The following is a 72,089-nucleotide window of genomic DNA, read 5'->3' as shown; positions in this document are numbered from 1 at the left end:
CCAGAAGTAAGGGAGTCTTCTTAGGATCCTCTTCTTTGATTACCTGAGGTAGAAGGTGTCGGAGACCAAATCAAAGAGTACACCAGTTTCTCCCGACATTCTTTCCCATTCCTTAGATGAAGAACAAAGAGAAGACATCACATTGCTAGATGCAGTAAAATGGGTACATAGAAAAACTTCACCAAAGGATTAAAAATAACATCATTACACTATCACAATAATCATTCCACTTAGACAATAAAGTTAACTCAAGCGGGGATTCTTAGTTTCATGTTAATTTCCTCCCATAATGCCCCAAGATGGAGACATACTCTTCAGATAAAAAGCCCTGCTCCTGGAGCTCCGTGTGCATTCCTGGAGCTCCTTGCGCATTCCTGGTACTGGTATTTATCTCACTACATTCCAGTCACCTCTTGTCTGGGCTCCTCCAGGGTAGGGACACCTGGGGTGACGGTGGGAAGGTGAGGAGTTGCTCCTTAGAGTTGAACACAGGCCTCTAATTCCATAATCATCTGAAGAACATCAGGCCCAGAATATGGACTATTAGAAGCTCCAGGCAACATTTTGGCTCTTTAGATAGACAATACCATGTTAGTCCTTAAACTTGTGCCTGAAACCTTTTGAAAATGTCAAAGCTTTATTGCCACCTTCTGGTCAAATTGTGTTTTGTGTTACTTCTTCAAGACGTCATTTGGTCTCAGTAATAAGGATCTGAGAGAAATGAAGACCCTGTCAGAGCAGAAATCCCACTTCTCCAGTAGTAGCCAACATGGACAGAATGTTATATATCCCTGGAGAAATTTCCCAAAGATGTGAATGCATGTATATGTCACACAAATGAATACTGTTCTGAATCTTGTAGGGTATAAAATACAGGTCATTATAGCTTACATTTCTCCAGGGCTTTGTTTTTAAAAAACAGTTTACAAAGCGCTTTCACAATTTGTCATTAGAGTAACTTGAGAGGCAAGTAGGATATATTAATAGAATGATCTTTTGGCCATCCTATAAAAAGACAGGGAATTGTCAATGAACTCTAACTTTCCTTGCAGCTTTGTGCTCCTATTAATCTTTTTAAGCTTTCTAGAATGGTTCTATATCTACTTTTTCATTAGCAAGCCCACTTTTGCACTTAAAATGTAATTTAGTTTACAAGAATAATGTACACATCATATTAAACCATCTATTGTGTAGATAAAGCTTTAATAATCAATTAATAACATGTATACATTAATGCCTCATGCTGATGCATAAACCTGAATTTATGGTTCGTGATGATGATGATGATGATGAGACACTAACATGTGAATTAAGAGCACTGCCTCTGGAAGCAGACTGTCTGAATTTGAATCCTAGCTCTGACTCTTACTGGCTGTGTTATCTTAAGCAAGTTACTTAATCTCTGGACTTCATTTTTGTTCTCTGTGAAATGGAGGTGATGATGATGATGATGGTGATGATGATGATACCTATCCCACAAGACTGTTATGATAATTAAACGAGTTAATATCAATACAGTGCTTAAAACAGTGCCTAGCACATAAATAATTGTTTTTGAAAAGTAATTAAACCAGCTCCCGGCATGTAGCAAACACTATTTATAAAACAGAACAACGATAATTAATATTCATTGCAAACTTGCTATGTGCTAGGTTCTAAATTTAGAGCTTTCCACACCATTATTTAATCTCCGTCTGACATATGAGGAAACCTGAAAAACGGAGCGCTTAAGTAACTTGCCTAAAGTCACACAGCTAATATGGGTAACAGAATTGAGATTTAGTTAACGTGTCTCTGTCTAGAAGTTGTTATTTTACTACCTAACACAGGTCTCTGTTACAACTAAACCATTTCACCCATTTATCAAGTTAATTCTATACTATTTGGAATCCTCTGTAACCCTAATGAGCTATATAAGCATCCAACTTTGTCTTTCTCTTCTAGGGTTTTGGTACACATTCAGATGAATATTAATTTGTTCATGGCTATTTTATATGCAGACATATTCAATGCCAAATGAAATGCCATGACTATATTTAATAAGTGTATGATGATAATAAAGAAGTTGTTAGGCTTATATTCTGTCCTTGCTCATCAGGAGACTGTTCCAAGAAACTAATCTATAACTTTGGTAATTAAATATGTACTCATCATGATCTCAGATTGAGTCCTCATGAACTAACACAGGGCGAGAAGTACATATCAATAAACGATGGGATCATGACCAGGATCTTCCTTGAAACAACAAGAAGGTAAATACGTAGTCGTGGCATTCCAATGTTTCCTTTGAATCATTTTAATTTCCTTTCTTATATTTTTAAATATTTTTATATTATAAGAGAATTGTCAATAACTTGCTCCACCTCAGGGAAAAAAGGGAAGGGAGGAAAGGAGAAGACTCCTACAGAGTTAAATGCTTTCACATTTGTTGATTAATTCAGCACCCTACTCCACCCCCAAGTACAGGTGGGAGATGCTTCCTCACACCCACTCCACTGGGGGTCCAATCTAGGACCCCATCAGTCCTCTCCCTCTCCTTCGGTTCCTGAGTGTCTTGGGGTATTATGTGCATTGGGTAGTGAAGCTGGGGAGAGGCGGATGGCTGTGAGTGTTCCTATGTAGTCAGTGGGAGAGGATGCTGGAGGAATGAAGTCCTCATGGGCACCAAGGGAGGATGGTTACCAGAGTCCCCTGGTGCAGGCAGGGGTGACATTCCCATGAATGAAAGTAGAGCCAACTGCAGGTGATGGCCCAGCTCCCAAGCAGTTCCTGAGCACCAATAGCCCTCATGGTGGTCCCTTATCAGATCTGCCCACCCAGTTCTTCCTGGGCAATGCACTCTCTCTCTTCTTGAACACCTTTTCCTAATGCCCAACCCAGCCCCAAACCCTGTTTCCTCTTTACTTTATCCTCGTTTCCTTTTGGTCTTGGAAAAAATTTTTACTTCCTTTAGCTCCTAACCTTCTCTAGGGTACTTCTTGCTTTCCCTCAAACCCTAGTCTTTTGTTCCTTTCTGATAGGCTGATGTGCATCACACTCAGAACCTATTCCCTTACTTTCAGACAGAATCTAAGGGAAAATGATACTATATTAATTATATGACTTATAATTGTTATATAACACACATATATGTATGTGTACACATACACACACACACACACACATACACACAGAGTGAGAGAGAGAGAGAGAGCCTTGCTTTGTCACCCGGGCTGGAGTGCAATGGGGTGATCATGGTTCACTGCAGCCTCGACCTCCCAGGCTCGGATGATCCTCCCAAGTAGCTGGGACCACAGGAGTGCGGCACCACACCTGGCTTATTTTTAACATTTTTAAAATTATTATTTGTCTCCTTATGTCGCCCAGACTGATTTCAAACTCCTGGGCTCAAGTGATCCTCCTACCTTGGCCTCCCAAAGTGTTGGGATTACAGGCATGAGCCACCATGCCTGGCCAATATATAATTATTGTTGTAATATTTTATAATATTATTTTATAATATTTGGATATTATATTGTTAAATTATTATAATTGTTATAATATTGTTATTATTCTTATAACAGTATTGTATAACACATTATAACATTTCATCACATTATAAACTGTTTTAATATTTATTATAATATTGTTATATAAGGTTACAAATATTAAAATATAAATTTACTTTAAAATCATATACCTAGTTATTATTATATTAAAATGGTTTGAACATTCCTGTCTTTCTACTCTAACTTGTGTGAATGTAACTGCTCCAAGGAGATCGTCTGAGTGTGGGGGAATTGTGGAAAGGTTCTGAGCACATTTTGTTTACCTAGTAAGGAGACAGTGTTTACTTTGTCCCAGGTATCTATCTTGATCCTCTGAAAGAAAATTTGCATTGCTTTTTTTTTATATCTAGTTAGTGTAACCAAAGAAATTGTTGCGAAACTTCACTTACTCTATTTTCTCTAATAATCTGTAGCATGTTTGTCCTTTAAATGTAACTCCCGTGACATTCTTAGACTTGTGCTTCTATAGAATAAATTGCATTCAGTGGATGATGTAGTTCTAATGCTGGTAATCTTATTTTACAATTGTACTTTTTGTGATTTCTTAATTTGTCTGTCTCTCCCACTAGACTTTAAATGACAAGGAACTAAACCTATTTTCACTCAACCTTGTACCCCTCCCTCTTACAGCCTTGCACCAGGCCTAGCACACAGTTGGTGTTCCATAAATATTTGTCGAACAAATAAACATTTCCCTATTTTGCCTTCAAAGCCTTCTTGAAGATTTTATCTATACTTTAGAGATAAGGATGAACAAGAATATTGGTAGAACCATATTAAAGATGTAAGTTTCCTGTGCCACAACTCTCTGGGTCTTACCCAGATGACTTAAGGCTTCATCCCACATGACAGTTTCAGAGATTGGTTATAGCCACCTGGGGCAATTGTGTTGAGAAGGATTATGGAGCCAAGCCTGGGCTCAGAGGGAAAGAGCCAAGTACAGAATGGCTACATCCTTGCTGTGTATGTGCTAATCATACCTCATATTGACATGATCACCCTGCTGAGAGAAGTGGGACCAAGGAATAACCACACATATCCAATGTTTCACACAACTTTTTTTAGCTCATAAACTCAGTGAGTTCCACGGTCCACCACTTCAGACATTGTCTATAAGTAACTCGGGTCTTCCTGTGCACTTAGTGGTCTTTCAACTTAATTTAGTAGCATACGCTCAACACTTACTATCATGGGAATGTGCTGGTGGTGCTTAATACTCAGCTATTCTGTTCAGTAATCATTTTAAAAATAAATTTTATTTTCTAGGATAGTTTTAAGTTAAAAGCAAATTTTACTACTCATTTTGAAAAGCCCGACTCAAACGGTAATCTGCAAATGTAACCAGTTGCAATTTGCATCAACCCATGTAGTATATATATATACATGTGCATGCACATACACACACAACCAGTTACCCTCTTCTTTCCACTATCATTACAACTTCTGTATATCACTTCTTGGTTAACGTTTGTCAAAGGGGAAGGAGAAAAGCCCAAAACTTCAAAACACACCAGGAGCATTTTTATGTCATACTGGTTGAAAAATATTCACAAACATTTCTTTCTTTTTTTCTTTTTTGAGATGGAGTCTAACCCTGTCACCAGGCTGGAGTGCAGTGGCGGGATCTCAGCTCACCGCAATCTCCGCCTCCTGGATTCAAGTGCTTCTCTTGCCTCAGCCTCCCGAGTAGCTGGGATTACAGACACGCACTACTACGCCCGGCTAATTTTTGTATTTTTAATAGAGACAGGGTTTCACAATGTTGGCCAGGATGGTCTGAATCTCCTGACCTCGTGATCTGCCCACCTCGGCCTCCCAAAGTGCTGGGATAACAGGCGTGAGCCACCGCGCCCGGCCTTTTTTTGTTTGTTTGTTTTTGAGACGGAGTTTCGCTCTTGTTGCCCAGGCTGGAGTGCAATGGCGCGATCTTGGCTCACGGCAACTTCCGCCTCCCAGGTTCAACCAATTCTCCTGTCTCTCCAGTAGCTGGGATTACAGGCACGCGGCACCACGCACGGCTAATTTGTGTATTTTTAGTAGTGACGGGGCTTCTCTATGCTGGTCAGGCTGGTCTGCAACTCCCAACCTCAGGTGATCTGCCAACCTCGGCCTCCCAAAGTGCTGGGATTACAGGCGTGAGCCACTGTGCCCAGCCGCACAAACATTTCTTCACCAAATTTCTGGTAAGTTTTAAGGTATTAATTGCTGGAGACTTGTGGATTAATACAACTGTCTTGTGTGGCTTTACAATAGGGATACTGAGACATTCATCAGTTTTAGGCGATTTTGTCATTGTGTAAACATTATAGCGTGTACTTACACAAAGACTTACACAAATCTAGGTGGTATAGCCTACTACTACACACCTAGGCTACATGGTATAGTCTGTTGCTCCTAAGCTATAAGCCTGTGCATCATGTGACTGTACTGAATACTGTGTAAACGTAGAAAAGTTAATGCATTGTGCTATGACGTTACAGAGGCTACAACATCACTAGGTGATAGGAGTTTTTCAGCTCCATTATAGTCTCATGGGATCACTGTCATATATATAGTCCATCATCAACTAAAATGTTATTTGGTGTATGACTGCACTTGACTTTTGGGGAAAAGGTTGGAGGACATAAAACTTTCATTCTGAGCCAACTGATATATTTCTTAACTGAAAGGTTTCCTAGGTCATTCACACAGAGGAAGAACAAAAGATGGTCAAGAAGAACCCTGCATATTCTCAAATCTTCCACAGCTAATGTAAATAGCACCAGGAAGCCAGAGGTTCTTAAACTTACTCTTATTTTATCATGTCAGCAATTATTCCTTGAGTTGGAATTCTCTTAAAGTGTTCCTAGAGGACAGTACAGTAAATGCTTCACCTAAAAGTTAGGTTAGTAAAAATTATTAAGACGTTTAACAAAGTAGATAAACTACATTAAAGAAGACTATGTCATTTAGGCATTACATTAGGCTGAATGAAATAAAAACCCTACTATGGTGACTTAATTAAGAGGAAGTTCAGAGACAGGTGGTTCACAGTGACATTAACATCCCAGGATCCTCCCATCCTTCTGGTTTGCTTTCCTTAGGGTGTGGTGTTCATCTCACAGTCACAAAGTGGCTTCTCCACCTCGAGCATAATGTCCATCTTTCAGGTAGGGAGAACAAGAAGAAAGAGAAGGGCAAAAACAAAAGACTGAATCTATCTTTTTTAAACAGGTGATATGGTTTGGCTCTGTGTCCCCACCCAAATCTTATCTTGTAGCTCCCATAATTCCCATGTGTTGTGGGAGGGACCTGGTGGGAGATTATTGAATCTGATGGTTTTAAAAATGGGAGTTTTCCTGCACAGTTTCTCTCTTTTGCCTGCTGACATCCATGTAAGATGTGACTTGCTCCTCCTTGCCTCCTCCCATGATTGTGAGGCTTCGCCGGCCACGTGGAACTGAAAGTCCAATTAAACCTCTTTCTATTGTAAATTGCCCAGTCTCTGGTATGTCTTTATCAGCAGTGTGAAAACGGACTAATACAACAGGAAACTATAGCTTTTCCAGAAACCTTGCCTGTAGTCTACTACTTATACCTCATTGGCCAAAACTTCGACACATGGTCACCTAGCTGCAAACAAGAGTGAGAAATGTAGACTTTAGCTAGGTGCATTGCTACCCAGAATGAAATTCAGGTTCTCTTGTCAGAAAGGGGAAAATATGGCTATTGGGTTGACAACTAGCGGTGCCTACCACAAAAACACTTTTTAAAGTTGCAGCTAGAAAGGGCTTAACTCCCAGGAACCTTGGAGACAGTGAGAAAATGAAATAATTTAATATTTTGAACAAAAATTATTTACAGGCTCAGGCTCATGTTCAGGTTCAGGCTGAGGGCAAAGATATGACCTTTGCTCCCACCAGCAGGCAATTAGACATAGTTGAGCAAGGGCTAGCTTGAGTGATTTTTAAAGAACTAGGCAGGCACCTTCCTGCTTATGCTGTAGGATACCTGAAAGGCACCAGCAAGCAATGAACACCCTCAGAAGAATTTAACAATGACTGCTGATTTTTGTATTTTGTATCCAATTTTAACACTAAAAAATTCCTGTTGGAATGAGCCAGTTGCATTCAAAAAAGCACAGTTCAAATAGCCAAAAAAACTTTTTAAAATTAAAAATCCAAACTGACTTGGCATTTCTTGAGAACTATTAGAAGGGCACCATTTCACACTGCCCAGTAACCCTTCTTGCATCCCTTATTCTCTCCTCTCCCATTCACTCATGCATTTTGTTGTATTTTACAAAAGTATTAATCCATAATGAACTAGAATTTTTAAAAACATCCTCACCACAAAGAGCTTAAGTACTGCCCTAGTATGAACCATTGATTTTGCATTCTAAAGATCTAGAATTGGTCCGGTGGGACAGACTGTCCTTTGAGAGTTCGAATTCTTATTATTAAGGGTGAGTAGAAGGGAGGAGGACTTGGGAAGATTCGTAACACCGCAATGTTTTTACTCATTATACCATCATAAAAGGAAGGTACAAAATGTAAGAATTTTAGCTGGGGATGGAGAAAAGTGTCTTACCTAGCTTCCTCTGGCTTCCTTTACCATCATTCCAGTGTTTTAATGTTATATCCACCCATTCTTTTCTTGGGCCTCCAGGGGAGGAAACAGGTAATGGTCAATTGACCAAAAGTAATATGGGGCAATAAATCAGAACTATTGAAATGCTATGGTTCCCCAGATATTCTCCTGTGGCACCAAAAAGTTGAATCAGGTAAGGAAAATATGGCTACCCACCATATCCAATATAAATTATGACAGGTGGATATTAATTAAATATAAATTGATGACACTCTTAAAGAAATTGGATATAAATCAGCTTTTATTGAATTGACAATATTCCTCTGTTATGGAATATTATAATATCTCAGGCATGTGAACTCCAGCCTGATTAAATTCATAGGCTCCTGGAATAGCTCTAGATCAGACTGAGTATCAATTAGCTATTGCTGCATACTAAACACCCCAAACCTTAGTGGCTTTAAACAACCATCCTTCGTTATTTCTCACGAGTGTAGGGGGTGATGTGTGGGCTGGCTGATCACCACCACCAGGATTGCTAATATGTCTGAGGGTTTCCTGAAGTCTCTGCTCTAGGCTGGGCTTAGTAGGAGAGGTCTGCTCCCTGTATTATTCATCTTTCTCCTGAGACCAGCACACATGCCTGGGTATGTTCTTCTCATGGCAATGGCAGGAATTCCAGACGGCAAGCAGAATCACTAAGGCCTTGGGACTTAGGCTTAGATGTGCCACTCTTCTGGCACATCACCTGATTCTACTGACCAAAGCAAATCACATGGCCAAACCAGCTCAAAGGTGAAGGGGAGATTCTTCCCTTTTAGTGAGGAAAACCATAAAATCACATGTCAAAGGATGAGGAAGCAAGACAGATAAAGAACTGGGGCCATTCATGCAATTTCCAAAGTGTGATGGTTAATTTTGTGTGTCAGCTTGATTGGGCCGCAAGATGCTCATTTATCTCCTTCAATATTATTTCTGGTGTGTGTGTGAGGTTGTTTCCAGAAGAGAATAGTATTTGCATTGGCAAACTAGGTAAAGCAGATGGCCCTCCCCAGTGTGGATGGGAATTCTCCAACCCACTGAAGGCCTGAATAGAAGAAAAAGACAGAGTAAAGTTGAATTCTTGCTCTGCCTGACTGCTTGAGCTGGAACATTGATCTTCTCCTGCCCTTGGCACTCCTGGTTCTCAGACCTTCAGACTTGGACTAGAATCTATACCACTGGCTCCCTGGCTCTCATGCCTTCAAATGACACCATGGGCTTTCCTGTGTATCCAGCTTGCAGACAACAGATTGTGGGGCTTCTCAGCCTCTATAATCACTGAGCCAATTCCTTATAATAAATCATATGACAGCCGGGCACGGTGGCTCACACCTATAATCTCAGCACTTTGGGAGGCCGAGGCAGGTGGATTACCTGAGGTCAGGAGTTCGAGACCAGCCTGACCAACATGGTGAAACCCTGTCTCCACTAAAAATACAAAATTAATTGGGTATGGTGACAGGTGCCTGTAATCCCAGCTACTCGGGAGACTGAGGTGGGAGAATTCTTTGAACCCAGGAAGCCGAGGTTGCAGTGAGCTATCGCACCACTGCACTCCAGCCTGGGAGACAGAGTGAGACTCCATCTCAAAAAACCAAACAAAACAAAATAAAATAAATATATGACACTGAAGTTACAGAAATCACCTTTCTAATTTGAATCTTTTTTTTAAAGCAGAGAGATTTCACATAAAAATCCTGATTTTTTTTTTTTGAAAAATCAGAAGCTTTGCAACACAGGGTCCACATTCCCACATGTCTCCACAGTTCTCAGGAGCTGAGTAGCAGCTGCCCTGTCCATTCATTTGCTTTATCTCCCTAGCCCTTGAAGCCATTTGAGTTTGCTTTACACAGTACTAGTTCTACAGCCAGATCTGTTTCTCAAGCTTCAGATAGGCTTCTGCAGTGCTCACTATTTACTGAACACCTCAAATTCAATATAATCAACAAAATAGAAACTAAAGCATCCCTTCCTCCTCATGCAACATACTCTTCTCCAGTAGTCCCTACCTTCCTCGTCCAAGCTAGAAACCTATTCATCACTTTGACTTTTCTTTCCCTCTCTAATATACTATAGTATAAAATTTTGTTCACAATAAAATTACAGAGTGTCTAGGAAATAACCTAAGAAAGAATGCCCAAGACCTTTCCCGAAACAAGTGTTAAAATTGTACTAAAGTCCAAGAAAAATATTAAGCAAAAAAAGTATGTAAATTGACTATCTAAATAAAGTTTTATGTTAATTCTCCTAAATAAATCTATACATGTAATGTAATCTTAATAAAAATCCCATTGGATTGTTTGAGGAACTCAACAAACTCATTCTAAAATTTATATGGAAAAATAGAGGTTTATGAATAAGCTGATTTTGAAAAAGAAAAACAAAATAGGGCCCTGCCCTACCAGTTAGGACATATTAAAGAAACTAAGTGATAAAAACAGAATGGCTCTGGCATGAGAGCAGACTAATAGACAAATAGAAAAGAATGGCGAGCTCAGAACTAGACCCACATACAAAGATGGGAACCTGATGGAAGATGATGGTGGAACTACAAAGCAATGCACAGGGGATGGTCTTGAGAAAACTAGGTCATGTCTGAATACCCCCAGTTGGAATAGAGAACAAATGTGAAAGTTCAAATTACAAGATCAATAGAAGAAAATATGACTTGGGGTAAGGAAAGTCTTCATGAAACCCTAAACTATAAAGCCAAATAAAATTTTAAACAGTAAAATAAAATAAAAGACTGATTTCACTACATACAAATTAAGAATTCCTGGCTAACAAAGAACACTGGACAAAGCTAACAGATATATGACAAACTGGGAGAAGATATCTGTAATATCTAAAACTGATAAAGAAGCAATACTTTGTTTATATAAAGAGCTGCAAAATAACAAGAAAGAAATGGGCAAAAAGATATGGATAGGCAATTCACAGAAAGGAAAGGACATATAGCCATTTCAACATACATACATTTCAACAAATGTATGAGATTCTATAGTAATCAGAGGAGTATCAATTAAAACAGCAAGGAAATACATTATATTCATAATGGCAAAAAGTACAAAAGTGGTTCATATCATTTATTGGAGAGGATGTGGGAAAAAAACATTACAAAACAAAATCAAATCGTGAAGAGTGTCAAGTAGAATGCTTCTTTAGGGCAGCGCCTCTGCCCACTATACTAAGTACCTCTTAGATCTGAAAACTAGGTGTGGCAAAGACTGCTATTTACATACTCAACATGAATTTTGCCCTTCTTCCTTACTTGTGGAACCCCTATATTATTAGGAGAATAATGTGTCTAGCTTAGAAAAACACACATATACACATAATTCCCAGCCCCACTTGCAGCAAGGGGTGGCTATTGATAGGTAGACAGGAACCACTGGGTGGGGCTTTGGGAAAGTCCTTTCATCCCTTGCCATCTTGCACCATGGATCAACCTGGAGGCTCCAGAAACATGCTCCGAGAATAGGAGAGCAGAAAGACATACCGAGCCTGGGTCCCTGAAGAATTGTGGAGTCACCGGCCATGGGCCACCCCTCTCTAGGCTTCTGTAATGTAACAGGATAACACCCTAATTTGTTTAACAAGCCACTATAGACCACCTCTGATACTAGCACCTTAATGCAATTCCTGATATTCAAGGCTTTTTCTAAAAAAAAAAAGTCATTCTTTTCTAATGGTCAGAGGTAAGGTACAGACTGGTATTACAAGGTAAAGGTAACTTGGCCTTGAAAAGATTAAGACAAGAGGAGCACTGCTTCAAGTAGCAGTTAATCAGCTTATTTATTTATTCTCCAGTTAATTACTAAAAACTGAAATATCATCTTAAAGATACCTTTCAAATGGTATTTATGGAATTTCTTATCCCCTAAAGGTGGAGAAAGTAGAAAATAGCATCTTTTTAAAAGGACTTCAATATATTCATTGATGGAGTCATAATGCATCAAGGGAAGTCAGAATTTTTTTGCAATACATCTTTTTTCTACATCACAGGGGACATACCATGTCTTCTCACTAAACTTCCTTTGATGGCTTAAGGGTTACTCTTGACATGACAATAAGGTAGAATCTCTGTGTTTCCAGATACAGTGCCTTGTGAAGAGCTCTTCAGGCCTAAGGAGGAATGTGTATAGGACCTAGAGAGGGCAGGTCTCTGCTGGAAAGCTTACTGTTTATGAATAATCTAGTGGGCAGTGCACAAGACAAAAATACATACAGAGCCATATTTTAAAATTTAGATTTTATATTATTTATGTATGATGAGGCCAACAGATCAGGAGATGGTCTGCTTTTAAAAAGACAGTTTATTATTTACCCAGCCCAAGAAGAGGATGCACACCAAGACACACAAGGCAATGTGGAGAAGCACCAAGGTCCAAAAGGAGGCAGAAGGAGTAGGAGGAAACATGGCAAAAAACATTATATGATTTTTGCAGGAAGGAACGGACAAGTCAGGGTAAGCACGTTTAGTTTGCATAATTTCAGTGGGATCTGAGATGTAGGAGTTGTTCCTAGTTGTCTGGCACTTTGCCCTGGAGTTATTAGGGCAGGGGAGTATTGACATGGAGTGTAACAGCCTGATAAAGAAGGTAGACGATCAGTGCGTGGCATGCTGGGTGAGTTGTTTGCTATGTCTAGGAATTAGCTAATCCTTGGAGGGGGTATCTCCCTGGGCAGGGAGACCCCAGATGCCAGAGCATCAAGAATACAAAAAATAAGAAAATATAGTTAATGGAAGCAGCCATTGATCTAAGACACCAAATAGGATTCTCTTGTTCAGCTGTGTTCAGCATTTACGGATACTGCTCTGTGACAGGCACTGTGCTGGGCCCTGAGAGAGGAACATCTGCATGACACAGCTGCTGACCTCCACGAATCTCAGGCCCAGTACTCTGAGCTCATAATCTAATTCTAAATGACTTTGGCAAAGGAAAGAAGTGTGTTCCAAAGAAGGCCTCATCAGTTTAAATATTGGCAAACCAATGCCGGGGTCATGCAGACAAAAGACCAAATAAATGCACCAAACCAGAGCATTTTTCTCCTCTGTTCCACAGAATATTGTCTCTGTCTTATTTTCCCACCAGAGATGCTCCTTTTTGTGACTCAGACCTAATGTACTTGCTCTATTTTCCCAGGGGGTCTAAACTCAGGAACCAGCAGAATGACTAAATGAGAAATAAAAGTAAAATTCTGAGCCCCTCAAGTGACTGAACAGACCCATTGTTCATTACATAGAAAGCCAGTCATTGAGACAAGGAGTATTGCCAGGGAAGAAGGTTCTATCTGGGTGCTGCAGCCAAGGAGAATAGGAAATCAGTCTCAAATCCATCTCCTCAAACAAATAAAATTAGGGGTTTATATGGCAAGGGAGAAATGTGACTACATGTGGAAAACAGGAATTAGTGAGCGGTACGGATGAGGACTTGTTCAACAGGCATCAGGTGGCCAGTTAGGCAATCATGATGGGTGAGGGGTATGGTGCCTCATTGTCCAGATGCAGTGATCTGGTAAGTTTCAGTTCCTTGATACTATCTGGGAGGCCTCATGGTTGGTTTCCCAAGAAAGGAACTCAGATAAGACAGATGTAACTTTCTGAAGTTTTAAGACTGGGAAGGTAAATTTTCAGGTTTATTCAAAAGAAACCATAAACGTCAGTTCTATAGGACAGTTGGGCTGATTTCACACCAACCAGCATTCCTTCCTGATAAGAGACCACCAACCACAGAGAAGTTCTGGCCAATCTACCAGGGACTCACAGTGAGGGTTTTCATGTCCTCTGCTTTGCCATTTGACATCAGAGGGCTGAAAACTTCACACTGGGATCATGCTAACACCAACATTTTTTGAATATGGGTCCCATAGGCAGGAAGCTTAATTTTGCATGTGCATATTTCTCCTTTCATAAATATTCATGAATCCTCCTACAGCTCATTGAATATATTTGGCCACCCTGCTCAGCATAAATTTCTGTTCCCTTTGCCCTTCCTTCCAAGTGTCTGTTCTCAGCTTCTGACCAGAGGCTATGCTTCCAAGCCTGTCAGAATGGCCACCCTGCAGGCTGTAACCCTTCATGAGAAATAAAGCCCTTTTCTGAATTTATCAATCTCCTCATTCTTCAGTTGACATATATAAGCAGAGCATCATAGTCCCCACAAATCATTTCTGGGATACTCTGTTCTTATTTGTAAAACAAGGAGATAGGAAATGCATGCTATACTAAAAGTTTGTTCAAAGAACATCAGCACGTGCAAATGTCTGAGACCAGAGGCTGCAAGTCGGTAGCCACATTGCCACCAGCACTCCACGCCCTCAGGTAACGCCCCTCTGCAGGCCGAGACGTCGGCACGTACACTTTCAGGTCCTTCCCACTTTCCGTCGCTTCCTGTTCCGTCTTGGCCCCGCCCGCCGCTGGCGCCGTTGTTTCCGGCTCAACTGGGGAGCTGCTGGAGCCCTTCTGGCCTCTGGTTTTCCGACCGCTTATCCGACGCTCCTCCCTCCGTCTCTGTAGCTGGAGAAGGTAGTTTCCAGGAAAGTTTTCCGGTTTCCAGGCCGCGCACATCGGGCAGGGGCCATCCTCGGTCCCCTTGCTCGTTGCTCGCAGCCCCGTTCGGCTACAAGTGAGTTTCAGGGCGTCATGGCCAGGGGCCACCGCGGCCGGCCGGGTGTGAGGCTGCCTTTCGCTGCCCGCGCGCTCCCGTGGCCTCTGGGTCCGCCGGCGTCCGTTTCGGCCTGAACGCAGCCCCTCCGCGGCGACGAGCAGTCTCGCGCCGGACCTCATGGCCTCGGAGGCGCCGTCTCCGCCGCGGTCGCCGCCGCCGCCCACCTCCCCCGAGCCTGAGCTGGCCCAGCTAAGGCGGAAGGTGGAGAAGTTGGAACGTGAACTGCGGAGCTGCAAGCGGCAGGTGCGAGAGATCGAGAAGCTGCTGCATCACACAGAACGGCTGTACCAGAACGCAGAAAGCAACAACCAGGAGCTCCGCACGCAGGTGCGCGGTCCGCCTCAGCCCCGCGCCCCATCCAGCCCAGGCGAGGCCTTCGAAGCCCCTGATAGCTTCGGAAGGGGTCCCTGGCAGGGGCTCAGAACTACTGTAGAGTACTTGAAGTAAAATAAGTAGAAGCTCAGCGCAGTTATAATTCCAAGTACATTAGGAGCAAACCTGAGTTCAGGTTACTTGAGTTAAATCAATGTCTCGCGGCTGGCGTGGATTGAGCTTAAGTACTGTGGCTACATTGTCTTCATTCTCACTTGACCTAACATCCCATTGGCAGTAGGAGCATTTACTGTAGATCATATTTGAGTTTATTAAAATGTTGAACTTGAGTCAGAATCCCATCTCTGCCATTCACTGGATGTGTAAACTTATACCAAGTCTCAGTTCCCCATTAAATGAGAATGATAGCTCACAGTTGTGAAGGTGAAGTAAAACATGAGGAAACAATTTTACAAACTTTTGAACGCTATACCTGTGTAAGGTTGCTCTTCTGGGCGTTTATCATCTTGGGCGTTCTTGTGGAAGTAGGGAAGATATGTAACTGCTTTTGTTGGAGACGTTAAGCAGCTTATTTCGTTTTCAAGATAGATAGTAGGGGCAAATGTTAATAACTTAAACTGTCACATTAAAAACAAAAAACCTTGGCTGGGCGCGGTAGCTCACGGCTGTAATCCCAGCACTCTGGGAGGCCGAGGCGGGCAGATTACCAGGTCAGGAGTTCGAGACCAGTCTGGCCAACATGGTGAAACCCCGTCTCTACTAAAAAATACAGTTAGCCGGGCGTGGCAGCGGCCACCTGGAATCGCAGCTACTCGGGAGGCTGAGGCAGGAGAATTGCTTGAACCTGGGTGGTGGAGGTTGCAGTGGGCCGAGATCGTGCCCCTGCACTCCAGCCAGGGCGACAGAGTGCAACTCTGTCTCAAAAACCAAAAAACCAAGAGCATAGTACTTTTTTCCACCTTGTTGGCAGGCCCTCTCTGCCAACAGATTATTTCCGCATAGTAACTAGTTTCAATTTAACCGTTGTCTAGTTCTTCATAATTTATTGGTACGTTTCCTAAAACCAGTATACAGGCTGAACACTGAAACGTCATCAGACTTCTTTATGATTTGTTACCAAATGGACTATGAAAATAACTGCTGAGTTGCAATGACTTTGTATGACCATTACATAGAGTTCCTGACATAATGACATTATTGGAAAGTTTTTATTTGTTTAGTCAATTTAAACACCTACGGTGTGTAATAGCTATGCTAGGAAAATACAAATATGGTGGGAAAAAAAAACAGGGAGAGGGGGCCGGGCGCGGTGGCTCACGCCTGTAATCCCGTGGGAGGTCAGGGTCAGAAGTCGAGACCATCCTGGCAAAACAGTAAAACCTCTCTACTGAAAATACAAAAAATTAAGGGGGGCCTGTAGTCCCAGTGCTGGTAGGAGGAGAATGGGCGAACCGGAGGAGTAGTAGTAACCAGGTCGTGCCATGATCCAGTTGGGGACAAGGAGATCATCCTTAAAACCAAAAAATAAAAATAAATTATATGTATATATATATATGGAGATATCTAAATATGTCAGCTGTTTGATAAGTATGTATATTTCTATTTTTTAAATATATATTATAGGAGGGACAAAAGGACACCTTTAAAAGTTTAAATTGAATTGTAAGTACTGAACTGTCAATTTGATAAATCAGACTAAATAATGGGACTTTGTGAACAGATCCTTTATTTCTTACAGAAAAGAATGTTTTTATGCTAATATTTCGGGAGGTCAGCAATTCTCCCTAAAGAATTAGAAAATTTAAAAGCTATTAATTCCCATTCATGTTATCTAATATCATTCAGTGTTCACGTGGATTTAATTATTAAATATGTTAATGCCTCTTATAAGCTTTAATACACTTAAAAAAAAATAGTTCTGTGACTAAACTGCAGCAGAAGCGAACAGAAGGTAATTGCCTGAGAGGAGCATCTGTCCTCCACATGCCTCCATTTTAGTCCAATGTTAAAAATTTAATCTTATAGAAAGTCTTGACTCTACTTTGGATAGTGATAACTCCTTACTCTCCTAGTCAGCCTCCCTTGGTTGGGGAGAGGGTGGATTTGATTAACTGTCATTCCAAATTACTGAATGTGTTTTATCTGGAGCAGTTAAAAAGTTTTGCTTGAGAATTAATGATAACTGGAGAACCATAATATGTATAGGGTTTGTACAAGACCCCAAAATAGCGTTGTGCAAATTACTTTGTCTCGTCTGATATTTTATGTGTAAAATTGGGGTTAGGACAACGAATATTTCAGGTGGTTTTGTGAATTAATGAGATGTTATCCAAAGCATCAACTATAGTGCCCAGCATGTAGTAGATACTAAGTAATCTAATTCATAGTAATAGGGACAGTAGCCAGAGCCAGGATTTAGGGCAAGGCAATCAGGCTCCTAGGGCGAGGAATTTAGTGGGGCACTAATTCCTAGCGATGGACTCTGTACTTGCATGAATCGGAGGAGGGCCTCAAATTTTTCATGATCAGTGTCTTGCTTCCGTCACTGTAGTTCCTGCCCTAGTATTAGCAACAGATTGGATAACTCATGAAGTGCACGGATAATGTGTATATAATCAGTTTTATCACCTTTCTCTGTTTAAGCTTTATGTATCATTAAATATTTAAAAGCTTGTTTTTTAGTTGGTTTCATGTGTATAGTAGATATTGTCTCACATTGAGGTCCTCTCAGGCTGAGGTATATTGACTGAGGCAGCGTATTGACTGAGGCAGCATGCTACCTGCTTTTGGGCACTTCCACACACTGTTTCTCTCTGTCCTATGTAGTAGCATCCTTTTAAGTGTACTTTAGTGTGTGAAGTACATAGAGGACAGATGCCCCTCTCAGGCCGTCACCTTCCCTGTTCTCTTCTGCTACAGTTAGTTATAGGACTACTGTTTAATGAAAAGATGTATTAAAGCTTGTAAATGGCATTAACATATTCAAGTGGATAGTTAATTCCCAGTGGAGAATACCAAATGAATATTAGATAATCCAGTAGGGATGAGAATTTGTAAATTTTTAATTTTTGAATTCTTTAGAAAGAACTGACTTTAAAATATTAACATAAAAGCATTCTTATTTGTTAGAAATAAAGGACCTTGTTCACAAAGTCTCATTATTTAGTTCGATTTTTTGAGGAGATATTTGGACCTAGTAAGAGAGATTAGGAATAAAAACGTCTTTTAAATGTAAAAAGTAAAATAATTTTAGCTTTTCTGAAAGGGAAATTTGCTGCTCTTGACATTTCTCTAAAACAATTACTTGTAACAGCAGGAGACTGGTATATATATTATTAGATCGTTACATGATTTCTTTTTCCTAAAGCCTTGTTTTCTCTCAGGTGGAAGAACTCAGTAAAATACTCCAACGTGGGAGAAATGAAGACAATAAAAAGTCTGATGTAGAAGTACAAACAGAGAACCATGCTCCTTGGTCAATCTCAGGTATTTAGCTTATAGTGAGGATATGCTAATACTGTTAACATTCAAATCATGCTAATGTTGAGTTTTCTTTTAATTTAAAATAGACTAAGATCAAGGTAAATGAGAATTGTTAATACTGTTGACGTCTCTCCATATGATATGGGATTTTCGGATAATCGATTTGTTCTTCTGGAGGAAAAAGTAGAAATGTATTGTCATTCCTGTGATTTCTATAATGTTGCTAATGTTTTCAGTGGCACACTCGCTGAGTAATTTTTGGCACGCAGTTAGCCATCTACTTCCGTATCTGCCTTCCTTGTGACTAGGGGCATTTGTTTTCTTGTTGATGTGTTCTAATTAGAATTATGTATAGTATCAGTCTCTCACCCTTGTGGGAATGGTGAGCCCACCACCATGGCATTATGAGTGGCATTATGTTATAAGGCAAAATAGCTGAGATACTGAGTTTTAATATATATGTGTCACAAGAAGAAATCATCTTTCCTATTAAGTTTTGCCTTGCTTCATTCAGGACATAACTTTTGGCTAAATTACTAAACACAGCAGTAGTGCTAACCTTTCTTATCTGCGTGATGTGTTTTAAAAAATCTGCATGGGGAGAGAAATTTGACAAAAAAAAAAAAAAACGCCCAATTCCTTGCCTTTATTTCATTATCAGTTGATAAGCAACAATATTAAGGTATCCAGTTAGAAGTTAAGAGTTAAGTTTTTTAAATAGAACACAACCTATCTACTGATTTTTATTTTACTCTTGCTGTAGAAAATGTAACCAACTTACCTTTTTTTTTTTCTTTTTAACTGACAACTAGGGTCTTGAAGGAGACATTAGAATCAGAGATATACACTTCTGCAGCTTTATCTGTACCATCTGTTTTAATCCTTTAAAATTTGTACAGTTATAACAATCATGATTTATTTGAAGTATCTGCTTTTTGTGTTTAAATGCTAGTGTTTTGTAATTAAGTCCTTTTTATATACATTATTCTAATATGATATGATTTCACTTAATTTTTTTGCTACAGATTATTATTATCAAACATACTACAATGATGTTAGTCTTCCAAATAAAGTGACTGAACTGTCAGATCAACAAGATCAAGCTATCGAAACTTCTACTTTGAATTCTAAAGACCATTTACAAGTAGAAAATGATGCTTACCCTGGTACTGATAGAACAGAAAATGTTAAATGTAAACAAGTGGACCATTTTGCCTCAAATTCACAGGTAATAAAATGCTAAACATGAAACTGTTGATGCCCAAGAACCTGTCCTTCTTTGTTGTTATTATGTGGAAAGATAGACTTCTTTGGTCCGTCACAGCATATATAAGGGTTATAAACATTCCTTTGTGTAATTATGCAAAGAATGTTGTAGTTTTTCCAAAACCAAAATTAGAACTTGTTCATATGTGTAGTGGTTTTCCTACTACATTGTGTTCCAAAATTTTGTGATATACATAAACTAAAACAAAATTTGTCCAGATATTTTGACTCAACGAAAGAACTGTGGACAATACTACATTTACACCTAAAAAAATTTTAATGTTCCTTTATGTCAGATACCTTGCCACTGTTCAAATTTCTCTGAGTCTATAAATTTGTTTTTATAGTTTGTTTGAATTAGGATCCCTATTGTGTTTGATATATTTCATGTAATCTGCAGTTTTCTCCTTCATTTGTCTTTTTGAAATTTTTTTTCCAATTAAACATATAATTATTGAAGAACCTAGATCTTTGTCTTAACCAATATTTCAGGGTCTGTATTTTGTGGATGGCTTCCCTGTGGCATCATACATTTATTCTCGAATAATTGTCACTCATTTTTAGTGCCTTCAAAACTGGGTCAAAGTTGGAGTTACTGACACACTAGTAAGTGTTGTAAAAAGTGGTTCAAATCGTAATTGATAGCCATCCTTTTCCATTGTAGAAATTGAAGTCATTACTTAAATATAGTCTCAAGTCTTGAGTTCAGCCAACTTTTTAATTGATACACGGAAGCTTTTGTCTTATTTGGCATGACTATATCTTTTATAGGAGTCAGCGTCTGCATTAGCAACAGAAGATACATCCTTAGAAGGCTCATCATTAGCTGAAAGTTTGAGAGCTGCAGCAGAAGCGGCTGTATCACAGACTGGATTTAGTTATGATGAAAATACTGGACTGTATTTTGACCACAGCACTGGTTTCTATTATGATTCTGTAAGTATCTCAGACCTTTTTTTTTTTTTTTTTTTTTTTTTTTTGAGATAGAGTCTCCCTCTGTCACTCTGGCTGGAGTGTAGTGGTGTGATCTCAGCTCACTGCAACTTTCACTCCCCAGGTTCAAGCGATTCTTATGCCTCAGCATCCCAAGTAGCTGGGATTACAGGCATGCACTACCACACCCTGCTAATTTTTTGTATTTTTAGTAGAGGCAGGGTTTTGCCATGTTGGCCAGGCTGGTCTCGAATTACATCTCAGACCTTTTAATACTGTATGATACATAGTTAGTGCCTGATATCAAATATTAAACCCTAAGCCAAAGTAAGAAAGCAAAAAGCTGCATTTAAAAATTACATTTGACTCAAAACTATTTGACAGAAGAATTCTAAAATAGCTTATGATGCTACACTTCTAAGTTTTTAAAATAAGGTTAAGGTTAAAGTTTATTGTGATTATTATAGACAATGTTTTGGAGAAGTCTTTATGTATAAAAATAACATACAAAAATATTGGAGCTTTTTTTTTTTTTGAGACGGAGTCTTGCTCTCTCCCCCAGGCTGGAGTGCAGTGGCGCAATCTCGGCTCACTGCAAGCTCCGCCTCCCGGGTTCACGCCATTCTCCTGCCTCAGCCTCCCGAGTAGCTGGGACTACAGGCACCTGCCACCGCGCGCGGCTAATTTTTTGTATTTTTTTAGTAAAGACGGGGTTTCACCGTGTTAGCCAGGATGGTCTCGATCTCCTGACCTCGTGATCTGCCCGCCTCGGCCTCCCAAAGTGCTGGGATTACAGGCTTGAGCCACCGCGCCCAGCCAGAGCTTTTGTTAATAAAAGCAGATAGTTAACTACGTTGTAAATATTTTAGAACCTAAACTAATTTTTTTTTCATAGAATTAATAGAGAAGTAAGGTTAATTTTAGGCTTGGGGTAAGAATTTTAAAAATTATATCAAATACTTTATGAATTCATTTTAGGCCACATAAGGAGACTTCTTTCTTGAATTCTTAGTAGTATGTTTATTATTAGCCAGTGTTTTATATTCTGTGCCTTTTAACTATTTCACTTTAAACATTCAGTCTGTTGGCTAGGCATGGTGGCTCACTTCTTGTAATCCCAGCACTTTAGGAGGCTGAGGCAGGTGGATTGCTTGAGTCAAGAGTACAAGACCAGCCTGGGCAACACAGTGAGACTCTATAAAAAATTTTAAAAGTCAGCTGGATGTAGTGGCTCACCCTGTAGTCCCAGCTACTCAGGAGGCTGATGTGGCAGCATCACTTGAGCTGGGAAGATGGAGGCTGCAGTGAGCCATGATTGCACCACTGCCCTCCAGACTAGGTGACAGAGTGAGACCCTGTCTCAAAAAACAAACAAACAAAAATCAATCTGTTAACAATGAGAACTAGGGAATTAATATGGAATCTAAAATATAATGGACCACTGACTAGGATAGAACCAGAAAATAAAGTTCTTGATTTATAATACAGTGTTATAGCTGTTAAAGTCTAATACTTAATTATATTTCATTGAAGATTTGATGACAATGATAGAACTCAGTCACATACCTCAAACTCAAGAATCTAGTAATGTAATCTGGTTTTCTGAGGAATTATAGAATGTGGTACACAAAAGTGGAGTTGACGTTCATCATTCCTGTTACTGGAACTATTGTTATCTAGAGAACATAAGATAATACTAAATATCTCAATTAACATAAGAGTTGTCATTAGTTTGTCAGTCTGCATATGGTAAACTGTAAGTCCTTTGTAAAGAGAGGGTTTTCTTTCATGGGGGTTGCTAATTGACAACGCTAATTAATAACCAGAAAATTAATGTTTCAACACTTACCCAAAGGGAGTCGTTATTTAGTTCCTAGGAAAACAGTAGTTTCAAGTAGACATTAGTCTTTGTCAATCTTCTGCCTGCCTTTCTGTATCTTTTCTCTTGACATCAGTTGTTTTGTAAATGGTTAGTACATTCTGCAGGTTATATTTCTGAGTAAATTAGGAACTTCATTGTGTTTTCATTTTCATTGTGCTAATATTTTAATAAAATTTTTTTTACATTTTGAAAATGTCTATATTTTGGACTGACAGATTAAAAAGGTTTGAATTATAAAAGTTCCATTATTACTAGAAATAAAGATTGGAAAGCCTCCATTCAGTTTCTTAGTTAAGAGAAAGATGGTGAGAAATCTAAATATTTTTTGTAAGAGATCTACAAAATGCATGGATTAAAGACAATAAATTGCAAGTGTCAATAGTTAGAAAAATAAATTATTCTTTTTCAGGAAGTTTTAGTTGCTCAGTCTCAGTACATTAAAGATGTTTCCAGGTCTGGTCTGCATGGATTTAGGATGTAAATAAAATATAGACTGTTCAATTAAATCTTGGTTTTAGAGTACTGGCCAGTATATCGTAAATACAGGTGATGACCTAATTTTATCTTTCTGGTTTTTAAATCTGTAATTTGCCAAATTCATTTTTGCATGGTTGCTTATAAGTCTTATTTACTATAGAATTAATTAACTAGTGGAGACAGTTTATTGATTGCATTTTATAGAATGTTATTTTTTGGTACGCGTGAACTTTATTTTCAAAATTTTCTTCACTAATTTTAAGTAATGAACATCAAAAGACAAATCTTTGTTTTATGACATTGAGAGGAGGGTTTAGGGGTTTATACTGCCACACCATTATTGTGTAGTCATTAAGAATCAGGAGTCTAGAATTGTGCTCATATGGTCAGCTTTTTCTTATGCTTGCTTTAGTTTTCATGCCTTCAAAAGTATTATCAATTTTTCTTAATGTATTAAGTGGAACCATATGAAATTGCTGTTTCTTATAAGTTAAAAATGGTCAAGTATTGACAATTTTATATGATTAAATTTAATATTTAGATTTACTTGTTTCTCACACTAGGAAAATTAGATCAGCTATTGAATGGTAAAGTATTTTGAAAGATTAAAGCATTTTTTATTCTGTTATCTTTAATTCATTGTCTTCTGAAAATACTATAGTTGTTCAAAGAAATATTTACCACATTTGAATGTATTTGGCATTTTCGTTAAGTTTATTTTACCTTACATGAATAGAGTTTATTTTTTTCTTGACTTTCAAAGGAAAATCAACTCTATTATGATCCTTCCACTGGAATTTATTACTATTGTGATGTGGAAAGTGGTCGTTATCAGTTTCATTCTCGAGTAGATTTGCAACCTTATCAGACTTCTAGCACAAAACAAAGTAAAGATAAAAAATTGAAGAAGAAAAGAAAAGATCCAGATTCTTCTGCAACAAATGAGGAAAAGGTAATGTCTTTACAATTTTAAAAATTGACATAATGGTGATAACATGATAATTAAGACAAAATTTTTTATGAAACTGACAATCATTCAATAACTCTGTATTTCAAACATGCCCATTAAGATAACAACCAAGGAAAGTTTAGATGGAGCAAACATGGACTTTGTCATAAACTCTGTCACTAGAAATAGAAAGCATTTCTTAAAATTTGAAGGAGATAGATTAAGAGCAGATAAAATATCTCGTGTTGTATATAATTTGGAAGAAGAATTCAGATCCTCAGTTGATAAGTTGATGTCAATGCACAATTCATAATAAAAGAAAAACAGTTTATAGGTAGGCATAGATACAGGTTCAGCTTTCTTAGTCGTGTGGAGCAATTTTTCACTTATTAGGACAACTTTTTTTTTTTTTTCAGACAGAGTTTCACTCTTGTTGCCTGGGCTGGAGTGCAGTGGCGTGATCTCAGCTCACCGCAACCTCCGTCTCCCAGGTTCAAGTGATTCTCCTGCCTCAGCCTCCCGAGTAGCTGGGATTACAGGCATGCACCAACACGTCCGGCTAATTTTTTTGTAATTTTAGTAGAGATGGGGTTTCTGCATGTGGTCAGGCTGGTCTCGAACTCCTGACCTCAGCTGATCCTCCTGCCTCTGCCTCCCAAAGTGCTGAGATTACAGGCATGAGCCACTGCACCCGGCCAGGAAAAAAAAAAAAAAATCCATTGGTGACAAGTGTGGAGTGAGATAACATATTTATTAGGATTAATAGTTTAAATGGCCTGCAAGACAATGGTTAAGAAAGCGATAGTTACATTTAATTTAAAAAAGTAGTATGTAGGCTTTCAGATGGTACTTGTAAAGACTAAGGGGAACCCCAAAAATGCTTACAATGACGCAATGTTAAATTGAAAGAAGGAAAATACAAAAAGTTATCAATGTTCTTTATTTCTACTCTCTAAACAGGTAAGTTTGGTGGTTTATAGGTTATAAAGGAGGCTTGTTTGTTTTATTGACATTTTATGAACTGTGGCAACTATTCGATATCTTACTCTTGAAATTTTATCTCATGGTTTCCTGTCCTATCTCTGTCCTGTCCTGTCCTTCTGTCCTGTCCTAGTCTATCCTTCTGTCCTTTTTTAAGACAGGGTCTTGCTCTGTCACCCAGGTTGAGTGCAGTGGTGCCATCATGGCTCACTGCATCCTCGACCTCCTGGGCTCAAGTGATCTGCCTACCTCTGCCTCCCAAAGTTCTGGGATTACAGGCGTGAGCCACTGTGCCAGCCAGTTTTTCTCTTCTTAACCAAAGAAAAATTACTTGGTACTAAATTCTAAAGTTCACATAAGGAATTAGGATTCTGTTAGATTTTTTTCTGTTCTCTATTTGATTTGTTTCTGTTCTTCAATTTTTTTGTGGACAATACTTAGGAATAGAAGAGTATGTGACTAAAATACTAAAAATCAGTTTTCTGTTTGCTTTCAAGATCTCTGTTTTAATGGCTTGTGCTTGTTACTAGTGGTTTGACTGTTTGAAAGGCTAGGTTGTAGGTCGGGCGTGTTGGCTCATGCCTGTAATCCCAGCACTTTGGGAGGCCGAGGCAGGCGGGTTACCTGAGGTCAGGAGTTCAAGACCAGCCTGGCCAACATGGTGAAACCTGGTCTCTACTAAAAATACAAAAATTAGCCGGGTGTGGTGACAGATGCCTGTAATCCCAGCTACTTGGGAGGCTGAGGCAGGAGAATCGCTTGAACCTGGGAGGCAGAGGTTGCAGTGAGCCGAGATCGCACCACCACACTCCAGCCCGGGCAACAGAGTGAGATTCTGTCTTAAAAAAATAAATAAATAAAATAAGGCTAAGTTGTGAAAGCACCTCTCCCTAACAATAGAAAAAGAGTATATAGGGCTCCTCAAATGGCCTTGCCTGAAAAACTAGAGAGTAGAGGCGGAAAGCATTCTGTGATATTTTGGTCCAGCCTCGCTCCCATAACTACTCATCTTTGCCATTCTTCTTTGAAAATATGCGAATTCCAAGACAAGAACTTTAAGAAAAATCCTGTTGGAATTTTGAGAATTTCCTGAGGATTCTAAAAGGTACCTGTGAGGCCAAGAGAGTATCTTCATCTGTTTTCTTTATTTTTAAAGATATTTTTGAGCCTCACTTTTTGTAGGTGAAGGTTATGTGGAAGGAAGACAGTAGGGGAGATAGGAGTAAATAATTCGAAATATACATATGTGCCTCAGTGCCCATAAATAAGCCCTCCTTTCTTTTCACTTAATGACTATCTAACGTTCTGTACTGGCAAATAGCTTTCCCTGCATATGTTGTTCAGTAAGTAAGAAATATACAAGATTGGAAACTGCTTTTTTTAAGAGTATATACAGATAGGGAACTTTTTTGCTATAATTTTATAATGTAAAAGCTCCTCATGGTTTTTCAGCTCCTTGCCCTTGTTCTTGTTCTTGGTGAATTTGTATTGCTAGAAGTGTATATGATTTATCACACTGTGAATGTTTAGCCAGTCTCCAAGCTGAACTTATGCTGTTATTAAAGATAGGTATGTGAGGTGGGTGGATCATGAGGTCAAGAGATTGAGACCATCCTGGCCAACATGGTGAAACCCCATTTCTACTAAAAATACAAAAATTACATGGGTGTGGTGGTGCATGCCTGTAGTCCCAGCTACTCGGGAGGTTGAGGCAGTAGAATCAATCTCTTGAACCTGGGAGAGGTGGAGGTTGGAGTGAGCTGAGATCGCGCCACTTTACTCCAGCCTGGGCGACAGAGAGAGACTCCGTCTCAAAAAAAAAAAGAAAAAAAGGTGTGTGAGATGCTCTCATATTTTATAAAATAACAGAAGAGCATGTGAATTCGCCTCATGTTGCTCTGAGGTAGAAAGAAAAGTGAGAGTGTGTTAGAAACCAAGGGAAAAAACCAGAAAATAATTATTTACTTTTTCTAAGGCTAAAATAATAGATTTGACCATTGTATAACACGGTGACTATTGTTAATAACAATGTGTTGTATTATTGAAAACTGCTGAGAGCAAATTTTAAGTTTCTTACCACAGAAAAATAAGTATTTGAGGTAATGTACATGTTAATTAGCTCAATTTAACCACTCTACATTGTGTACATATTTCAAAACTTCATGTTGTACATGATAAAAATACATCATTTTTGTTAATTAAAAAATAGATTTGTTCATTTATTATAAGGTATATCAACTATCAATGTACAATAAATAATAAGACTTATGCCAGGCAAGTTAAAATTTTGGAATAAGATAGTTACAGTTAATTTGTACTTTAAACTTTTATGTATTATCAAGCTGAATCTGAAGTACTAAATTTTAGCAAAACTACAATTTTGCTACATATTGAGTACATTTGGATCTTTAAATTCATGTCGTAAGTAAAGCTAATTCTGTATTTTATTTGTGTTGACTTGCTAATTGATTATAAGTTTAAAAAGAAAATTTAGAATAGGTATTCTTCAGGCCTGCACTGTCCAGTAAAGTAGCCACCAGCTCCGCGTGGCTGTTGAGCACTTGAAGTTTTGCTAGTCCAAACTCAAATGTGCTGTTAAGTGTAAAATACACTCTGGATTTTGCAGGCTATGTAAACTATCTTATTAATAATTTTACTTTTTAAATGTGGCTACTAGAAAATGTAAAAGTACAAATATGGCTTGTGTTACATTTTTATTGGACACCATTGGTCTAGGCTATCCCATAGTCCAGGCAGTATGTGATGAGGGCCTGGACTAGGAATGTTAAGACATTGAGAATAGAGAGACAGATTTGGATGTATTTTGAGAAAAGTCTGTAGCACTTCGTAATTTTATATATGGTTAAGGGGATCTCAGAGATAACTATAGGATTTTTAATTTGGATGATAAGAAGATGGTAATATCATTAACCAAGAAAGGAAATGTGAGAAGGAGAGGGGGAACAGATTGTAACCATTGTTATTTTACTGACATATATCTTCACGAATTCGTTGAAACTTGATGTAATGTTATAAGATAGTGATGTTTAAGAGTATTCTCCCCTCTTCCCACGTATCTACCCACCCTTCTCCAGGATTTGAACTCAGAGGATCAAAAAGCCTTCAGTGTTGAACATACAAGCTGCAATGAGGAAGAAAATTTTGCAAATATGAAAAAGAAGGCCAAAATAGGCATTCATCACAAAAATAGTCCCCCCAAAGTCACTGTTCCAACTAGTGGAAATACTATAGAGTCTCCTCTTCATGAAAACATCTCTAATTCAACATCGTTTAAAGATGAGAAAATCATGGAGTCTGATAGTGAACCAGAGGAAGGTGAAATTACAGACTCTCAGACTGAGGATAGTTATGACGAAGACATTACCAGCGAAGGCAACGTAACTGCAGAAGATAGTGAGGATGAAGGTGAGTAAATAATCATTATTTAAGTAAATAGCCCAGTCTGGTAACTATAAAAGAGCAAAACCATTAAAAATGTTAGTGAGTTGTAGTATATCTGCCAGAAAGTAAACATTATTTTAATGATGTTATTGAAAATTTTGTGGGTTGCCACTTGGTTATTCTTAGAGAGTAGGATGTGAATAAATAACTAATACTTAGACCTTCAGAAAGTTTCATTGTATTGAATGGCATAGTCAGTAGAGTACAAAACCAGGTTACCTGCATTCTAATCTTAAAATATAGATTAAGGCTGTTTTAGTGGGTTAGATATTTGTAGTCTAGTTTTGTAATTGAGAGAGAAAAACAAGTTGTCTTTAAAAAGTATACATTATGAATTCAGCTACATGTATATTATGGTAAATCTAATTTTTTTTACTTGAATATATAAAGACATACTTTTGAAACAGGATTTCATATTACAGTTGGCCTTCTGTATCCATGGGTTCTACTGTAGTGGATTCAAGCCTCCTCAGATCAAAAATATTCAGGGAAAAAAATGGATAGCTACATCTGTACTGAACATGTACACACTTTTTTTCTTGTTATTATCCCCTAAATACAGTGTAACTATTTATATAGCATTTACATTGTATTAGGTATAAGTAATCTAGAGATGATTTAAGTTATACAGAAGGATGCACATAGGTTGTATGCAAATACGGTACCATTTATATAAGGACTTGAACATCCATAGATTTTGGCATATGAGGAGGGATCTTGGAACTAATCCCCCACAGATACCGAGGGCCAGCTGTATAGTGTATGAGCTTATTTTGTTCTTTGGTTCTCAGTGGCATTTCTCTTGCTTTTTTTTTTTTTTTTTTTTTTTTTTGAGACAGACTCTTGCTCTGTTGCCCAGGCTGGAGTGCAGTGGCACGATCTTGGCTTACTGTAACCTCCACCTCCTGGGTTCAAGTGATTCTCTTGCCTCAGCCTCCCAAGTTGCTGGGACTACAGGTGCATGCCACCACACATGCCCAGCTAATTTTTGTATTTTTAGTAGAGACAGGGTTTCACCGTGTTGGCCAGGGTGGTCTTGAACTCCTGACTTCAGGTGATCCGCCTGCCTCAGCCTCCCAAAGTACTGGGATTATAGGTGTGAGCCACTATGCCTAGCCTTTTTTTTTTAATGGACTCAATTTTTGTAACTTAATATAAACATATTTGGGATTTTTTCAGATTCTGAAACCTTAAAAAAGAAAGAGTTGATTATTTTTGATAACTGTGATAGATGCTAAATATACAGCTACCTTTATGTGGATCACTTTAATAACAGTGTTAAGCCTTACCCTTTGCTATGTATTATACAGCAGAATTTAAGAAGTTTGTTTTAGTCAGAATTAAGATTTTTGACCAACACATTTTTATTTTATGGGCGCCTCCTAGTTATCCCTATGAAGTTCTTTTTCATAGTAGTTAAATTAATATTTACTCACTTCTTTCCTTGGCAGATGAAGACAAAATTTGGCCCCCATGTATTAGAGTAATTGTCATTAGATCACCTGTGTTGCAGATAGGATCACTCTTTATCATTACTGCTGTAAACCCTGCTACAATTGGAAGGTAAAATGGTTAATATTATTATATCATTCTTTCAGTTATTTCAGAAAGGCTTTATTAAGAGCATGTATTTTTGTTTGTTTGTTTATTTTTTGTTTTTGAGACAGAGTTGTGCTCTGTTGTCCAGGCTGGAGTGCAGTGGCACCATCTTGGCTCATTGCAACCTCCGCCTCCTGGGTTCAAGCAGTTCTCCTGCCTCAGCCTCCTGAGTAGCTGGGATTACAGGCGTGCACCACCACGCCCAGCTGATTTTTGTGTTTTTAGTAGAGACGGACGTTTCACCATATTGGCCAGACTGGTCTTGAACTCCTCAAGTGATCCACCCACCTCGGGCTCCCAAAGTGCTAGGATTACAGGCACATAAGCCACCACCCCTGGCCATTATGTTAAGCATTATTCTATGTGCTGTGGATACAAAGAGGACTAATGCAAAATGTCTACCCAAAGGAAGCACAGTCTGGGGGGAAAAAAGACATGAGTAAATAATCTCTGTGTGAAAGCACAGGAAATCTAGAGTAGCAGTAAGGAAACTGGATAATCCATAACCAGGAGATTTACTGTTGATAGACGTGTATTTTAACATTATCTGTTTTTTAAAATTCTTTCCATGTCACTTTATATAATATGCTTCAAAAATTATTAAAGACACTTTACTTAACTCTGCAGAGAAAAGGATATGGAACATACTCTCCGAATCCCTGAAGTTGGTGTCAGTAAGGTAAGCTCTTTGATTTCTCAAATATAGTCCCCTAGATGTAATTTTTTATATTATTATTACAGTAGAAAGCTTAGGGATTTTTCTCATTTAATAGGAAGGTTAATATGCAGTGTAGTAATGGTAATGAAGGCAGTGCAGATCTGTTTATTCCAGTGCTTGAGAAAATAAAAATTCTTTATCACAATTTGAATAGACAAAATTATGTTTATTTTTAAGAATCTGGACAAGAGTAGAAAACATGAAGTCTTAAAGTAGTACCCATTTAATTAATATTTATTGAGTGAAATAAATAGGCTACATTTTATGACTGTTAAAAAATGAATCTTACCTGGCTTCTGGCTACTTTAGTAGGTGGTTACTTTGAGCCGGAGGATTTTACAACCCAAGAATATATCCTGTACCACTCAGGGATCTTGTTTAAAACTTCTCCCAATTGAGCATCTAATGGTTTCAGGAAAAAGAACAATTGAGTTTTCAAAACGAATAGAACAGAATTGCAACTCAAGTTATAAGTAGAAAATAACTAAAGGTTTAGCTACTGAGATTCTTTGTATATTTTTACTGTTTTTGTTTTTTTGTTTTGAGATAGGATTTCACTCTGTTACCCGGGCTGGAGTACAGTGATGTGATCACGACTCACTGCAGCCTCAACCTCCCGGGTTCAAGCAATCCTCCCGCCTCAGCCCCGCAGGTAGCTGAGACTACAGGCATACTCTACCATGCCCAGCTAATCTTTATGTATTTCATAGAGATGTGGTTTCGCCTGGGTGTTCGCTAGGCTGGTCTTGAACTCCTGGGCTCAAGTGATCCACTTGCCCCTGCCTCCCAAAGTGTTGGGATTACAGGCGTGAGCCACCACGTCTGGCTGAGGCTCTTTATATTTCTCTTTCCTGTACTATGTTTTCTGTGTTTTCTCTCCTCTCTTATGGTTGTTATCTTTTTTCCTGTTTTGCTTTTCTCTTTTTTTGAGCTTCCATCGTTCCCATTTTGCTTTTATTTAATGGACTGTAATGTGGACCTAAAGTAGATTTTATGTGATTTTTGTCTTTTTGGAATATAATTTCTCATTTTTAATTTGAAAGTCCATTTACTTTCACTTTTTGGGGACTCATTCAGAAAGAGGAAAAAGTCCTCATAATTTTAATTCTACCAGATTGTGTTGCTTTTTTACTTTTTTACTATGACCTTGAGTCTCCTGCCTCCAAAAAAATAAAACAACACCTAAACTGTAACTTAAATAGCAAAGAGATCTGAGATCCTTCCCCACCTCCAGTCTAAACCATAGATAGTTCTATGGTGGCTTTTTCTTTTTCTTTCTTTTTTTTTTTTTTATATAGAGACAGGGTCTTAACTGTGTTGCCCAGGCTGGAATGCAGTGGCACGCACCATGGCCCCTGACACCTCCTGGGCTTAAGTGATCCTCCTGCCTCAGTTTCCTGAGTAGCTAGCACTATAGGCACACACCACCACACCAGGCTTCTGGTGGCATTTCTGTTTTTTCTTTCTTTTAAACTAACATCTGCTAGTGGGGTGGATAATTTGTTGGTGAAGTCAGTTTGATAGCACGTATAACATATATCCAAATAGATGAAAAACTTTTAAAAAAGAAGCTTAATGTTAGGGGAAAAAACAAGTATTTGACCACTAGATAGAAGACTTTATGAGTTTAAAAAATGGTAAAAATTATAAAGGACAAAATAATCTTGCTCTTTATATGTTAAACCAATTTAGAAGGCAGACTCTGACAGGCACGACAAATATGACGCAATATACATTATTTATTTTTGAAAAGTTCACGCAAATTTATGTTTCCAAACTCTACTGTGACACCAGTAGATAAGTGAGCAAAAGATACATCAGGCAGTTCACAGTAAAGGAAATATCATGGTCAATATATGAAAAACCATTCAGTCTTTCTAGTAATCTAAGAAATACAGATGAAGCCAAGGTGTCAATTTTCATTCATCATTTATTAAATATCACTTCTATTGGGAATGTAATTTAGAACAGTTTTTTGGAATAGGGTTTGGCAGTACAGAAAGAGTTACTCTAAACAATCCAGTTGGAAAAAAGTGTACAAAGGACATAAAAAGAAAATTTACAGAAGAGGAAACCCAAATGGCTAATAAATATTAAGAGTTTTGGGGGTTGGGCATGGTGGCTTATGCTTGTAATCCCAGCACTTTGGGAGGCTGAGGCGGGCAGATCACAAGGTCAGGAGATCGAGATCATCCTAGCTAACACGGTGAAACCCCATCTTTACTAAAAATACAAAAAATTAGCCAGGTGTGGTGGCGGGCGCCTGTACTCCCAGCTACTCGGGAGGCTGAGGCAGAAGAGTGGCGTGAACCCGGGAGGTGGAGCTTGCAGTGAGCCGAGATCATGCCACTGCACACTCCAGCCTGGGCGACAGAGCGAGATTCCATCTCAAAAAAAAAAAAAAAAAGTTTTGATAGTAATCCGGGAAATGCAAGTTAAAATCACAATGATAAGGCAGTTTCACAACTCTTAGGCTAGCAAAAATTAAAAATTTTGGCAACATCAAGTTTTGGTTTAGTATACATAGAGCATCAAGAATTCTCACAGACTGCTGGTGGGAATATGAATTGATACAACCACTTTGGAAAACAGTTATCTAGTAAAGTTGAAGATTTGCTTATATTATGCTTTAGCAATTCCATTCCTAAGTGTGTACTCCAGAGAAACACTTACATTTTGTACACAAATAGATTGCAGGTACAAGAAGGTTTATAGCAATATTTTTAAAAATAGTAAAACCTTGGAAAAAAACCCTGAATGTCCGTTTTCAGAAGGATAGATGGATAGATTGTGGTATATCCACACGATGGATTAACATTCAGCAAAATGAATGAATGACAACTCTATAACTGTGTATAACAACTGGATGAACCTCATAACTTAATGTTAAAGAAGCAAAATAAGAGGAATAGATAGAGTGCTATGGAACAAGGAGGGAAAGATTAGTCCTAACTATTGCAGATCTTGGAAACTTCTCTGAGAAGTTGGCCTTGAGTGTTTCAAATCACATTTTGTATTAAGAATTTTTGGCCAGGTGTGGTGGCTCACGCTTGTAATCCCAGCACTTTGGGAGGCTGAGGCAGGAGGATCACTTGAGCTCAGGAGTTCGAGACCGGCCTGGGCAACATGGTGAAACCCTGTCTCTACAAAAAATACAAAAATTAAGCAGGTATGGTGGCACACCCCTGTGGTCCCAGCTACTCAGGAAGCTGAGGTGGGAGGATCGCTTGAGCCCAGGAGGTCAAGGCTGCAGGAAGCTGTGATCACACCACTGCACTGTAGCCTGGGTGACAGAGCGAGACCCTGTCTCAAAAAAAAAAAAAATTTTTAATGATATGGACAAATACTTATATTAGGTCAAAATTTTTCAAATTATAATCTCTAGTACAAAAGGAGAAGAGGTAGGACATATTCTAAATTTTTCATGGTAATTAAAGGTAGAGTTATAGATGACATTTTCTTCTATAGCCTCTGTTTCTACCAGAAGCATATAATAGTTTGTGTTTCTAAAAAAGTATTAAGTATAATAAAATTTAAATTATCAAAGACTCAAGTTAACATCATCATATCATACAGAAATTGTCCATAGTTTTGAAAAGTGTAATAATTAATAATTGCTTGATTTCACTTTCTAAGTTTCATGCAGAAATTTATTTTGACCATGACTTACAAAGTTATGTCCTTGTGGATCAAGGCAGTCAAAATGGCACAATTGTTAATGGAAAACAGATTCTTCAGGTGAGTGTATATGTATTAATTTGTTACCTGCACATTATTTTTAAACTGAATTTTTTTATTTCTGAAGGGCATAATCTTTATCATTTGGTTCAGTGTAGAGTTAAGCCCAGATGTGTTGCTTGGGAAGGAATTTCCAGAAAGGCTGAAAAAAGTGTATAATCAGTGGGTACTTACTTGGCTGTTGAGTTTTGACTTCTAATTATGTACCTATGCCATATCTTCAGTTATGAATCCATTGTAAAGCTATTCAGAGTAAGTGTGTAAATGTTTCAATAGCAACTTTGAAGGTCCTCCCTTTTTAAATTGTCTTAATGGAAATGTTACTAAATTGAAAACTGTATTAAAGGCAAAAGCTATGTCTATTCAGTTAACACTTAACATCCTCAGCATGTAGCAAAGTATTTGGCATATAATAAGAAAATATAGGGGCTGGGCGTGATGGTTCACGCCTGTAATCCCAGCACTTTGGGAGCCCGAGGCCAGTGGATCATCTGAGGTTAGGAGTTCAAGACCAGCCTGGCCAACATGGTGAAACCCCATCTCTACTAAAAATACAAAAATTAGCTGGGCGTGGTGGTGTGTGCCTATTATCCCAGCTACTTGGGATGCTGAGGCAGGAGAATCGTTTGCACTGGGGAGGTGGAGGTTGCAGTGAGCCGAGATCACGCGATTACACTCCTGCCTAGGCTACAGAGTGAGACTGTCTCAAAAAAAAAAGAAAAAATATAGGAAGGCGGGAGGCCTTATTCTTAGTCTGTAAGAGTACAAATGGAAATAAAACTGAGTTATCAAGAGAGAAGAAAAGGGAGATGTGATGCATCTATCCCATTCTCTTAACATTTCGTCTTTTTTTATTGTGATGATTATATGTTTTGGTAATAGACTGAAGTCTAGAATTGGATATTTCTGATTGGATAGGGAGATTGGTGGGTTTGACAAGTTGCTCAGTTCAGCTATCTTCATCTTCACTAGTAGTACTTTTTTTATGGGTCATTAAGTTGGGAAAGTGTGTGCATGTGTGTATGTATATGTGTCTATTTCATTTATAGCTATTTTAAATATATTTTAAAAATTATAATCAGACATTACTTACAGTAGACGTAAGGTAACCATAAGTGATTGTTTTGATTTCTGTTTTGTAAAATGTTTCCCCTCTAGCCGAAAACTAAATGTGACCCTTATGTACTTGAGCATGGAGATGAAGTCAAAATTGGAGAAACTGTCTTATCCTTTCACATTCACCCTGGCAGTGATACCTGTGATGGCTGTGAACCAGGGCAGGTTAGAGCCCACCTTCGCCTTGATAAGAAAGATGAATCTTTTGGTATGTGAAACAGATCAAATGTGGCTGTGATAACATTTCTCTTTCGTTACCTAAATGTTCTAAAAAATATCAGTCAGCTACTGGCTACATGTCTAATTGATATGATACTGCATTGAGAAATATTTATACAAAGCTATCGATCTTGTATCCAGTTGATCTAATAATAGATTGAGATATATTTCAGTAAATATTACCAAGTGAGACTAAGAAATGATATATATTTGGAAGTTGAGACCTAGGCTAATAGATTATAATTGTAGTTGATTTTTCTGTGTAATAATTTAGCTTCATGATATGTAGCATTGGTCTGCTTTCTGACCAGGAAAGAGATTGATTAGCTCTCTTTCTGCTAATCCACTTTAGTAGGCTTTTGAGGCAGACTGTAGTGAGTGGTAGTCATATGTACTTAAGAGCAGTTGTAATTGAAAATTGGTAAGAGTGTAGATTTTAAGTATTCTCACCATACACAAAAAATGATAAGTACATGAAGTAATGGATATGTTAATAAGGTTGATTTAGCCAGTTCACAATGTATACATATATCAAAAATCATGTTGTATACCATATATACAATTTTTGTTTATCAATTAAAATAATTTAAAAAGTAATTATGACTTAAAGTAATAATTTAATAAAGATTGGTTTCCTTTTGACATGTATGTATCGATGTAAAAAAAGTCATCCACAGTTGAACTCTGTCATATAATATTAACATAGGAAATAATAAGCCAAGGCATGAAGGGTTATTGATTGATATGTTTTCTGTCCTATTGATAGCTCATGCTGTATATTGTCTGTGTACCATTATTTTGTATTATAGTAGCACTGTAGGATATTACTGTTGTGCTTTCAGCCCACTCGTCTAAAGCTCTTAAAATAGATGCTTTGAACTAGTAAGAGGTCATCTTTTTTGACATAAATTTTCCCCCAAATGCCAAGTATGCATGTTCATTGTTTATTTTTTGTTTTGTGATACTAATTTGAAAATGAATATGTTGCATTACACAATGACATGAATTTTGGTTTCTCTGGCTTTTATTTTGCATATGGCTATGTTCCTTTGCAAAATTTACTTAATATTTCTGCATTTGAGATTCTATTACAATAATCATATTGAAAAATCGAGATGTTCATTGTTCATTTTGGTATCTATACCATAAGATTCCTATTATCTGTAGTTTTTGCTTTACTTCTCAAGTAGGTTTAGTTACCAAAATGCTGAAAGGACATCATCACAACCCAATATCCTTTATATTAATGTTTATTTCAACTTCTGGTTAATTGGAATGGGTTACCAATGGGTTATATTAGTTTTTTATTAATTAGATAACATTAGTTTTAATTTTCTACAAAATCAGATTTAGTGGCTTTTTTTTAATCAAACTTTTTTTCTTTCAGTTGGTCCAACACTAAGTAAGGAGGAAAAAGAGTTGGAAAGAAGAAAAGAATTAAAGAAAATACGAGTAAAATATGGTTTACAGGTGAGGATGTTGAATATTGTTTCATTTGTTAAGCTCTATATCCGGTTTTGAGTAAAAACGTCTTTAAATATGCTCAGTACATTTTATATGTAAATAGTTGTGTAGTATGATTTTGTGATTTCTATTAGTTTACTGTTCTGGTATTCATAACCTAAAAACTATTGAAGTTGGAGTAGAAAAATGATAATAGCGTACACTTGAATATACATTTCTGGTTTTCAGAAAACTTGCATTAAGATGCCTTGACATAACTAGACATGGTAGTGTCTGTAGTTTGTAGTCCCTGGTACTTGGGAGGCTGAGGCAAGAAGCTCGCTTTAGATCAGGAGTTCAAGGCTGCAGTGAGCTGTGATCACACTTATGAATAGGCTCTGCACTCCAGCCTGGGCAATATAGCGAGATCTTATCTCTACAAAAAAGATGCAATTGATTGAACAACATAGTTGGAGAACTAATATGACCTATAATTAAATACATGATTAGGGTATAATTGGCATAAAATAAAGGATGGAAAAATAAATCCATAATAGATCTATTATGTGTACAGTCACCCAGGCTGGAGTGCAATGGCACAATCTCAGCTCACTGCTACCTCTGTCTCATGGGTTCAAGTAATTCTCCTGCCTCAGCCTCCCGAGTAGCTGTGATTGCAGGTGCCCGCCACTACGCCCGGCTAATTTTTGTATTTTTAGTAGAGACAAGGTTCACAGCGTTGGCCAGGCTGGTCTCGAACTCCTGACCTCAGGTGATCTGCCCACCTTCGCCTCTCAAAGTGCTGGGATTACAGGTGCGAGCCACTGTGCCCGGCTAAGAGTGGTCTTTTTCAACAAATGGTGGTAGAATAATTGGATAGCCTTACCAAAAAAAAAAAACCACAGACAAAAAGAATGTTGATCCGTACCTTGAACCATCTATAAAAATGATCCAAAAGTGGATCATAGATATAAAAGTAAAACCTAGGCCAGGCGCGGTGGCTCACGCCTGTAATCCCAGCACTTTGGGAGGTCGAGGCGGGCGGATCACGAGGTCAGGAGATCGAGACCATCCTGGCTGACATGGTGAAACCCCATCTCTACTAAAAATACAAAAAAAAAATTAGCCGGGCGAGGTGGCGGGCGTCTATAGTCCCAGCTACGCGGGAGGCTGAGGCAGGAGAATGGCGTGAACCCTGGGGGGCGGAGCTTGCAGTGAGCCGAGATCGTGCCACTGCACTCCAGCCTGGGCAACAGCGGGACTCTGTTTCAAAAAAATAAATAAATAAATAAAAGTAAAACCTAAAACTTTAAAACTTCTAGAAACTTTTGTTTTAAAAGGCAAAATTCTAACACCAAAAGCAGAATCCTTAAGAACAAATTGATAATCTGTATTTCTTCAAAATTAAAAATTCATGTTTTTCCAAAGACACTATTAAGAGAATGAAAAGACAAGCCACAGACTGGAGAAAATATTTGCAAATCATGTATCTGGTCAGAGACTTCTATATCTAGAATATACAAAAAACTTTCAAAACTTAATAATAAGAAAACAACTCAGTTAAAAAATGGGCCATAGATTTGAATAGATACTTTACCAAAGAAGATATGCTGATGGCAAATAAACACCCGAAAAAATGTTCAGTATCATCAGTCTTTAAGGAAATGCAAATTAAAACCACAGTGAGATCCCACTACACATGTATTAGAATGCCTAAAATTTTCAAAACTGACTATAACAGGTATTGGAAGGGTTGTGGAGGAACTAGAAATCTCATGCACTGCCGGTGGGAATGTAAAATGGTGCGTTTGCTTTGGTAGTTTCTTAAAAGGTTAAATATACACCTATTTTACAATTCAGCCATTCTGCTCTGAGACATTTACCCAAGATAAATGCAAGCATATGTGCATAAAAAGACCAGTAAACAAATGTTCATTGCATTTTTTTTTTGAATAACCAAAAACTGAGAAAAACTCAAATGTCCATCATATATGGATAAGCAAACTATGGTGTATCTGTATGGTGAAAATACTACTTAGCAATAAAAAAGCAGGAACTAGTAATGTAGGCCACAACCTGGATGAATCTCAAAATAGTTATGTTGAGTGAAGCCAAATAAAACACGTATATGTGCTTCCCCTTGTGGAACAGTTTCACTATTCACTGGTTTCCAACTTGTCTGAGGTCTGTGAGACAGAACACACTCTCATACAAGTTACATGAAGCAAACTTACTACTTACAAATAGTGAGCAAGAGATGACAGAAGCCTAGGATTTATTGTGAAACCACCCCCCGAAGCTCAGAAAGCTGCCTTCTGGGTGAATGGAGTCTCAACTGTGTGTGCCCTACTCGCACAGCAGTTGAGGGACTGTGGAAAGCATTCCACATTGGGTTATGTACCTTAGGGTCATTTGACTCACTGGGCTAAAATGCTGAAGGACATCCTGTTTCCAAGTGGGGACTGGAACAGAGCCTGGACTGTTGTAGCCAATCCCTCCTTACCTCAGGATGTTGTTGCATTCCCAGCACATTCTGGTTGGTGTTGAGAACTACAAACAAGAAAGTGGGAAGAACTGTTCTGCACCATTTATGTAAACTTCTAGGAAAGCAAACTAATGTATTGTGACAGAAGGAAGACGAGTGATTGCTTAGACACAAGGGAGGAATGCTACACAGGGAAGGTCTGGAGAGTTGGATTACAAAGAGAGACAAGGACACTTTTGGGAGAGATGGATATGTTTATTATCTTGCTTATGGTGATAGTTTCATAGGTCCATAAATCTCAAAAGCATTTCATTGTACACTAGGTATGTATGATTTATTTATATTAATTATACCTCAATAAAGTTGTTTTTTAAAAAAGTTATCACTTAATCCTGTAAATAGACCAGGAAGGCAATTAATTAATATTTCTAGTTTACTTTTGAGAAACTAAAGCTTAGTAGCCCAGCTATTAAATTGTAGAGCTAGATATATAATCTAGGTCTTAAGTATATTTGTGCTAAATTTTTACACTTCATGAAGATGTGGAAAAAGAAGTTGCTGCCAAAATAACATATTTTTCCGTCAAATTGTATTTTTGTTGTTGTTGTTATTGCTGTTTTACTAAGGTAGAGAAATCATAGAAAAAAACAAGATAGGCCAATTTGGGGAGAAAATAGAAGACATTTAAGAAGAGAATAAAATTGTTTTCTCAAAAATTTTAGCTCAATTTCTTTATTGTCTTCTGGAGGAAAAACTTACTAGGATAGATAGTTCTGTATTTTTCTTCTCTTTTTAAAAGCAAAATTAATTAAAAGCTTCTGTCGTACCTTCCTTGAGTTGCTCTCCAGTCCCTAGCATCTCTCTGGATGAGTATCATACTTTTTATATAAAGATCAGCAAGTTATAACAAAGGGAAAGGGAAGGCTTCTATGAATGCTGAATTGACTACCCTTTCTTTGTGCCACCACTACACCTTGTGTATACCTTCATTGAACCACTCATACTGTAACAGGCCAAAGATTATGCGTGTCTTCCCTCTGGCATCCCATTACCTAGCATGGAGCTTGACATACTCTTTATCTAGTGAATGTTTGTTAAGTGACTAATTAGTCACTTAAATGGAGCTTTATTGAAGCAAAAAACTATTATTGCCGGGGTAAATGGGTTTTTTAAAAGTTTCTACATTTCTCCCTTCCAAGAAACAGTATCAGATTACTATAGGTCCCTTGGAACTTTCAGTTCCTTAGAGAAAAGGGGAGATAGATTTTTTTCCCCCCAAACCCCAGAGATTCTGTATTTTTCTTTGAATACTAGTAGTTCATATGACAAGATGAGAACACAGCATTAAGTCAGAATATACTGTATTTTCACCATATCATCTTATGTATATGTATGTTATGGCATAACTTGAAATATAAACATTTTAAAGGGAATAGAATAAAAGTAGCATATCTAATATGACAATTTCTTCATATCTTTTTTTATAACTTTAATATGAATCAAGTAGAGATGGGGGTCTTGCTATATTGCTCACACTGGTCTCAAACTCCTGACCTCTAGCTATCCTCTTGCCTCAGCTTCCCAAATGCTAGGATTACAGGCATGATGCCTAGGATTACAGGCACCCAGCAATTTCTTCATATCATAGTTTGTTTTATTTCATTATTTATAGAGGCCACATTGAACCATATTTGTTAAGTAAGGCACATGTACAGAAATTCTGTTTTATTTATCAGCTTTCTTTTCCTGAATGAATACTTTGTGTTTATTAAGAATACAGAATACGAAGATGAAAAGACATTGAAGAATCCAAAATACAAAGATAGAGCTGGAAAACGTAGGGAGCAGATTGGAAGTGAAGGAACTTTCCAAAGAGACGATGCTCCTGCATCTGTTCATTCGTAAGTTTTGAATTACAGTGGCTCGAAACATTGTTTGTTCATAATAACATTCATAGGGTGGTCTGATGTTCGGGGCTATATATCCTGATAGGTGGCCTATTTATTTATTTATGAGATGGAGTCTTGCTCCGTCACCCAGGCTGGAGTGCAGTGGTGTGATTTCGGCTCACTGCAACCTCCATCTCCCGGGTTCAAGCGATTCTCCTGCCTCAGCCTCCTGAGTAGCTGGGATTACAGATGTGTGCCATCATGCCCAGCTAATTTTTGTGTTTTTAGTAGAGACGGGGTTTCACATGTTGTTGGCCAGGCTGGTCTTGAACTCCTGACCTCATGATCTGCCCACCTTGGCCTCCCAAAGTGTTGGGATTACAAGCGTGAGCTACCACGTCTGGCCGATAAGTGGCCTTAAAATTAACGCTTTAACAACAAAATGGAGACACTAAGTCTATTTATACTTTCCACTAATCTTAGAATTCTATTATCCCCTAAAAAATTGCTGAGCAAATACATGAGCACCTGTACTTAAACACACGTATATGTATGTTAACAGTCTAGCCACGCAGTTGAGTGTATATACTTATATATGCTAGATACCTAGAAGCCTAGACTGGTAAGAACTTGGTATGGACTGGTATTTTTTAATAATTATTTTAATACTCAAATACTTTTGTTCTTAATGACCCTGAAATATAATTTTTCTTATTTATTTTTCTCTGATTCAGTTTTCTCTTGGCAAAGTAGTTTGGATAAAAATGAAAAAGGTGATTTTTGAGGTTTGTAATATGACCATATTTCTGCATTTAATCAAATATTAGCTACATTTTTTCCTCAGAATATAAATTTTGAGTTTAGTTAAAATTTAAATTTTTCATGTAGAACTGATAACTAATTATAAAGTTTTGATTCAATATCATATTGCATTGACTCTAAGAGTTTTATGGTTACAAATGGCAACATTTTTTTCTTAATGGTACATAAAATAATGGTGTACCTCAGAGTTGATGGAGTTTGATCCATTACCAACATTTTATTTGATGAAATATAGGATTACAAAGTACGTACACTAAGCAACATGACACTTTTTTTTCAAGTTTAATATTTAAAATATAATCTTGGAGAATATAAAGAGTGCATTCAAATTAAGACAAATTTAAAATAAAACACATTGGTTTGACATTGTTTGGTTATTAACTGAAGGGCTAACAGCATATTTTGTGGAACTGAAAAGATGTAATAGAACATAAAATACTCTTAAATTAGCAGAGTATAGAATCATAGGACAAAATGCAAACACTGATTAAGAAGTTTTATTTCATTTGAACTTTTTAATATATAACATGTACAGAAAATTACACAAATTATAAGTATATAGCTCAATGATATATCATAAGATTAACATATTGCAGAATACACATTTCTTGGACAAGAAATAGAAAATTATCAGTAACCCCAGAAGCTTATTCTCCCTGTGCCCCGCCTAATCACTGTCCTGCTCTCCTCCCGAAAAGTAATCACCATCCTTACAGCAATAGATTAATTTCACTTATTTTAAAATTTTAAAGAAATGGAACAATTCAATATTTATTTTGTGTCTGTATTCTTTTTGTTCCACATTATTTTGTTAGATATGGTTTATTTTTATTGCTGAATAATATTCTACTGTACGACTGTACCACAATTTATCCATTTTAATCATTGCCAGACATCTGGATCATTTCTGATTTGTTGCTATTAGATTTGCTGGAAGAACATCGTTGTGTCTTTTGGTGCACATGCACATGCTTTTCTAAGTAGGATTTGTGTGTCTTCAACTTTGTTAGGTAATGCCAAATGGTTTTCTAAAGTAGTTGTACCAATTATTTTTAATTCATGAATTTATTATAAATGTGACCTAAAAGATCTTTTATAAATCAACTATCATTTTAATATTCCTTAAAGTGAAATTACTGATAGCAACAAAGGTCGGAAGATGTTGGAGAAGATGGGTTGGAAGAAAGGAGAGGGCCTGGGGAAGGATGGTGGAGGAATGAAAACTCCGGTAAGCCTTGCATTTTCTTTTATTCATTTATTCCTAGAGCAGACATTTACTGTGTACATTAATGTGTCAAACGTTGTCTTAAGTGCTAAGAATATAGTAGAAAGCAAAAGGAGACATGATTACTGCCTTTGTGGCATTCACAATTACCAAATATATACATGTGCTTTGTTGTGTGTTTTATATTTTTAGAAAGCCTCTTTTTGAGTTTTTTTTCCTACATTAAAGCTAGGGTAAGAAGTGTAGTTTCCTGAGCCAAAGGTTCTTCTGTGTTTTAGAGTCATTTTTAATAACTATCATACTGTGCCTGGTACTGAGCTCTCAAGAACAATCACAGTGTTAGTTTACAAACAGGTGGATTGTCTATGAGCTGAAAAATCTGTTTGGTTCAAGAATCAGAGCATGTAACATGAAATATAGAGAATAATGTCTGGAAAACGACATAGTGGTTTAATTAATGGTCCCATGGTTCATAGGAGGTTTGGGTTATCTTTCACACAAACCTTAATAAGTAACCTGACTGTAGAACTTTCTGGATAATGACTTAGTACCTAAAGAAATAATAGATGGATCAGTGTGAGTATATACCAGCTTTCTCATTTTTTTTGAGGTCCAGTGGAAAGAACAAGGATTTTGTAGTCAGACCTAGGTTAGAATGTGTGCTCTATCATTTACTAGCTATGTGGCTTTGGGCAAGTTTGGACTTTAGTTTTCTTATGAAAAAATGGGGATAAGAACTCTTTTTCAGGGTTGTCTTGAAGATAAAGCCCCTAAGCATTGTACCTTACATTAGGCACTCAGTAAATGGTAGCTTTGAATGTTCTTAAAATATTGAGAAGTGCTCCCCTCCTGTTATGAAAACAATCAAATTCTTTTATGGTTATTAATGTTTAACCTGCTTGTTCACTTACTTAGGTAAGGATAGGACAGTGGGTTTAAACATATCCATTGCCTTTTTTTCTGGTTAGGGTGGAATGACATACTCAGCAGCATCTAAATGAAATTTGGTGATTGCTAGTTAAGGAGCACTCTATTTTCTGTAAAGTAGGCTGTACTTATTGACAAGGCAAGACAACATAGAAAAATGAGTGTAAGTTCCATGTATAAAGGTATACATATTCCTGTATGTATTTGATGCATTTGACAGGTTTTTCTTTTGCATCAATCTTTAATAAATCAAAAAATTATAGAGTCCTAAGTTGGACACAGCAGATTTCAATGTGTTTAGACTCTAAAATAAGTCCTCTGCTCAACTTTTGGTAACAGATCCAGCTTCAGCTTCGGCGAACACATGCAGGCTTGGGGACAGGCACACCATCCTCAATTGAAGATGTTCACCTCCAAAACAAGAACAAAAAAAACTGGGACAAAGCACGAGAGCGGTTTACTGAAAACTTCCCAGAAACTAAGCCTCAAAAAGATGACCCAGGGACCATTCCTTGGGTAAAAGGGACTTTAGAGTGAAGGTTAATCATAGAAGAAAACTCTAGTTTTTTTAAAAATAGAATTTGGAAACTTATTTTTTCTCCCCAAAAGAATCAGCAGCACGGGGGAACTATGTCACAGTTTACCTCTTCCTGATTCAGAAATGTGTATGGTTTGCAGCTTTTAAAAACCATTTTTTTAAAACTAATAAATAGTGACTGAACCAATTTATGCAGTAAATAGACTAAAGTTTGCAGGGCACGGATGAGTTTATCAAACATCATTATCTTGTCATTTACAACATCCATATAAGCAACTAGCCATAGAAGCAAAATTCATAGAACTACTAATGACTTAAGTGTACATCTGTTCTTGTCTCCATATATTCATGTAAGATGCACAACAAAAGAAACATCAGAAGTTTATAAAAAAAAATCTGACTATATGCTTCCTCATTTATTCCCTTTAGAACCTAGATAAAAAATGTTGAGAAAACATGGGTAGTGGCGCATACATTTTGTTATCCTTGAAATAGCCTAAGTAATATTATTGAAGAACTAATGAACAGGTAACATGCTGTAGAAAATTAGTCTTTCATTGTTTTCTTCTGTGAAGAATCTGTTGCTATGTACTATATATTCAGCATTTATATTTGGTTTGTTTCATAGCTAATGAGATATTTAGATATGAACAACTGAATACATATTGAAATAGTGTGCTGGCTTTTGTAGTTTTGATAAAGACCATTGCAGGCAATGGAATTGTGCCAGAGAAATCTGATTTCTAGTACAAAAGGAATACTTAGCCAGGGCCTCAAGCTCAAGATACTTATTGAAAACGTCCTCAATTGCAATAAAAACATTATAACATGAAAAAGAGTGATTTTTTGAACCGGTGATTTAAATGTATTGATCTGCTTTGAATTTTCAAGCAGCCAGAATTTTCTAGTTTAAATTGGCAGAGTTATAACAAAGGAGAGCCTCAAATATTAGACAATTGCAGTGCGGCTTTCTGGGCACAGGTGTCACTGTTCTGCCACCTATCACTATTCTTTTCTGTTCAGTTTTTCTCTCAGGTGTTTGCTGGGAAATTAACACTGGAACTGACCCTTTTCTGGCAGTGAATGTAAGCTCTAGCTCCCCCATCTACTATAAAGAAATGTCTTCAAGATGTAGAAATAAGGAATATTCTGAAAATAAAAATTATACAGTAGTAAAGATAATTCAGAAAGAAAAAGCTACCTGTTAGAATTTCCAGTCTAAATGGCACAGGGTAGTTACGGAGAAAAGGTGATGGAGAAGGAGAAACTATGACTAAAGATGAGAGGTATGAACAAGTTGTCAAGTTCCTATGGGCTTAAGCTAGGACAATCAGGCCCTAAACTCCAAATTTGGATAAAATATCTCTTTGCATTCTTCTTGGCCACCTGCATAGTCTGACACATACGTATGTACAATTAGACTTGCAGGCTGCAGGAGTGCCCTGCATTGTTTTCTTTTAATTAGAAATAAAAAGTATTAGTCTAAATGTGGTTCTGGTGCTGGTGCCTTGTATATATGTAACAATATAGGACCCCTCCAAATAGGTTTTGCTTCTGGTGAATCTTGGTCATTAGGTTAGTATATGACTGTCTATAATATTTTCTATTTGTATTATTATATTGGGGAAAACATTTTTTATCATTTTCTATTAAGAAAATGGAAAACTTAAATATGGTGTTAAAAATGGAAATATATGTGATATTTGCATTATTAAACCCCTTTGCAGATCTAAAGTCTCAGGGTTCCACTATTAGTGGTTAAAGTACTGAATAATGTCTGGGTCCATTTCCATCTGTAAAATAACAATATTTGTCTCACGTGTCTGTCATGAATAGCAAATGAGAAAATGTATATAAAAGCACTTTGTAAATTGTAAAAGTAGTACAGATGTGAGCTTCTATTTGTTTAGAAGCATAAATGTGAATTATATACAGTTTGAATTTTGCATAAATTTTTTGTGTCTAATTTTAAATATTTAATCACACTATACATTTTCTGAGTAGCTTTTAAGTATGTATTTTAAGTGGAGCTGCAAGTTCTGAATTTTAAGAAATCTAACATCTAATATTTTTGCCAGAACATAAGAAGCTGGCAAAGTTGAGAACAGAAGAAACTTTCAACATCAGAGTAAAATAGAAATTTTTTCCAGTATTAAATAGAGGAAGCACTCTTATCTTCAAAAAGAGGAACTTTTTTCTGCTTTTGAAACAAGTGTTACTTCTGATGTGTCATTTTTATCCTGCATTTATAGAACGTAATGGTTTACGCAAATCAAAAACCTTCTGACTTTTCATAGAATATTTTTTATTTTTTATGATTTTTATTTTTATTTATTTATTTTTTTGAGACAGAGTCTTGCTCTGTTGCCCAGACTAGAATGCAGTGGTGCAGTCTCAGCTCACTGCAACCTCAACCTCCTGGGTTCAAGCGATTTTCGTGCCTCAGCCTCCCAAGTAGCTGGATTACAGGTGCATGCCAACATGCCTGGCTAATGTTTGTATTTTTAGTAGAGATGGGGTTTCACCATGTTGGCCAGGCTAGACTCCAACTCCTGACCTCAGGTGATCTGCCTGCCTCAGCCTCCCAAAGTGCTGGGATTACAGGCATGCGTGAGCCACCCTGCCTGTCCAAAAGATTATTTCTTAATTTGACATATTTTTAAAGAGCAGGCAAAGAAGATAGAAATCTCAAACAAGGGAAAGCAAGAGACGTTGAGATTGCATACAAAGGCCATTCTGTAAAGTTGCAGGACGGAGGGATGTCCTTGGCAGGGAGCCAGAAAGCACTTGTGGACCCAAAACTCAAAGGCAGTCTCAGGAACAGTTGAAAGTATTTTCCCCACCGTCTTGTTCTAAGTGTGCTGCTTTTAGTAGGGCATAACTTATATTTGTGCTCTGAATCTTTGATTCAAACATTTCGTTTTACTTTTTCAGCCTTTAAAGTGGAAATGCATTTTGATTCTTTAAAATGAGGCAGTGGTTACTTATATTTCTGTGTGTTTCAGGGCCCAGGCTGTCTCTTCTGCTTTTCTGTTTTACTAATCTTAGTGTTTGCTTATGGCCTTGTAGTTGCAAAATGGCTTTTGAAACTTCTGACATCATATTCATACCTAAAGCAAGAAGAAAGAGGAAAGAGCCGAGTGTAGTGTTAGTTTTCTTTTTTTAGGAAAACAACAGCTTACTCAGAAACTGACTTCTTAGGGTCATTAGCCAGAACCAGATAACATGGCTACCCATAGAAGAGATGCTATAAAAGTGGGTAACAAGATGGTCACATTTGGCTTAAGCCAGTCATGAACCATCACCTGCAGCTGAGAATGTTGCCATTGGAATGAAATAGGTTCAGTGAACCAAGCAGAAGGGGGCAGTGGATGTTGAATGGGCAGGTAGGTAACTGCCAGATAACGTACCTGTCCATCAGTGGGGACTACAGGGTTGCTTAAATTTTGATGCATCCCTACTATGTAATACTTTCTAGCCATTCAAATGAATGACCGAACTGTGTATACCCTAGTATAGAAGAATATCTCACAAAGCAGATTGTAGCAAAGTATATATGGCATAATCCCATTTTTATTTTCAAATTACAAAGGTATGTAGTGAGTTGCTAATTACCTAGAGTGAGCAAACTTTCACATTTTATTATTTCTATACTTGAACTTTAAAAAAGTAAACAGGTGTGTGGTTAATGTGTATGTATATACACATCTGTGGTAAGAATTTACCCAGAAGTGGGTAAATTTGTGGTTAAGCCTTCATGGCTCAAACCCAGGCATTTTTCTCACATATATACCCAGTTTAACTTACCATCTATAAACTCATGACTTCTAGGCTGTCTTAGGATATTGATTCTGAGCTTATGACTTATATATCCGCCTCAGAGTCACTTTAAATGCAACTCCAAGACTAACTCCATAATCTTCTCCAAACCTAGTCTCTTCTAGTTTACTCTCTCCGGCTGGTAACACCATCCATCCAGTTGTGTGAGCCAGAAGCCTGAGTCAGCCTCTGTTTCACAACCACCAGCTTTTCTCCCCTTTGTTTCCAATATATTAAATCAGTTCACTGTTACCACTCACCAAAATTATTCTGAGGGCTTCCTAACTGGTCTTCCTGCAGGCGTTCTTTCCTCCATCTTCCACACTGCAGACAACTTCCATATCATCGTCTCTCCTGTTTGGCTTCCCATTACTTTGAGGCCATAAAACAAACTCCAGGCCCATAAAACCCTAAAGGATCTGGCCACTGCCAGCTTTCCTGGTCTCATCTTGTGTCACTTTCCTACTTGTTCTCTGGGCCCTAGCATGCTGGCCCCTTTTTCAGTTTGTCAAACACAGCTGCCTTCTCTCATCACAGAGCCTCTTAACATTGTATTGTATGTGGAATGCTCTTCCTCCCCCATTTTACATAGTTAATTCTCACACAGTCTTTAGGTCTCTGCTCATTGAATCTTCAGGGATGCCTCCTTTGAAGCCCTGGACTAGATTAATTGCCTTTGATATGTATTTTGAAAAACCATTTCTTTATTTAGACCACTTAGCTTGGTTCACAGTTACATATTAGTGTGGTTAGTATAATATTTCTGTTTCTCTAGATTGTTAAGTGCCATGTGAGGAGGACCTTGGGTATGCTTACTATTGCATCCCTAGAGCCTAGCATCACATCTGGTTTATACAACCATAGGCACTGAAGCAAACAATGGGTAACTGCAAGTGGCTTGATGGAGTTTTATCAAGCTGTGACTGAAGAAACATGGGAACTGAGGCTACATAGAGGATCTACAACAATGGCTTTCAAACTATTTTGATGATGATCTACAATATGAATACAATTGGTATTACAATTCAGTACACGAGCATGTTCATAGCATATGTAACATAGATTTTGTATACCAGTACTTTGCCATAAGCTCATGTAATACACTCTTGTTTTCCACGTCACTGATTGCATCCACTAAATTGCTTTCATAACGCACTAATGGGCTGTGTCCTACAATCAGATTTTCAAACCTTTTCAAAGAACCCATTGCATTGCCTTAGGAGCTGCAGCTGTGAGTCTATGTTTGTGTGATGAGGTGGGGAGAGTTTAGGATGCCAAACTGTGGTGACTCCAGTTCTCAGGCTTATTAACTACAATAGGTCTACATTCATCTGATTTGCAGTTCAAGCTTCCAGATAGGTTTGATTGCATAACAAAGAAGGGGTGAACAAAACCGAGCTTCTTACCTGTACCCAAAACCGCATATTGTGTTACGAAATTTACACAATTAAGAAATGAAGGATTTTATCTCTGAGACAATGAGGAATCCACTGAAGGATTTTAAGCAGGAAAGGAACCTCATTAGATTGCTTTATAGCAGAATAACTGTGGTTGACTGAAAGACGGCAGAGTGGTGACCGGAAATCTTGAGAGTAGGTTGACCTCTTTGAGTTTGTTCAAATATTTATTGAGCACCCACCAAATGCTGTGCACATCTTGGAAGGCAGGAACCTTCTTTGTCTTATTCGCTGCTCTATCTTCAGCATCTAGCACAGGATTGGATGTTTGGGAGGTCCTCAATAAGCATTTCTTGGTTGAATGGATGGAATGCACATTTGGGTTGCGTCTGGCACTGTGCTAGGCCCTTAACATACATTCTTTATTCTGGACACCATTTTATGAATTAGAAAACTGAGGCTTAAGAGGTTTTTATTTTGCTCAAAGTCAAAAAGTCGGTGTGACAGAAGTGGCAGGGCTGAGGTTTCTATCTTGATTCTTTCCATCCCACAGGGATGATTAAGAGCACAGGCTGAAGAGTCTGACTGACCTGAGTTTAAACTAAAATTCTACCACTTCCAAGCTGAGTGACCTTTAAAAATTTATTTGAACCTCTCTACCCAGGTGTCTTCTATGGAGTTTGTAACTGCCCTGCTGCCCAGATAAAGCCTATTTTTCAAGACAGGGGAATTGCAATAGAGAAAGAGTTTAATTCATGCAGAGCTGGCTAAATGGGAGACGAGTTTTATTACTCAAATTGGTCTCCCTGAAAATGGAGACTGGGTTTTTGTTTTTGTTTTTTTTTCTTTTTAAGGATAATTTGGCAGATGGGGGCTAGGATAGTGGGGAGTACTGATGGGTTTGGTCAGAGTTGAAATCATAGGGGGTCAAAGTGGGTTCTTCTTGCTGTCTTCTGTTCCTGGGTGAGCCAGGACTGGTTGAGCCAGATTATCAGTCTGGGTGGCTCCAGCTGGTGCATCAGAATGCAGGGTCTGAAAGACATCTCAACCACCAATCTTAGGTTTTACAATAGTTATTTTATCCCTAGGAGCAATTGGAGAGGTTCAAATCTTAGGGCCTCTGGTTGCATAATTTCTAATCTTTCGGCTAATTTGTTAGTCCTACAAAGGCAGTCTGGTCCCCAAGCAAGAAGGGGGTTTGTTTCAGGAAAGGGTTGTTATCATCTTTGTTTTAAAGTTAAAATATAAACTAAGTTCCGCTAAAAGTTAGTTTGGTCTTTGCCCAGGAATGAACAAGGACAGCATGGAGGTTAGAAGCAAGATGGAGTCAGTTAGGTCAAATCTCTTTCACTATCATAATTTTTGCAAAGGTGGTTTCAAGTTTTGGTGAAGATTAAATGAGATAAAGTTTGTGTGGCACTGAGCACACTGGTGCATAATAAGCTTCCAAATATTAGTGATTATTAGCATTGTTATTATCCATGCTAGCAATACCAAGGACATGGTTGTAGGAGTAGAATCCCAGAGTAGGGATGGTGGTTATTGAAGTCAGGTAGGATGAGGAATGAGGCTAGCAAGTAGTGGATGGGTCATCCTCATTCCACAAGGCAGTAGGAGATAGGTGTGGACGAGAAGACTGAGTCAGGAGCTGGCTTTCTAAGTGAATATTGGAGAATGAGGAGGAGATTGGTAGACAATAGTGAGAAAGGACAGAAGTTATTGTAGGTGACTCTCATCATCCTCAAAGGAGGAGGAATGGATTCTACATGACTTTGGAAATGGAGTCATCTGGAAGAATGATAGGGAGATCTAGCCGGGCAACTCTGGCTCTCAGTACTCCATGGAGCACAAGAGCTACAGGGAGAATTCCAAGAAGAAGTAGATTTCAGATCCCCATATGTAAAAAGCTTTCAACAGCATACATTAATTCAGCAAATAGCCATGAAGCACGTAGCATAGGCCAGGCACTGTTCTAGGCACTAGGGATACAACAGTGAATAAAACAGTCAAGGCTCCCTGCCGTCATGGAGCTTACATTTATTTTTAGATAGGATTTGGCAGAATGTAAGAGCCAAGTAATACATGCAGGCCTTGATAGTTCCAGAGAGTATTAATCCAAAATAGTTTCTGTTCATTCCAAAGTCTTAAAGCCAACATTTTAAAGCAAAAATTTGGGTGGAGTGTGTGATGCGGGAAGGATTTGGGGCTTTTTTCTTAATGTTTTCAGACTGTTTCTAAACCAGATCTATTTAGGGGAATCTTATAAACTGTGCTTTCAAAATCTTTTTAGTCATGTGTTTGAGAGTTCTGGGTATGTAGACAACAGACCTCATTGAGGCTGCAGCCCCTTGTTCAATTATGTATCTCCTCTACCTGAGAATAATAACTGCCTGCTCAGATATCTGGCTTCTATGGTTCTAAATCTGAGCACTAAGTACAGTCATGTATCACTTAACGATGGGGATATGTTCTGAGAAATGTCTCGGTGGTGATTTCTTCACTGTACAAACATCGTAGAGGTACTGACACAAACCTGGATGGTACAGCCTACTATACACCTAGGCTATATGGTATACTGATTGCTCCTAGGCTACAAACCTGTACAGCATTCTGTGGTCTGAATACTGTAGGCAATTCTGACATAGTAAGTATTTGTATATCAAAACATATCTAAACATAGAAAAGGTATAGTAAAAATACAGTATGGTAATCTTACAGGACCACCATTGTATGTGTGGTATGTCATAGACTAAAACGTTATGTGGTGCATGACTCTACCAAAAAAAATGAAACTGCATTATGCAGTTCATAACTATACAAAAAAAATGCAACAGGAATCAGGTCACTGGAAACTGGAAGTGATGGAAAACATGTAAATCAAAAAGTCTTTGGAGGGTGAAGAGCAGACACAGATGGGAAAGTTAATGTGAATGGAGGCAAACAATGTCTGCCTGCTATGTAAGAATGTCATTTTTTTTTTTTTTGAGACAAGGTCTTCCTCTATTGCCCAGGCTAGAATGCAGTGGCATGGTCATAGCTCACTGCAGCCTCCACCTCCCAGGCTCAAGCGATCCTTCCACCTCAGCCTCCTGAATAGCTGGGATGACAAGTGTGTACTAGCACACCTGGCTAAAAATTTTAATTTTTTGTAGATACGGGGTCTCCCTCTGTTGCCTAGGCTGGTCTTCAACTCCTAGGCTCAAGCGATCTTCCCGCCTTGGCCCTCCCAGTGTGCTGGGATTACAGGCATGAACTACCATGCCCAGCGAAGAATGACTTTTGGAAATTCTTCCTTTAAAAAACTGACTCTTCATCTATGTTAAAATGCTATGGTATTTCATTGCCCAGCATGCAGAATACAGGGAGAAGCTGGTGGAATATTATTAAATGTATTTAAACACGTGACAACGTTTTACTTAGCTTCCAATTACTAGTAGACTTCAGAGGGCAGAAGGTTGCCAGCTCATTCATCTGGTCATTACTTATCTTGACCAAAAGCCCATGAGAATATATACTGAAAGAATAAAGCTTTCATTACCATTTAATGTTTTTCCTTAAAGCCTCATTTTAATACTGTGAAACCAGATTTCAGAGAATGTCATAATTAAGATTTTCATAAAAAGAAACATTTAATACTATTTAAACATATAATGACTCCCAGTGCTACCTGAATTCATTCACATCATAAGCCAACTAAAATGGGCTTTAATCTGTACGGTGACCATGCTGCCTTTACTTAACCTTAATATACCACTATCAAGACCAATTTATGAGCCACACTAAAATAATTATCATTGTTTTATTATAATCTCACCTTATTAACCAGAAATGTTAATCTGGTTAATCATCTACCATATTCACCAGACTCTGAATAATTGGCAGTTCTTTTAAAAAATCAAATTTATCCTGGAAAGAGGAGTATTTGACAACTCAAGGATGTTTTAAAGAATGTGCTAGGGACTCAAGGCCACTCTAAGAGAGGAGTTCCAGAAATGTTGAAGCATTTTGGGAATAACTGTATAGTCTTCCAGCTCTTCTACTTTGAAGAGAAGATGACTTAGATGGATAGATTTGTATATACTTTTGGGATTCATCAGATTACTTTGTAGTCACAAGTCAGATTGAGTTTTGACTGGAGCAGGTCATTGGGCAACTATTTGATAGAAAAATATTAAGTAGTTCTATGGGAAAGAGAATGTCTTGGCAGATCTCTGAGGTTTGTGTGTAGGTGTTCTCAGGAATCCTCCCAGGGAACCTGCTCTTGTGGGTTGGGAATGATTTCAGGTGAGCAGCAGGAGCCCTCAAGGCCGAAGAGGCTGAAATGCATTAAGTAGGTTGGAGTCAGATGACGCGCCACAGCCACCATCTCCTGACAGTGGACAGGTCACTCTCTGGGACCTATTTTCCTAATCTATCAAATGGAGTTGGACTGAATAAGGGCTGCATTTCTTTCTAGGATTTTCTGGAAATGGGGATTATATCCATGCTTTCGTTGGAGATTTTATTTTAACTAAGGATGCTGAATGCTGAAAGAGGAATTTTGTCTACAAACAAAATTTTTTATCATAAAAGTAATTCATACTTTGTGTAAAAAATTACAACAATGCAGAAGTGTATAAAGCAGAAAGTAAAAACCTCTTCCCTTAACTCAGCACTCAGGTTAATTGTTCTCCATCTCCTGAACAGGACATTCAGGCTCGCACTAGCCATCTTTGAGGGAGTAGTTAAGACTAAATCTTTTCCTATGTTTTAATGGTTCTTACAATTGGTGAGATAGAAGAGTAACATTTGTGGAAGTCTTTTTTTTCCTTCTAAAAAGGAAATTCAGATCATCTAGCCCAATTTATAAATCCATATGAAGAAGTTAAGTTCCAATACTTGAAAATAACTTATACTATTACTAAAGTAATATAAAAATTGCAAAAGACAAAAGAAAATACATTAAAATGTTAATAGTAGTTTTACAGAGGTGACAGGATTTTGGGGTATTGTTTTTTCTGTTCTTCTTCCTCGATTGAGGCAATACATTTTGTGTTACCTGTATAATAAAAAAGTAGATTTACATACCAGAATAGTTGGTTGATTGGCTTCAAACCAAACAGTCCAATAACTGACGCATTAAATCTTTATTGACTAAACAGCTTAAAAAATTATTACTGCTATTTCCTTTTATTTGTTGTTGTGAATTTTACTCAGAATTAGAGATAAATGATTAGTAATTACAGGAAAACTAACTTGTAAAAATCTTAAAGACATTGAATGGGTTAATGTACTGAGCAGCTACGGAATGCAAGGCACTGTGGGAGTAGGGTGAGTATACTCCCCGCAAGCGCCCAGGGTCAGGCAGGGGAGGTGAGATAAAAACCCATAGCCATACACTAGCTGGCCTGTCCTGAGGGTTGTGAGACACAAAATGCTAGGAGACTAGAGCAGTAAGAAATGTCTTGATGTGAGGAGAAATCAAGGAAAGCATGGTTTTAGAACATGGGTGGGATGTTTTTTGTACCGAGACTGAAGAGGCTTTTTAAAGTGGAGGGAAGGCAAACTGAGGCATAGAGATGCCAATACCAGGTCTTGTCAGGAAGAACAGAGTCCAATTTGGCTGCAGCATAGGGCATATGTAGGGGAGGGGATAAGACTGGCACGGGGGCAGAGGGGGACTTGAATGTCAGGTGACAGAGTCAAAGCTTGCACTCTAATAAGTAGGTGACTGATAGGTGATCTTGGGGGCTTTTGAGCAGGAAGAGTGATATAATCAATATTGGCTTAGGACAATCCCTTTGGCTTTGGCGAAATTGTGACTCAGGTAAGGGACAGTTGGGGGAGACAAGGATGGGAAGATGCAGGATAAATGGGCCCTGAGCTTGGCAGGCATCAGGAAGGCAGTGCAATATTTTTGTAGAAATAGACTTAGCAGAGCAGGTGCCCAGCATTCAGCGAGACCGCAGTTCAAACCCCATACAGATTCTTAGCCACTGTATGACTTGAAGGTGTTACTAACTCCCCTGAACCTGTCTCATCTACAAAATGGGCATAGTAGCACCTATGTCATAGGGTTGCTTCATGGCAGGTAATTATTCTTGTAAAGCATTTAGCACAGCTCTGACGACACATGGTGAATGCTCAGTAAATATTAATGTCACTAATTCCAGTCAATTCCATTAACTGGGATTAATTAGTTGGAGTTAGGAAGGAAACAGGTGTCAGCTGGGTCGACTGAAGGAAGCAGAGATCTCAGGAAGCAGTACATGGTGGTACAGTGGGAGCATGGCATCTGTGGGGGAGACTGTCTACAGTGGGATCCCACCTCTATTGCCAGCCAGCTGTGATCTTATACAGGATACTTAACCCCTTTCTAGCTCAGTTTCTTTAGCTGTAAAGCTAGCGCAGTGTTACCATGGAGCTGGTATGTGAGAGTAAAGTGAGATAATGAATGCATGTTAAGTGTGTAGTATGTGCCTGACACATTATTAGTGCCCAGTAAATGTTAGTTATCAGGTGAAGGGTGGGATGTGGGGTTGAATAGATTTGCCTCTTCCACTCATAGAGGCAGGATGTGCAAGGATGGGTGGAGACATGCAGCAAGGGATTGGGCATGAAGGTTTTCTCCAGGCCCAGGGAGAACACTCGGCCTGGAGATATTCAGGAGTCCCTGCCCAGAGGAGATTACAGCTCTGCAGGGAGGTGAGCCACGAGTGGAGTGTAGACACAGGCCTAAGGAAGCAATCAGACACTTCCAGAATAGAGGACATTTGCTAAGACAGCGGGCCTGGATGCTTCAAAAAGTATCATGGGAAAATATGTCGGGGTTGTTCTAGATTAAAAGTGACTAGAGTTGAGACCAAAGAATATATGAACCTTGATGGGACCTGGTTGTGGTTTTTTTTTTTTTAAAAGACAAACATTCTGGAGACAATTGTTGAATACTGATTAAGGGCTCTGTATTAGAGGCTATAAAGAAGTTACTGTTTATATTTTTAGGCATGATAATCTTATTGTAATCATGTAGAACAGTGTCTTTGTTCTTAGGAACTCTATGTGGTAATACTCAGGGGTGAAATGTCATTATATGTACACATGCATGGGGTGGAGGGAATAGTAAATCTGGCAAAATGTTAACAACTATTCAATCCAAGTGGAGAGTATGTATCTGAGTATTCATTGTGCTAGCCTTTCAACTTTTTCTGGATGTGTGGAATTTTTCAATATAAAAAAATGAGGAAAAAAAAGAGGCCTATGGAAAAACTGGGAACCAGTACGCAACAGGAAAAGGAATTATTTGAAGGAAAAACAGGATCCACCTACCAAGAGAGCAATTTCAAGGGAGAGATTAAGCAAAATGAAGGCTGCAAATAGATCATATTTGGTCACTGAGGGATTGTGGCAGCTTGGCAATAGTCCAGTGAAGCACAGAAAACTGACATGCACCCTAGAACTTAAAGTATAATAGTAAAAAAATATATATATACATATATATATATAAAAGAAAGAAAACTGACCCAGAGTGGAGTAAAAACTGGGGAGGAAGGATAGGCAGCCAGGACCTGTTGGCCCTTCTGGGTTAAGTCTTTCTTTTCAGTAAGAAAGGGAGACTGCGCATTGCTGAGGAAGAGCCTGGGGGAAAGGGAGGGACTGAGACAGCGAAAGGGGGAATACTACAGGAGGAAAGACCCAGTAAACGTGGGAGAGGAATGCGATGGAAAATGACAGGAAGATGTGGCCTTAAGCGGAGGGATGCTTTTCCCTTCAGCCCAGAGGTGAGGACTGTGACGACATGTGGGGAAGAAACCCTCTTCCTAGTGACAAGGAGATGAGGTGATGTCTTGCTAAGGTGGCAGATGTGAGGCCCGAAAGTGGACATATGTGCCACACTTGTCATTAGGTCTGAAGCAAGGGAAGGATGGCCGTGGGGAGACAGAGTGCACCTAGTATTGGTTGAATATGGGCAGTAAAAAAGCGGGCTCTGGGACTGCCCTGATGAGGGCTAGCGATGATGCGGGTCTACAGCAGTCATGGAAACTAGAGGGGACGTCCCCCCGCCCCACCCTTCAGAACTTGGTGTTGGGCGGATTATGCATTAGGAACTATTTTTTGTGGGTAAAAAGCTTCCTCATTTCCACGCACCCTCCACCTTGGGCTGCTGGGTGTATAGGCACATAGTGTCGTAAGTCTTTGGTATGGAATGAAGCTCTATCCTTTCAAAGTCACCAGGTTCGGGTTCCCAGCCCTAAGTGGCCATGGCACTGGGTGGTCTGGGTTCACGGGGCTCCTGGAGCTCTCGGGTGTCCCGTGTGCCACCCCATTCCTTGCATGCATGCCCACGAAAGGCCGCCCAGACACCCCAGGTGACTCCATGGAAGTGACTTTTGGTTCTGCTCTGGCTTCGAAGTGCTTCTCAAGCTGAAGCCTTAGGGTGTCGAAGACCCTACAGTTAGCTGGAGCTTCCGAGTGAGTAGGGGCTGCGGGCCTGGCTTCGGTCCCACGGGAGCTGAAGGCATTGGCATTTGACGGAGAACCGCTGGTCTGGGGTGGGGAAGTGGCCACACCCCTACAGGAGGACCTTTGTGATGACGCAGCCGTCCCTGTTACCCTCGGGGTCGTCCTTGAGCGGCGGCAAAGTGGGGACCCAGCCCAGGGCGCCCTCACGGCGGCTCACCTCCCGCAGCCGCGCCTGCAGCGCCTCCCGCTCGGCCTGCAGCTCCCGGCGCGCCTGTGCCGCGGCGCGCTCCTCCTCCTGCAGCGCCCTCCGCCTCCGCTCCAGGGCGCGCTCGCCCTGCTCCACGGCCGCCTCGCGCCGCTCCAGCTCCCGCTCCCGCCGGCTGCCGCGCACGGCCAGCGCGCCCATCTGTTCCAGCAGGCGCGCCCAGTCGCCCTCGGGGGCCGCAGCGGGGCCGGGCGGCGGCGGGCAGGGCCCGGCAGGTGGCGAGCGCCGGGCGCCGCTGCTCTCCAGCTCCCGCCGGTGCGCGCTCCTCAGGTGCCTCCACAGCGCCGAGGTCCCCGCATGGAAGCCCGGGCCGCGGCCCACCTGCTCCCCGCACAGACGGCAGGTGGCCCACTGGCCCGACGGATGCCCGGGGCGCCCCGGGGCCAGGTGAAAGTAGCCCCAGGCCTCGGAGTACGGCGCCCCCAGGCGGCCGGGAGGCGTCGGCGCCGGCCCCAGTCCCGGACACTGACCGCCCCGCGCCGCCGCGTCGTCCAGCCCGCGGGCCTCGTCCATGGTGCAGGCCGACTCGCCACTCCTCATTCTTCGGCGCCCGCACGCTTGGGAGCAGGGGAAGAATAATAATGAGTGTTAGGATCACGCACACAGCTCCTAGACTACAGTTAGTCTAAGAAACCATGCCGCTCTCTATTTTCTTACCGATAAAAATCCTGTAGTCTGGGTAGATGTCTGTTTCTAATTAATCTTCAGTATTAAGTGTTGATTCCTCAGAAAAAACTGTTTAAAATGTCTAGCCCTTCCTATACTAGGAATCCTCTTTGAAATCAAGTGGGTCCCCAGTCAACAAGTATTTATACTAATAGCGGGAGGCTAAGTTGCTTGAACGGAAAGAACTAGCTAACTCCGTGCTGTGTTTGTATTAGCTTTAACTAGTCTCTGCTTTCTTAACAATAACAACACCACCACCAATAAAAAAGGTACTGTCTTCAGAATAACAGCGAGGCTCCCTTATGCAGGCTTCTCTGGGTGCTGCACAGCACACTTCAGCAATGACCAGTAAAGAAAGCTTTGGGAATGAAAATTTTGTTTCTTAAACTTCAGGAGTGGAAGAGCCAGTGGTGAACAGCCTTTTAAAAAGCTTGCAAAGACTGTATGTTTTTCAAGATAAAAATATGTTTTTGTGACTATAAAAACAATCTACTTGTGAGAAAATCGGCAGTACTGAAAGCAATGCTTTTAAGATATGCACATTTAGGAAATAGCAATATCCAAAGCAGCATTCTAAATTTTTACCTTTAAATTAGACAGTGGGTCATTTCCCAAGGATTCTGGGGTCCCTGTCATTGCCTCAGGGTTTCCAACCATCTCAGGTTCCACGGGTAGAAACAATGCATGCAACACGATTCCTGAGTTCTGAAGAACCATCAGCAGTGCTAGGAGTAAATTCAGAGGACAGGCAGGCCAGTGAAAGAAATGCATTCAAACCACCTTAAAGATAGATACTAGAAATACTGAGCAGCGCCATGCCCTCGTTCACTTTTTCTAACACTTTCATAGATACCCAAGGCCTAAAACAAATAAAATTAGTTTTCTTTATTGTTTGTGCTAACTAAAAGATCCCCTCTACATATTTGCAAGATACAAAGTTTGCTCAATACTTTTAATTAAGGAAGAAAAAGAAATAAAAGTAATAATGTCTTGCTTTGTTCAACACAAAATCTGTTAAAAGGATCCAAACATAATGCAATGACTGTCATTGCACAGTCTTTTTTATTAGGAAACTAATTCACTACTGTAATAACCTATTAAAGAAAAGGGAATACAGAAAAAGGTGAAGTTTATTCTTTAGGAAATAAGTCCACAAAGGACCAAATGTGTGATTCTAGATAAATTTGCTTTGAAAGTTGAAAAACAATGAGAAGAACACACATGACAGACTTCTGAGCTCTTCTGAGAACTTAGGGAGAAAATCAAGGGCAAGGTGAGACCCAGGCACAGTGAGATCAGTGCTGCTCATACTGTCAGATTTTGAACCAGCAGCCGTGGAGATGACAAAGCTCCAGAATCTTTCTTGTTAAACACAACTGGGAAAAACTGAAGACAAAGATGAGAATAGGAAAAATAAGCTGCTATAGTTACAGTAGCATTTAGTGTAAACTATGAATTCAGTTACTAATAGTCTTGTTACAGACGCACTGTACTTTTCTAAACCTAAGTATTCTTTTTCCCACCAAGCAAGTCCACTCTGGATCAGGTATGACATTTAACATATCATTTTTAAAAAAAGATAACAAATATACCAGAATCATCAAAAAAGATAAGTACCATGCGTCTTCTAACAAAGAAATGGCTATTTACACGTCTTCTGATACACAGGCATTGATTTAAATATGGTCACTCATGATAAAGACCAATTAGCATAAAAAATCTTTAGAAATTAAAGGCTACATTTTCCCCCAAGAGATTTATTACATTGCTAAAGTCTCAAAAGTGGGGGAAAGTAGGATGAGGAGTTACAGACCACCTTCAAGAATAGTATTTTTATGGCCAGTGAATATTATGGTTATATAACATTATGGTTGCTAAACAGAGTAAGAGTTAAGTGTTATAAACATTTTTAATTATCTAACTTTACCTAGAATTTTTCCTATACTTTTTTCTTTTTTAAAATTTCTATTTCCTTCTATATTGAATCTGATCTTCCCTGAGGTCCTTTTTTATTACTGGACAAACACAAAAGTGGAGAGACTATTATAATGAATCTTTATGACTAATTTATTTTATAAATTAAAAGGGATGTAAATGTTTCCTATAACATCAAGAGTATTGCTTTGCATTCTGATATGCTTTCTTGAGCTAAAGCTTGGAAACTGCACATAAACCCGCAGATTCTCTTACTTGTGCCAAAGTCTGAGAGTCATCCTTACTGATGTGCCCCTAATAGTGCCAGAGGTGACCGATTACTGTCATGCTTTTTACCTCTCTGGTTTTCTTTAAAAACTGGAATGCCCAGAGGGAGTGTTGCACAGGTGAATGCCATCTGTTAGGAGTTAAAGTGGGCACGAGGGTGAGAAGCACTGACTTTGACGTCTTAATCCTTTTGACCTAGTGGAAGCCTCACCTGAGCCAGGGACAAGCCGCATCACAAATGTCGGCCAGCACAGCACTGCCCCTCCAAGGGTGGCAAGGGGACATCCTCTGCCTGGGCAGCCCTTCGATTTTGGAGGTCTTAACCAGTGGAAGGCAGCATGGGGCAGAACTGCCTCACCTTCTCAGTCCTCCACATCATGCGGCTGTATTCTAGCTCAATACAATCCTCAGTCTCAGTATCTACTGAGTGACCAGCAGTCTCTGGCCACAGGCTGTAACAGCTTGGTTAGCTGAGCAAACTATCACAAGGACAGAAAACCAAACACCGCATGTTCTCACTCATAGGTGGGAATTGAGCAATGAGAACACGTGGACACAGGGTGGGGAACATCACACACTGGGGCCTGTCGTGGGGTGGCGTGGGAGGGATAGCATTAGGAGATATACCTAATGTAAATGATGAGTTAACGGGTGCAGCACACCAACATGGCACATGTATACATATGTAACAAACCTGCACGTTGTGCACATGTACCCTAGAACTTAAAGTATAATAAAAAAACAAAAACCAAAAAACCTGAGTGCATTTCAGCTGCCCCTGCAATGTGGAGGGGGAGAAACCTCTTCAGACACTTCAGCCACAACCATAACACACAAAGAGCTCTTCAAACACAGTAAGAAGACAAAGAGCCCGACAGAAAAACAGATGAGAAATATGAGTAGGCAAATGACCTAACAAATGACCTAACAGCAAACTTCAATGGCCAGGAAATTTATGAAAAGGTGCACATCACTTATATTCACGGAAATGCTATTAAAGTAGCAATAAGGTATCATTTTACATCCATCACACCAAGAAACATTAAGAGGTCTAACAGCCAAAGTTACAAGGGAGGTAGAGAAAAGGCACACTCCTCAATTGCTAGTGAAGATGGGATGGATTTTAGGAAAGCATTCTGGCCATTTCTTTTCTTTCTTTCTTTTTTTTTTTTCTTTTTTTTAAGACAGGGTCTTGCTCTGTCACCCAGGCTGGAGTGCAGTGGCACAATCATGGCTCACTGCAACCTCTGCTTCCTGGGCTCAAGAAGATCGTCCCACCTCAGCCTCCAAAGTAGCTGGGACTACAGGTGCATGCCACCATGCTTGGCTAATTTTTGTATTTTTTTGTAGAGACAGGCTCTATGTTGCCCAGGCTGGTCTTTCTTGAACTCCTGGGCTCGAGTGATCCACTGCCTCGGCCTCCCAAAGTGCTGGGATTACAGTTGTAGCATACCCAATGAGAATGCATGTCGTTAATTCTGTGGTTAGCTAATAAGAAGAAAATGAAAAGTAAGAGCTCCCTCAATTTTTCCTTGAACATTTTTTAAAAATGAACACAAAGGTGCCAATGAATTTGAGTATTTTGCTTACATCCATCCACTCCATCCAACTCTCATTCAAATGCTCATTGTGCACCTGCTAAGGTCAGATGCGTGCTTTCTGCCAAGCATTCCAAGAGGAATGTCACATAGTCTCTGCCCTCAGGAAGCGTACCACCTGGTGGGGAAAGAGATGCTTCCAACAATTCTGATACCTGTGTGATAGGGCCAGCTGCAATTTCTATATTAATTAAAAATAGAGGCTGGGCTCGGTGGCTCACGCCTGTAATCCCAACACTTTGGGAGGCCCAAGCAGGTGGATCACCTGAGGTCAGGAGTTCGAGACCAGGTTGGCCAACATGGTGAAACCCTGTCTCTACTAAAAATACAAAAATTAGCCAGGCATGGTGGTGGGTGCCTATAATCCCAGCTACTTGGGAGGCTGAGGCAGGAGAATGGCGTGAACCTGGGAGGTGGAGATTGCAGTGAGCCGAGATAGCACCATTGCATTCCAGCCTGGGTGACAAGAGCAAAACTCTGTATCGAAAAAAAAAAAGAGAGATAACCTGAGATTCTACTTCTGGGGATCTCCTCTATAGAACTAACAGCACCAATAAACATAGTCTTGTGTCAGGATGTTCATTACAGAATCATGTAGAATGACAAGAAACTGGAAGCAAGGGAATGCCCACCACCAGGAAAATGGCTGAGTATATAACCTATGTTCATACCAGGGAGTATTATACAGCCATCAAAGAGGAATAGGATGAAGTTCTGTTCAATGTCTTACAAGGATATCTGGAGGAACTGTTCAGGGAGAAAAGAGTGATGCAGAAGAGTGTATAATATGACCCCACTATTATTAAGTAATATATATATCTGTATAGGCGATACATAGCTATAGATGAAGAAAAATAAGGAGATACTATGGTTGAGGCAATGGTAACTGATGTGAAAGGAGGGAGAAGGGGAAGAGGTAAACACAAAAGTAAAAGCAATGAGGTGCTAAGAAAGCATGCATGTGATCACGTGTATACATTTAGGGAAAGTGTGTATATCACAGGATCTCTACATAAATAAAAAATAATTTTATAAAACAACCCTTGGGGCTGGGTGTGGTGGCTCATACCTGTAATCCCAGCCCTTTGGGAGGCCAAGGCAGGTGGATCACCTGAGGTCAGGAGTTCAAGACCAGCCTGGCCAACATAGTGAAACCCTGTCTCTACTAAAAATACAAAAAATTAGCTGGGCGTGGTGGCAGGTGCCTGTAGTCCCAGCTACTCGGGAGGCTGAGGCAGGAGAATCGCTTGAACCCGAGGCGGAGGCTGCAGTGAGCTGAGATTGCATGATTGTACTCCAGCCTGGGTAACAAGAGCGAAACTCCGTCTCAGAAAAACGAAAACAAAAAAGCAAAACAACCCTTGGCTCCTCAGGCATGTGAGCTCAGGCAGGGCCAGCTCAGGCTTAACTGTGGAGGCTGGTGGGACAGTCCCATGGGGAAGCCCACTGCTGCACCGCTTGGAGGAGGAAACCCAGCATGTGAGGCTGCTCATTGTCACATGGTTTGCTGTGCTCTGCAGAAGGAGATTCTGTATTCACACCCAGGATGTCATGGAAGAGGAGCTCATCCCATTCATCTCCCTGGCACAGGGTAGACACTTGGGGGATGCTGCATTAAATGAAATGAACCTGACTCTGTTTCTTTAGCCCCAGCCCACCGAGTCTCAATCTTCCCATCTGTCAAGAGAAATAATAAGATTATTTGCCTCTAAGCAGGTGGCTGAGATCAGATAGTGCAAGTGATGTCACTGTTGGACTCTCCGGTGTTATATAAATTCAAGACATGAACAATAAAGAAACTACCGATATTTATTGCTCAGACATGCCCACGTTAAAATTTTAGTGGCTAAAAGGCAGTTGTTTTTCCGTCTGGCATTATGTTATTCAATAGAGTAAGTAGTCTAAGTTGGAGGAATCCCCTTGGGAATTGAGTACAAAGAGCAAATAAAAAAGACTAACAGATCCAAGACCCTTACCCCTTAAATTTATTTTCACTTCCTAAATTGAACTTCATGCAAAATAGGTTATTTATCACTAAGGTAAAATAAGATAATGGGGAGGTTTAATTAGCCAAAGCCCTGTGATATGCAGTTCTTCCTTATCAAATACCCAATGAGAATGCATATCATTAATTCTGTGGTTAGCTAATAAGAAAATGAAAAGAGCTCCCTTAATTTTTCCTTGAAAATTTTTTTAAACTAACATAAAGATGCCAATGAATGTGAGTATTTTGCTTACATCCATTCACTCCATCCAACTCTCATTCAAATGCTCATTGTGCACCTGCTAAGGTCAGGTGCATGCTTTCTGCCAAGCATTCCAAGAGGAACGTCACATAGTCTCCGCCCTCAGGAAGCGTACTGTCTAGTTGGGAAAGAGATGCTTCCAACAATAATTCTGATACCTGTGTGATATGGTTTGGCTGTGTCCCCACCCAAATCTCATCTTGAATCGTACTCCCATAATTCCCACGTGTTGTGGGATGGAACTGGTGAGAGATAATTGAATCATGGGCGCGGTTTCTCCCATACTGTTCTCGTGCTAGTGAATAAATCTCACGAGATCTGATGGTTTTATAAACGAGAAGCCCTTTTCACTTGACCCTCATTCTGTCTCATGCCGCAGCCAGGTAAGAAGTGCCTTTCGCCTTCCGCCATGACTGTTAGGCCTCCCTAGCCACGTGGAACCTCAAGTCCATGAAACCTCTTTCTTTTATAAATTGCCCAGTCTTGGGTATGTCTTTATCAGCAGCGCAAAAACAGACTACTAACACACTGTGGTAAAGGTGAAATCAGTGCTCGCTCCTTTGGGTGAATTCCATCACATAATCTCCACTGGGGAAGGGGTGGGCGTGGGCAGCTCCTGGGAGCTGAAGTCTTAGGGGCCCTAACACAAAGGTTCATGCAGTTCAGTATCCCTTCCCCTCGCATGTCCCACAGGGCACAAATGCATTGTTGTCCATCACAAAAACACATTACCCTTAGTACTCGACTCTAATAAAGTTCCAGTTCCTCAGTTGTATAACGAGGCTTCCAAGCTCCTATTTTAAAAGAAAGTTTCTTGAAGCTAAATAAAAGCACTGCTAACATGAAATTAACAGTGGAAATTTCTGAGTGTAATTTCAGGGTGAAAAAAACTGAAAAGACAAATGTAGATTTTAGATATTTCAAGGAAGGAGAGAGAGTAGTGTTGCTGGTACCAGGCTCTGTACTTGCTATAGCTGAGTTTCATTTGAGTATCCATTATTTGGAAGGAGTTCTTAAACCTAAGCCTGTGGAAGACAATAAATTCACATTAATTATCTCTCCATTTGACTCAATTTCTGAAGAAGTTCTATCCTTCTGATAAACCATCAGATTAAATCCCAGATTCCTCAGTATGATGTCCCTGAATACCCATATAAAGAATAAAGTAAGAGATCAAAACCTGGATGAATAATCTGTATAAATATGGGCATATACACAAGGTATGACTATAATATTGAGACTCATCCTATAAAGCACCTACAAAAGTTAATTGTATTATTTTATACTTATGCTTGTGCACATAAAAAATATTTGGCAGGCTAAAGGCCAAAGAACCCGGCACTGTTCTCAAAAGGACATAGCAGATTAATTACTCCTCTATTTGTCCTTCCATACTCAAGGCTACTCACTGTAGTTGGGTTAACCAGGCAGAGTTTAAACCAATATATGTTGGTTGAGCCTGGACCTTAGATGAGAAATTCACACTAATGTGAAATTCACACAGACATATGTGGAAACACTAAAAACATTTTCTTTTACTTCATCCACCAGTGACTTTAATGAAAGCAGAGCATAATAATTAATACAAGTAATTAGAGTTGACAACTGAGGTGTCAAGAAAACCACAGTTCATCTGCTATCCGTCCATCTCTGTTGAAATATTTGTTTACTGCCATATATTAATCTATTTATAAACAGATCCAGACAATTAGAAAAATCAGTCTGGAATCACCAGGCTGAAGGCTTAGCTGAAGTTAAAAGACAAGTAAAAATGCCTCCAAACTGTAAAACCTGAGTTGGGGAATAAATGGTAAAATGTGTAAAAATTTAGAAAAAGGTTATATGTGGACTGTAAAAAATACACTGGACTCACAGGTAATTATGTGGTCAATCAGAGATGTTTCCTAAATAGCATAAGCCAAACTCTTAGATATTTCCACCATTAGCTAAAAGGCAGAGAAGCACTCTCTCTCTCTATTAATGCACTTTTAAAAATGAAAATTGTGAAGTGTTCTGCCCTTAAAGTGGACCTTTATTTCAGGCCTGCATTACTTTGCTTAATAGATATGGTCCTAAAGATTAAGGTGGTGATCCATTTTATCTTGTAAAAATGCATAATTTAATCTGAGTTATAGGAATTTAAAGCTGCCCTACTTTGAAGGCCTTTGTGACTCAAAGATTTTTTTAATTTAATTTTTAAATTGAGAATTACCTGGCTTGGGCTTTTGGTCTTTTTAGAATATGTATTGCTGTCTACTTTTTTTTTATTCTTGGCTGCCTCAAGCTATTCTTGCCTCCAAAAGGTGTCATCATATGAATAAAAACAGCAGAAAATAATTACCCTAATTAGGTCAATGTATTAAGCTGTTTCTACAACAGTTTCTCTTAAACACCTTATCTTTGTAGTCTTGGCTAATTAGAAATTCGACTAGTGGTAAGTATTTATTTTTTTCCTTCACGGGGGTTTTTGCTTTGCTAAGCCTCGGACATTTGGTTAGTGCAAGAAATCACAGAAACTGCTCCAGCGGACTCCGAAAGGAGCGGAAAATTCTTTTGTTTGGGGGCCATGAGGGGTGGGGGAGGGGTGGGGATTCTGGTGTAAGCTTTTGGCTTGCATTCGCTTTCTCCCTCCGAAAGTGGGCGACATCAAGTAAGTCCCAATTACAGAAGAACCCACTGCAGGGCGCCCAGCCACTCGCCCAGTGAAAAGACAGTAATCAGACAACTTTAATAAAGGGAGAGCAGGAGAGTGGCGACGAATTTCCACATTCCGAACAAGCTTGTCGAAAGGGGAGTGTAGGGAAGGAGCAAGAATGAGGCACTGGAAGACGGTGAGCGGGGCCTTGCCACAGAATCCCGGGCCCACCTGCTTTCTCGCAGTCGCGACAGCCGGCCCGGAGAAGGGCAGCCCAGAGAAGGGCACGCCCCGCGCGGGTGCCAGGGAGGCCGGCGGGGGCGTCCGCGGTCGCTGCTCACCTGCGCTCCCCGCTGCCCGGCCCGGCCCGGCCCGCCTCGCCCACCGAGTCTGGAAGCCCACACTCACCCCTTTACCCGCGAAACGCGGCCGGAGCCGGCGGCGGGTCGGGAGTCCGGGATGGTAGATCCCCCTCCGGGCGCCTCGCTGACATTTTGTCCCGGACGGAAAACCTCCGCGCGTGCCCCTTAAAGACACAGCGCTCCATTCACACGTCTGCGGGGAAAGGGGGGCCGTCACGTGTGGCCTTCACCCGAAAGCGGTAGGGGAGTCTCTCTGAAACCGCCAAGGATCGCGAGCGACAGACTTGTGTTGGCCAGGGTTTTAAGATGACGCAATAGCTGAGTGTGGTTGAAATGTAACTATTGTTTTACAACTTTGCATTAACCTTCCAAGACCTGGATTCCCGGGCCTGTGTCTCAGAGCGCGGTTTGCATCCTTGCAGGCTGTAGGCGCATGATGTCACAAGTTATTGGAAGAAATCCCTCCAACCTAGGTTGGGACAGATGAAGGCGGCGCTTACTGGTGTTCACCAAAACACCAGCATGGTGTACCAGCTTTGGCTAGATTTTATGCTCAGGTAACGAACAACCCCTGCAACTCAGTGGCTTTAAGGTCCATTTCTCAAGCGAATTACTGTGGCTGCAGGGAGCTTTGGCAGTACTCCACCAGTTTCTTCACTCCAGGCTCCAGGCTGAAAGGTCAACTTTTCTGGGCCATGCTCCCTGCTGCGCTGGTAAACCAACTTTGAGGGAGAAGGGGGAAGTCCAGATTTGTAGTGTTTGCTATTTCTATGATGTAAATACTCCCACCATGGCCGATTTCAAGCTACAAACAGTCCAACAAGTGGCTTGCCAAGTTCCTGGAAATTTAACAATTAGCTCTCGTACAAGACTGGCACAAGGTGCTTTTCAAACTCACATTCCGCATGCCTCAGTTCTGCTCACGTTCTTTTGGTCAAAACTTGCTGTCAGTGGGTGGGGAAGTGTACCCCTCTCTTAAGGAAGCCTTGCAAGTCATGTGACAATGAAACGGGAGAGTTCCCTGATTCCCTCCCGGCCCTGCCCTCCCGCCGCCCTTTGCAGGACATGCAACAGCGGTGTGGCTCGTGTGTTCGGTCTCCGCCCTGCTGAAACCCCTTATGGGAGGTGGAGCATGCAGACGGACGGGTGCAGGAGCCAGGGTGCAAAAGCTGGGGCGCTGGGCTTCCAGCCCCACGGCAGTGTCCAGGGGCAGGATCCTGTGATTCCCAGAGCCCAAATGGGCGTGTGTTACAGTGTGCTCTTTTAGCCTTACCATCAGCTGACGGCTTAAGTGTTAACCAGCTCAATAGACCCTCTGACTTTTTGCAAGCGCAGAGGGTCAGTGTGACAGCTTTCTGTATCTCAGCTCTTGTCTCACCTCCCAGAAGAATCAGGTCACATATGGACTTAAAGAATGGTGAATGCCGGGGTGGGGGCGGGGGTAGAGGAGTTGGGGGAAGGTTGGAGGTGTTTATTAGGTGGTAGGGGTGGCACTCAGTAGGATGGATGGGGAGCTGGAAAGGGGATGGAGTAGGAAGATGATCTTCCCCTGGAGTTTGACCGTCCAGCGGTGGATTCTCTGACTGTCCCCAGCTGAACTCCTCCCAACGTTCTTTCTCTTTTCTCTTTATCTGTGGCTCTTCTGCTCCTCTGTTCATCTGCTCATCTTTTGCTGCTGGAGCCTGGTGTGTGGAGTTTATATGGGTATAGGATAGGGGGTCATGGAGGGCCAAAAGGTAACTTTTGGGCACAGAAAGAGAGGAATGCCTCTCTTCATTTAGGGCCGTGGGTTTCCAGGCTTGAGGGTGGGGCCTTTGCCAGGGAACTGCCTTATTCTACCTAGTAGTTCCCTGTCTTCTGTCCCTATCAACAATAAGTGAGCTGAATAATACCCTTAAAAGAAGAACAAGAAATAACTGGGTACAATAATACAATCCACCATTCTAATAATGGTTTTGGAAGAAGAAACTGGTTGGGTGTCTTCAAAGGCAGAGGTCCCCAACCCCGGGCCATGAACCAGTACCCTTTGTACCCTGTTAGGAACCTGGCGGCACAGCAGGAGTTGAGTAAGGGGCAAGCAAATGAGGGAAGCTTCATCTGTATTTACATCCGCTCCCCATGACTAGCATTGCTGCCTGAGCTCCACCTCCTGTCACATCAGCTGGGGCATTAGATTCTCATAGGAGCGCAATTGTGAACTGTGCGCATTCAAGGGATCTAGGTTGTGTGCCCCTTATGAGAATCTAATGCCTGATGATCTGTCACTGTCTCCTGTCACCTCTAGATGGGCCTGTCTAATTGCAGGAAAACAAACTCAGGGATTCCCACTGATTCTACATTATGGTGAGTTGTACAGTTATTTCATTATATATTACAATTATATATTACAATGTAATAATAATAAAAATAAAGTGCACAATAAATATGATGCGCTTGAATCATCCCAAACCCATTCCCCACCCCTGTCCATGGAAAAATTGTCTTCCACGAAACCAGTCCCTGGTGCCAAAAAGGTTGGGGATTGCTGTTCAAAGGGATAATTTTGCAATGTGAAGGCCAACTATTAGGTTACTACTTTTCTTCTGGCCCAAAGGACACTTACAGCCAAAGACATCTGATAAAAAGAAAGGTAATGAGTACACTGTTGGTGGGAATGTATATCCATACACCCATTATGGGAAACAGTATGAAGGCTTCTCAGAAAACTAAAGATAGAACTATCATATGATCCATCAATTCCACCACTGGTTATTTATCCAAAGGAAAGGAAATCAATGCATCAAAGGGATTCTTGTATCCCTGTTTATAGCCACACTATTCACAATAGCCAAGATATGAAATCAAAGTCTATCAACAGATGAGTAAAGAAAATGTGATATATATACACAGTGGAACACTATTCAGCCATAAAAAAGAATGAAATCCTGTCATTTGCAGCAACATGCAGGGAACTAGAGGCCATCTTGTTAAGTGAAATAAATCAGACACAGAAAGGCAAAAATCACATGTTCACACTCATATGTGGGAGCTAAAGAAGTTGATCTCGTGGAGGTAGAGAGCAGAAAGGTGTAGAGGTGGGAGAGTGAAGACAGGCTTGTGAATGGGTACAAGCAAACAGATAAGATGGAATAAGTTCTAGTTTTTG

The 72,089-nt window shown here is 39.6% G+C and overlaps 2 protein-coding genes and 1 non-coding gene across 3 annotated transcripts; 1 reads left to right on the top strand and 2 right to left on the bottom strand.

Moving 5' to 3' along the window:
- Positions 1–14,584: 14,584 nt before the first annotated feature.
- AGGF1 (angiogenic factor with G-patch and FHA domains 1) lies at positions 14,585–47,267 on the top strand. The gene is made up of 14 exons (XM_032157009.1): positions 14,585–15,157; positions 18,547–18,649; positions 19,672–19,874; positions 20,684–20,848; positions 23,968–24,156; positions 28,230–28,560; positions 30,048–30,159; positions 30,823–30,874; positions 34,550–34,651; positions 35,810–35,975; positions 37,374–37,456; positions 41,688–41,815; positions 43,754–43,853; positions 45,117–47,267. Exons 1-14 carry the CDS (start codon positions 14,948–14,950, stop codon positions 45,312–45,314), a joined length of 2,142 nt encoding a protein of 713 aa, XP_032012900.1. The 5' UTR covers positions 14,585–14,947; the 3' UTR covers positions 45,315–47,267.
- An 11,809-nt stretch (positions 47,268–59,076) lies between these two features.
- ZBED3 (zinc finger BED-type containing 3) lies at positions 59,077–69,106 on the bottom strand. The gene is made up of 3 exons (XM_032157008.2): positions 68,991–69,106; positions 60,487–60,626; positions 59,077–59,792 (listed from the first exon to the last, which is right to left on the bottom strand). Exon 3 carries the CDS (start codon positions 59,773–59,775, stop codon positions 59,080–59,082), a length of 696 nt encoding a protein of 231 aa, XP_032012899.1. The 5' UTR covers positions 59,776–59,792; positions 60,487–60,626; positions 68,991–69,106; the 3' UTR covers positions 59,077–59,079.
- LOC116472126 (small nucleolar RNA SNORA47) lies at positions 62,339–62,476 on the bottom strand. The gene has a single exon (XR_004249028.1). It is a non-coding gene; the product is annotated as a small nucleolar RNA SNORA47 (small nucleolar RNA).
- Positions 69,107–72,089: the final 2,983 nt, after the last annotated feature.

Source organism: Hylobates moloch, unplaced genomic scaffold, assembly GCF_009828535.3.
Source record: "Hylobates moloch isolate HMO894 unplaced genomic scaffold, HMol_V3 SCAFFOLD_6, whole genome shotgun sequence".
Taxonomy (NCBI): domain Eukaryota; kingdom Metazoa; phylum Chordata; class Mammalia; order Primates; family Hylobatidae; genus Hylobates; species Hylobates moloch.
Note: the sequence above shows the minus strand (reverse complement) of the source record. Positions and strands in the feature narration are given on the sequence as shown.

Bases quoted from the DNA above. Each gene is read 5' to 3' on its own strand.
- AGGF1 (XM_032157009.1), top strand. From the start codon at position 14,948: ATGGCCTCGGAGGCGCCGTCTCCGCCGCGGTCGCCGCCGCCGCCCACC. The intron at 15,158-18,546 runs GTGCGCGGTCCG...GTTTTCTCTCAG, and splicing joins ACCAGGAGCTCCGCACGCAG to GTGGAAGAACTCAGTAAAAT. The intron at 43,854-45,116 runs GTAAGCCTTGCA...TTTTGGTAACAG, and splicing joins GTGGAGGAATGAAAACTCCG to ATCCAGCTTCAGCTTCGGCG.
- ZBED3 (XM_032157008.2), bottom strand. From the start codon at position 59,775: ATGAGGAGTGGCGAGTCGGCCTGCACCATGGACGAGGCCCGCGGGCTG.